The sequence below is a fragment of the Saccostrea cucullata genome, unplaced genomic scaffold, assembly GCF_032062105.1.
Source record: "Saccostrea cucullata isolate Sc308-1 unplaced genomic scaffold, CSIRO_AGI_Scuc_v1 ctg342, whole genome shotgun sequence".
Lineage (NCBI taxonomy): Eukaryota > Metazoa > Mollusca > Bivalvia > Ostreida > Ostreidae > Saccostrea > Saccostrea cuccullata.
In genome coordinates, this window is record NW_026936636.1 from 356,111 (window position 1) to 414,714 (window position 58,604).

Sequence of the window (58,604 nt, forward strand, 5' to 3'; positions counted from 1 at the left end):
AAACTTTTGTCCTCTTTGATGTGTGTGTGTGTGCTATTTCACAGACCAATATTTTTCATAAAGAATATATCAAATATTGGATAGAATACCCAAAAAAAAGTTTGGATATATATAATCGAGATTTCATTTTTCACTTCATGTTTGTCGCACTATAGGCATTTTACACGCCTAGTTCATTCATCTTCTTTAGAAAGAATCGTTAAATAAAACCTGCTTTTGCATTTATTTAAAAAAACCTCCAAAGTTATCATTTGATCGTTTTATAAAATACATTTATTGAGTTTGGGGGCAACATGCGTTTTGTCGGACCCAAGAACCAAACCACAGTTTGGTTTGAGGGTCGACAAAACAAATACTAGTGTTGCCCGAGAACACAGTCAATAAATGTTTTGTTATACCTTTGATTTATTATTATTTTTTTTTTACAAACATGTTTATGTATCTTATACTGTCTTCTATGATGTAACAGGTCTGTCACTATTGAACACTAACGAAGGCTCCGCCCATTGTTGTGACGTAAGCGGTCGAACATCTCATCGAAAAGGCTCAACATCTCACACAGCGGTCAAACATCGATTTTTTTATGCCCGCTTAGTAAAACATTAGAAATTGACTTTTTCCGTATATATTTATATAGGAACAATTTCTAAAGGTATAACAAGGGTCTTTATCACATTCGAACTACGCTTTATATATATATAGTCCTCTTAATTAAAATAAAAAAAATTATTTGAAGACGCTTATTAAATCAAGTGCCTACTGGATTCTTCAACTGAGGAATACAAGTTAATTTTCCATGATTATGGATGTTGTCCACAGCACAGGCTCATTAAACCGCCCTGTGTGTCGGATATTAATAATTCTGATACAAACTGTCGGTTTATAGTTAACAAAGGAAGAGATGCTGTGAACATTAGTCACATTCTTAATCATGAAAATGTTCACCTGTATTGCACCATATTTCAAGTTGAAGTCTACATCCTGTATCCCTACATACATTTCCAAACTGTTGCTTCCCAACTTTTCAGTGATAAAAATCCTCACAGTGCCTAAATAAAGACCATCTACAACGAAGGTCCTTTTTAGCTAGTATTCATGAGCCACAACATTTCAAAGATGGCGACAGAACTTCATTCCTGTTATGAATTCTGTCGATGATTATGATAGGTGTTGGGTCTTTATATTTCATTGTAGTATCATATGATCATAAAAATAAATAAAATGTTAAAGCTTAAAAGTCACTGTGATTTTACGCGCAAGTACCCTGTTGACAATAAAAGAATGCTGGAGTTCCTTATTGACAATATTTATGTAATGTATGAAATCTTTAGTGACCAGCTCTTCCACCAAACTGTTGGAAATCCGATGGGAACTTATTGTGCTCCATTATCAACCTGTTATAATTTTCTTCTATGAAGCAGAATTTATTCAAAGACCTACATAAAAAGAAGAAGACATATGCTGTGGTGTTCAGATACGTTAAATTAACAAACGTTATTTGTATTCATAATTTCATATGTATATCAACTCGCTCTAGATATATTCCAAAAAAATCTAAATTAAAGACACCACAAAATCTGACACATATGTTTCGTAATAATTGAAGAAATAGAAGATTAGAGCCAACTAACAACTAAATTGTAGGTCAAATCAGAAGACTTCAGGTTTTTCATCTTCGACTTTCCAAACGATTTGTCATTAAATGTATTTAATATCTAATCTATCAGTCTGTCGTATTTTGATTAAATTTGAGTACGGAAATTCCGTCTACCTAATTAATACAATGGGTCTAGGGTGGGAGGTCGTCATCTTCACAATTTTCGATAAGAATTAATAAAATAAAATTATATGAAAATATATTCTCTCTACTTATTACAAATTTACAAGAAATTTTAATAATCAGTCATTAATATTATATAAGGAATGTAATTTCTGTCTACACAATATTATCTAAACCTTAATTGAGAACATACAGGCAATTGACCGCGAGTTGTGCATGTTCACTGATAAACAAAACATGTTTCAAATGTACTTTATTCTTTTATAACACAAACAAGGCAATGACATTCATTATCACCTTATCGGGATGTTCTTGATTACATTCTGAATATTGTGTGTAGCAAAACGGGAAGATACTCAATAGTCAAAAACTCTGGAAAATGCTAAAAGTGGTAGAAAAAAGGCGTCACAGAAATAAGCGGGAAACAAGCAAATTCAAAGAATTGTGTTCCCCCACTTCCGGTTTCTTTGCAGGCGAGATGTCATTTTCATGGGATATTGTGTAAAATATGAAGATCCTTTCATATGTCAATAAGTAGATTTCACCGAAGTTTATTGAAAAAAAAAGTCAATTGTGAAGGTCAAGATGTCAGAAATCATAGCAATGTCGGAAATATCTTGTCACAGGAAATGCACAATGTCAAATATGAAAGCACTATCTCTTCTCAATCAAAAGTTAAAGCGAAAAATTAACATTATTGAAAATTAGGTCAAATTTTAAGGACAGGGTCACAAGATCGAAAATCATAGTATATTTAGAAAGGTCATGTCACAAGCAATACACAGGTTTAATATGAAAACTCTTTGTCTTCTCATTCAAAAGTCATGAGCAAGGTTTAAGTTTTGGAAAAGTAGCTCAAACTTCAAGGTCTAGAGGTAAAAAATCATAGTGTATTTGGAAAGGTCTTGTCACAGATAATGCACATATTTAAGGTTTCGTCATAGGTCAACATATCTAACAATTCATTTTTACAACAGCTTCAAAACTATGTGAGATATAGAGTTAAAACTTTTATAGTTTATAAATATATCATTGATTCACAGAAAGAAACTATCACTTGATAACAAATAAAATATTATTTGAATAAAAATCTTTTTAAAAATGCATACAATTTTTTGAAAATACACCAAATTAATCCCGTGCTTTTAGTGAAAGCCATTATTGCAGAAACAATAAATGTTTATCAATGAAGTGCAAGTTGGACTTCGATAGCCTCTTGAAAGTTGTTTACCTTGTCCAAATGTTAAGATTTGAAACTGAAAGTACATTGCATGCAAATGGCGGATTTTATAGGGATCTTGTATTTATACATGTCATGCTTTTAATAACCATTCAGGTCCAACTTGCCCTTCAATGATAAACATATAATTATATTATTCCTGCAATGATAGTTGTCATAAATTTACTTTAGATATACACATTTTTTTAATACATTTTTTCTAAGAAAATTTTTTTTTTTAAATATTTGTTTTCAAGTAATACTTTCTACCTGTTAATCAATGATTTATTTATAAAATGTTAAAGTTTTTTTTAAACTTTATATCTCGCATAGTTTTGAAGCTATTGTAAAAATAACTTTTTGGACAATATGACCTTTGTCGAAACCTTCTCATTTAAAAGTTAAGGCCAATTCTATGTAATGTTTACTTTTTTCAAAAAGTATGTCAAACTTCAAGGTCAGGGTCACAGGGTCAAAAATCATAGTATATTTGGAAAGGTCTTGACACAGGTAATATACATGTAGGATATATGTGTGACGGACGGACAGACTGACAGACGGGCATACGAATGAGATTAAATGTCCCCTCGCTTTCGCAAAAGCGGGGGACAATGAATAAGTACCATAAGATTAAGTGAATTATTGTAGTGTGATACAGAAAAGGGCTTTCCATGCAGTTTATGGTTTAAAGTCATAAAAAGAAATTTATGAAAATAGTAGAACAAGATGGTCCATTGGCCACAACGCTAACCTGAATGACTATGACCCTTCTCTCTTTTGTTCCAGTCTATTCCTAAGTAAAACTTTGTCTCTTATAGCCCTATCCTCGGGAGTCGGCATTAAAAACCACATTACCTGAATATTATTCCAAAAAGATGTCTTATCAAGGGTCTCCTGTTCTTGAGAATATTTTTTATGTAAACTTTGATTGCTCTCGGTGGCTTAACCCTATATCAGGGGGTCATGCAATTACCAAATAGAATACAAACTGATTGTGAATATTTCTGTATAAATATGATTTCGTATGCTTAATTCTTCTTCGAAAAATATTCCCAGATTTTTTTTCTGATTTCCTATGTAAAACTTTAAGTTACTCATCCTTTGTGGTTAAATCCTACCCCTTGGGGGCCATGATTTAAAATGAAAAACTTGAAATCGTACTACCTTTATAGGTGCTTCGGTATAAATCTGATTGTTAATGACTTTGATGTTCTTGAAAAAAAAGTTTTAAAGTTTTTTTTTTCATATATGTACCATGTAAAACTTTGATTTGTCTTTGTGGTCCCTCCCTTGACCATTTGTGCTTGAAAGGAAGATTTTTAATTGACCCCAGACCCTATTTAAGTCCTTCGTGCAGATGAGCAAATTCTTTATTCATCTAAGTTTACATATTGCTTGACATTGAAGGAAAGGGATTCTCATAAACTATAATAATTAAAATCAAAGAGAATGGCTTGTCTAAATCAAGAGACAGAAATGATAACCAAAGAGAATGGGTTGTGTAATCGAGATCTTGCATTTAAAATCTAGAGAACGGATAGGTATTTTCTGGGAACGGATTACGCAATTCCAGATCTCGAATTTCAAATGGAGATAACGAATTTCTAATCGGAAAAGAATTCAGTAATTCGAGATATTGAATTATAAATTGAGAAAAATTGATAGTATGTTGGAACGGATTAATTGTGTAATTCGGGATCTCAAATTATTTTTTTTTTACTTTTCAAAGAAATCGAATAGTCCTTTCATTGGATAGGTAGTCTAAACAAAGCAAATCGGTGGCCTACCATTGTTTTATACAACTCGAACCCCTCTGAAACTCATTTAAATAAGAAGTTGGAAATTAATTATTTTAAATTTATTAGATCATCATTTCCAAAATACATGTAGCTTGTTTTGTGGTATAATTGTACTGTAAGCTGTAAGCACTGCAAATTTCATTTCATGTCTCTTGTAAAGCAAAAAATATGATCAAGTTTGTGCATTGGTTTGAAATTAAATGAATCCTATCGATTTTTTTAAAAATCTCCATGTACTTATCTAATTTTTTTTAATACTTTCTAGAGAATTTTTAGAGGACTTTTTACGCCGTATTATACATTTATCGCAGAAAAAATCAAGTCTTTGAGTGTTTATATCTAACGTAGGCACACAGACTGAACTTAAAACACCTGCTCCAAGATTCAACGGAAAAGACGTGCGATTCTTCTGCTTTGGACCCAACAGACGAACCGCTATGAAGCTTGCCTTCATCCTGTGTGATTGTCGTCAACAGTAGCGTTCACCCTGAACAAATCGTATTCGATTTGGCGTGATAAGCGGCCGTAAGTTCGTTTATCAAACATATCTCACCTCCAAATGACGGGGATGAAATGCGATGACAATCACGGAGGTTTCTTATCTGATTAAAAGGGAGAAAGATAAATTTTAATTAAATACTAGCCAAAACTGTTTAGCAGATTTGTTTTAATATTTTAGAGCTAAATTGTGAGATTGTTTACTGGGTGTTGAAACCATTATTCAATAACTAACACGTATCCAGACTTAATGCTTAGACATGACAAAGAGTGTCGGATATCGCTTCAGAAATTCAATGATACAGTCTGTTCTTCAAGTACTATGATAAATTCTTTGTTTAATATTTGTCCAGCTGAGAGAGAGAGAGAGAGAGAGAGAGATATATAAAAAAACATACAATTTAATTCAAGAGAAAGAAAAAACATTGTAGGGTATATTAGCCAATTTATCGATTTTTTACATTAAAAGTTTTTTTAATGACCAAATATGCATTTTTTCTAGCCATGAAAGAGATACCAACATAACAAAATATCTCGTGTTGACAAACTGTCGGAATATATACAATATTTATACACAGATGCTTACCGTCTTACTATATTGACAGTACTTAAGCTAAGTATTTTGAAGCTTTGTAAATAATAGCACTTGACATTTTAGAAATAAATATGATGCAAGAAATGAATTATTAGAATTTTTCTACAATTAAAGTCACCCCGCACAACAGTTTTCATAGTAAAATATTACGCTGAATTCACAATATTGCATTTAAGAATTATTACATAATAACCAAATAAAATAACTTGTAAATTTCAGACACCCACACACATAATGAAATATATTGATGCAGTATTTACTCTAACTTAATTAGTAAAATTTGCAATTGACTGTGACTACAAAGTAATAAGTGATTTTTAGACTTTGAGGTTAAATACTTCGTGTTACATAGGTCTTTCCTCATTTCCTCTTTGATTTCGTGTAAACGGTGTTAACAACACATTTGGTTTTTGTTAAGTAATTCGATATGATTAGAAGCCCCTCCAGATCGGCAGTGATTAAAGATTCCGACATAGAATTTAATTTCCAGAGCTCAAATAACAATTTTCCGGATGGCGTTTCAATCATGGAATATAAACTTTACCCAATTTATTTATTCAATAACTGTTCTCAATGGATGATTTAATTTTCTGAAATTGGATCTGTGCCCCGTGCATCCAATCTGTGATATTCATTTAATATTTCCAGTATAAAAGATGAAACCTCATTTTTCTCATTACATTTAGTTGGTATCTGCGATGATCCCCCTGATAAGAGCTAAATTTCACTTTCTAATTTTGTTTGATTTAATGCAATTTTGTAATTTGATTGAAGTTTAAGGAACACTTATCTCAATTTTCGTCATTTGATGCCAGTTATTGTATTTAAGTCCGGTCTTTGATCTATTTGATAGCAGCGGATGTATATATGTAAATAATGTCTACATCGCCCAACTCTAACAGCTGCCGGGGGAACCTTAGCCGTTAATGTTGTCACTGGTCTTTTCATGAACTGTCATCTTATTTGCAATAGAAGAGATAACAATAATATGAATATTCATGACATGTAAACGATTATTATAAACATGCAAACAAGATACATTCTCATGTGAGTTAGATATGTTAAACATATTAAGGGGGTTAAAAGTTCTAGCATTTCGTATTTTTTTTACACATTAGTGGATCTTTATTGTCAAACCCTTAACTCTGATACTTATACTCTTGCTATGAACTGTATAGGAATGATTCCATTGATAAACGAGAGAAAACTTCGCATGCTTTGGAGTTGTAATCAAAACGATTGAAACAACATCGATGTCCTGTACCAAACATTTTCAGTTTGGATAGGCACTGTCAAATATAAATTCACTGAGAAGCAAAGAAAAAAGATAATTGCAAAGGGAAACAATCATAAATTATAGCTTTATTTTCTATATCTGTATCAGAAAGAATATCGCCCCTCCATCGCCATACCCCCGGTTCCTAATGACATGCACTTCCGTGAAAGAATTTCTTTTTTTTTGAGTCCCAGATGGCTATATGACTATATATTCGACATACCTTTCTTTACCAGAAGTAAACCATTTACGTGTATAGTGGTTTTATTGAGTGTAGATCTGTAGCTGGATAATCTTGGGAAAAAATCCGAAAATCTGAAGGAAAAATGGAATGGGGGAACAGTCTACAGTATTAAACAATTTAAATATATTTTATTTCGGAGAGCTACGCATAAATAAGGCGACCGACAAAGGCACACGGAAGAAACTTCTATTAAAGGGGATGGGGAGCACTATACATGCAAAAAAAATTGTTTGAATTACAGGTAAATGAATAATGTATAAGCCCTTATAAAAAACTATACAAGGAGTCGTAAACCTAATTGGATGGAACACATTATGTAACATAAAAGTATGAAATGAAAAAGAAGAAATTATAATTTCGTTTGATGAAATATAAAGAACTCATCTCCTTAGCTGGATAGAACATATTATCTGAAATGATAGAAAATACATAATTTTGCTCAAATACACTTTTTATTTATTCATTTAATATGTTTCAAAGAATTTGCATGCGATACAACATAACAAGCTTTTATTGGACATTGAATAAGATGAGTCATCTGCATCATTAAGACACTTACATGGGAGAGGCTAGCCAAAAGTGGATCCTTTAAAAGAGCAATAGAAAAGATATAATTGTATAAAGGGATAAATATTTTATTTCCTTTTTTTATATACGTAGACTGATGATAGTCAGGCATCTGTGCATTGCAAAAACGTTTTTTTCATTAGTCTATGTCAAGTGGTTTAAACATATATTGATGTACTTATTTGTATGTCTTACATTAGAAAATAAATTAATACCGGTATACATGTAGTGATACAATATAGTTTAGAAATATATGCGTCAACTTCTTGATGAAGTAGAAAAAAGCTGAATAAAAACAAACCATACATATAAAAAAAAAACAATTTACTTTTTGATTTCTCCAATAGAAAACAAGTGTTCTGGAGTGGGGGAAATAGATATCTATTCATGTAACACACCAGTTAGTGTATCTTTTCATAGACATATATTTAAAGAATCACTGTCTAGTTAGTAAAGTATGCCAGGGCATCAATGATAGTGGAAAACATGAGATAATTTGCATTACGGGCGAAGCGTTTCCCACTATTGTTGATGTCCCCGGCATACTGTAATAACTAGACAGTGATTCCTTATATTTCCATTTCATTGTGAAATAAAATTGAATATTTAGATTTTAATAAAATGTAGACTAGTAGATTTAAATTACGGGAGGGCTCCCATGCCTATTTCAATAGTCCTCGCCCATGGCACTGACGTCAAACACAACGACAGCCGCACGAGATTAACATGCATATTTGGCCTCCTTGGTGTCATATACAAAGACAGATGCGCATGAGATTTACTTAAGGAATCACTGTCTACTTAGTATATTATCCCAGGGCATCAACGATAGTGGGAAACATGGAATAATTTACATAACGGGCGAAGCTCCTGACCTATAGACCTGCCTAATTTACATTCCGGTAGAATTATCATGAAATCAACTCCGCTAACTTTCAAAGAGTTATCACAGACAAAAAATTAGAAATGGAAATATAACTCAGTGACAAGATCCAAAAACTGAATCCGAATCAAGCTTCTATATATAGATTATATTATCAATGTTCACACTTTTAAAAAGTTTTATACCTATTTTTTTCGCAGGGGTGAAAAGTTAAACACTATACTACGTGTATTTAACAACAATAATTAATCTTGTGTAATAAATGACAGATTCAAATCTAATTGACATAACAATCTTAAACTTTAACCTTTGTACTAAAATAAAGAAAATTAATAATGTGAAAACGAAACGAACAACATTATTTTAAAAGAAAATCCCCCAACTGATTATTCAATGATTATCTCAAGATGCATTGTACAGGAATTTAATACTTAAAAGAATACTAGTATCTATTCTGAAACGAAAAACTAAAACAGAAACCGACACTCGGTGTCTCAGTCCAACTTCCTTATTGCCGGGACGTGTTCTCTTCAGGGATGTATCTAGAACAGATATACATGAACAAGGAAAATCTAAGGGAAAAAATCACATTTTGTACATAATTATAAGAACAATTTTTATTATTTTTTTTTTAATAAATGGCATCCGAAAAAAAAAATCCGAACCAGAATGTTTTGACAAGCAATAAAAAAGAAAGAAACGTAAACAACAACACCTAATAAAACCTGAAATCCCCATTTCCAGTCTTTGCGACGCTCGCAAAGCGAGCTCAATAGACTAACGTGTAAGAACAGAGGGAATTCGGAATGAAATCTGTATATACGTCAGAGAAATTTTCCTGTGCAACATTCCCAGAATTTCTTCGCTACCAGGGTTCCATGCGAATTTGTTTTAAAACATACAAAAGACCACGAAAAGACCAAGAATAATTGTTCTTTACCAAGATACGTTTACTTTTCTTTATTTGCACAAAGCTTAAAAGTAACAAAAAATATTTTCATCTACTCTACGTGTTATTGCACATTGACAAGACCTGTAGTCTTGTTTAACGAGAAGCTCGGCTGTCACTGTAAATATCACTTAACTTAGTGGAACTCTTTTGCGATGGAGGGAGGAAACGTCTGTTGGATGGGGGCAAATCTGCTATTGCATAAAATGCAAGATCGGTCATTGTAGAATTCATAAGGACATATAAGTAAAAATCCTGGTGAAATAAAAAACATGAACCAGGAAAATCACTTTTTGAAAGGAGCAAATCCTAAAATGTTACATTTTAACGATAGTTTTAACTATTAAAGCAGACTCTTCTCGTTAGATTTTCATTGAAAAATTGACAAAATATTCTAAACTTTCCTTATTTGACAATCTACTATTTGAAAATCAATCCTTGGCAATATATTATACTTTCGGCACAAAATTGGTTTATTGTCACTCAGTAAAAAAATGTCATGTGGCCCAGAAATCCAGAGATTATTTTGACAAAAGAGCAAGTGAGAAAAAGTTAAAGAAACGTCACTAGGCAACAACAACACCTAATATTCCGTGTTCATGTGACGTCACTGTTTAGACTGCCTCGTGCAGTTTCACGTTTGAAGAGGCGGATCAACGATTCAACTGTAAACTGTGTATAGGACTACGTTCGCCCCAACGGTCACACCGTAAAACATATTAGCGAGCTCGTCACTGCGAGCTCTAACGACAAGGCTTGACCGAAGAGAAAATTCGGACTCATTTTATAGAATTTTTTCCCGCAGTAACTTTGAACCCACAATGCATCGCTTCGTAAAGCTACTTTCTCTTGAAAATGACAAAAAATGCAAAATACATTAGGCCTACGACCAAATTTCCATGCGAATTTGTTTTAAAACGTGTGCAGACGCAAAAGATGGCATCACGACGTCATGTGACGTCACAGTCTAGCACACCCAAATGTCATGTGCGGTTTGACAAGATAAATTTCCACCCAAAACTTACGGAATTCCATTTGCATATTTGCAGCAATTTCTTGCATTGTTGAAAAGTAACGAGAGAAATATTTGCAAGTGTGATGTCTCGTTCTGGTTGCACAGTCCGTAAGTTTAGACCTTGAAAGACTGATCACATGTAGAATACAGTTGCAGGGAATTTATTTTATGGAGTTTCAGACGAAAATAGAAGTGGATGTGACTGACTTTGAAAATTCAAGTAACGTCAGTTGCATGTGGCAATCCAGTATCGCGTGCAACAAAAATGTCGCAGCTGCTAAATCTGGCGACTGAGAGAAAAACATGACCAGAACTGACGTCGTGAGTCGTGACTGATCAGTATATATATTCTTTGAACATCCTATAACAAAATTTTCAATTATGTTATTCAACTACCAACTTCAAACCGACTATTTTCAAAGACACCTTTTTTGTAAAACAGGCTGCAGGTGCCAGATGTGCAAGAAGTTGTCAAACACAATGCCATAGCATGTAAGTGGGTTACTTTCAGTTCGTTATTTTATTTCAAGCTGAAGTTAGAAAATGAAAAGAACCGCGATCGAGTTCTCATTAATTAAAGACAAAAGAAATTGAAGCTTGTTAAGTCTAAATATATCTTAAGATTAATATTTCATAATTTATTGGCATTTCAAAGTGCTTGCATGTATGAAGGACTATCTTTATCAAGTAAAAATGTTACACTCCCACTATATATCTCATAATTACGAGGATTTTTTCTCGGTATTACGAGATAGTTATCTCATAAGCTGAGATATAGATTCTTCCCAATGTCAAGGTTTTGATGTGTTTGAAACTTCCTTATCACAGGAACAAATATCACAAAAACCTTGATATTTGTCATGGGAATGTTGTTATTTTTCAAACTGATGCTAATGGGCTTTCATATGTTTGGGATTTGTCTGACAAAAGGAATTTGTAATGATGCATTTAGCCATTTAAATTATAGATCTCTATGCATTTTCAAGACCAACTTTCTTACAAAATACAATTTTTTTTGCTATTTTGCGGTCAATACGACAATTTATGATTTAGCAACCAGAGGAGTAAATATATATCGAGTCTGAAGGGCGATTAAATGATATGATTTCTATACCATGTTTCATCTCAACCAATAACGGAGGTGGGAATTATTCAATCATGTAATATTAATAAAATTAATAAACTAATATATCATGTAAACTTTCTAAGCTGACACTTAAGGTCACCTCTTTCACCAGAATGAAATAGAAATGACCGTATCTGAAATGTGCATGTAGGTTGTCTCACTGTAAATATACACAGGAATTAACCAGAGAAAGCCAACAAAATTTGATTTAGCTATAATGAACCCGTAATTCCAAATCCAAATACATTTTCCAAACAACGCGATTCCCCCTAAAGTGTAAGGAAAATATTCAGACAGACACGGAATGAAAGTCTTGAAATTTTTTAATTGCCCGTGTATATACCACTTATGCTTGTCCTGGTCTGAGAAGGTCTAGGGAATGATAAGATCACACTTTTGTTGATAATTCCACTTAAAACTTTTTCCGCGGTATTCAATTAGTGCTCGACAAATGGAAATTTCGTCAATCTTGCATTAGGACGTCCATTTACAAATGCCAATATTTAGCAATTCGAGGCATCGGACTGGAAAGTGCCCTGAATGTACAAGTTGAAGGCTCTTCTCGCGGGGGTAATCCTGGTCTTAGTAAAATTGTATTAGATTTTGGGGGCGAGTCAATTATTTTCACAAATTAACAATCACTGGAATCTGTCCGAATAGCGTATCCCATACTTTGACATCAAAGCCCTACTAGAAGAAATCGTCAAGTAAACAAATTACATCGGACATTTGCACGACAACTGATACTTCTATTAAATCCACTGAAAAATTGTACATATTTACCAAACCGTAATTCAGGCACATTTATCCAGTTTCCGAGGCATTCACACGAAATTTCTCGTTATAGTGCACATTTCTTAAACTAATTTAGAAGTAAAATAGGACGATTGTCAGTCTCGTTCAACAAATATTTGTAGACCATTAGCTCAGGACCTTGAATACTAATTGGTTATCAAACAGCTCTCTTGTGTGATGTGCAAATAAGACAAATTGGTTGTTAAATAGTTATTAAGTTTCCAGTCTTCTTTATGTTTATCATTCCTATACCTATGATTTCAGTATTTAACAAATCGCTGCATTTCATATTGACAGCATTCCTGTTTTATCTGGACTTCTTTACCTGCGATTCACTTCCGGTTGGAACACATTTCCGGTGTTTCGGATTGCTGTTTACCCATCAAGTTAGTAAACAATTTGACATCTTTCTATCAATTAGGTATATTTGCCATCACTCCTCGCAAGAGATTGGGTATTTTAGCTATTAGCCCGCAAGATAATACAGATTGATAATTAAGTTTTTCTATCCACTATACATTTGTATTAGGAAAGGGGGTATTAGCACTGTTTTGTTTTCTTTCCATTTTGAATGGTCTGCTTGGATAGACAAATTATTTTGTACAAATTGGTCAACATTCCATCCATTATAGGGTTAATGCACCTTTGGCCCTGACAATCCCACATCATACGTATATCTCTTATGATAGTGTCTTAATTGTGAAAAACCTGTTTCAAAACTAGAAAAAGAATTTAATCCTTGTAATAAATTTTAGTATTTTAATGTTACATTTGTTAATTGTATAATTAATCTATTTCACTGATGATATTGTTACAATATCAATGTTGACTTTCACGTTTATTGATATTTACACAGCGGATTTCCTACAAATTGCCAATAAACCCCAGTGGCGATGTTTCACTCACATGCAGATATTTTTTATCTTGGTAATTTGGCAATTAGTGAGATTAGCAGATCGAAATAGGCCGAATGTCAAGTGATATAAATATTTGTCATAGCATGTCTAGCTTTAAGGTAAATAAAACGACTCTATGCACATGTAACAAAAATCGATTTGCGTAGACTTTTGGCGCAAATTCACCTTAAATAAATGACTTGAAAAAAGATGCCAGTAAGCGTTTACTATCAAGGGTCAATTTACCATGATAATGCCACTTACATCGCAGATAGAATTCCCATGTGCTCTGGAAAATAAAGAAATCTGTTTTATTTCACTTGGTAATAAAACTGTATATTAATTCGCGTCATTCCTGTAACAAGGGTGGGAAGCGGACTTCGTCATTTTCCCAAAACTGCGATAGAAGTCAAAAGATCCTGTGAAACTTCAGTAGGTTTCAAAGTGATTTTTTTCTTTCGGAAGATTGAAGTTTTGTTTAATCTCGTCAGTCTTCTAATCAAATCAACAGAATTACTTTCGCAGAAACGCATCTAATGAATTGAATTTCGTAATCTCGCCACACTTTAACCATCGACTCATCGAGGATTCACAGGCATCTCCAACTTCATTTTGTAATCATCAATTTAATATGTATAGTGCAATATATATGATTAGATTATTCCGTGCAATTTATGATTAAATATCGATTGACTTTTATAGATTTTAATATACACGTCGTTTAAAACATAACCACGTTTGGACTGAACATATCACATTAATGTATTTGATTTCTGAGGCACTGTAACAAAGAACATCGTAATCTTATAGTCGAACATTCGATCAAATATTACATGACAGCGTTGCAGGCCATTTTCTTCTTCAGCAAAACGGAAATGAATAGATAGCAGTTATAGGTTTAAATAATTAACTCGATCATTTCAGCTACCGTCTACATTGTCTGCCGTTACAAAAATCAAAGTTTGAATGCAATGCATCACAAAAAAAACTTGAGAGAAAGCGAGAAAAAGTAAATTAGAGCCTATTTTAGGAGGAAGAAACCTAGTTAATCATGGAAATAAATGTCCCACGCTTAGGATTAATATAAATTAAGCCTCGTCGATACTGCCTTTAACCTTGACCTTTAGATCATCTGTATTTTACCAGAATAGATCAATATCATAGACAATTAGTACCAATACGGAAATATAGAAAATGCGCGAATTATCCAATCCACTACATATACAGTAATGAGATATCTGCAAGTCTAATGTATTGGTGCATTGCATGCGCCAGAGAAGATGTAACAGTTTGATATTATTGTCTGTATATTGTAATTGATGTATTGTTCCCGCAAAATCGTTATCTTGTTAACCTGTCGTGCACAAAATTTAAAATTAAAAAAAAAAAATTAACAAAATTAGCTTGTTAACAGTCTTGAGCAATTTCATTTGACAGTTTTGTTTTCTAGTAAATTCAGACAAAAAAAGACATTAAACCTTAGACATGTGCACATCATAGCTATACTTACAGGTTACTTATTGGTTAACTGCAAAGGCGCTCGAACAGGATTAGTTGCCCTTGTGGGTTTGGTTTTCTGTGCTAAAGAACCCCCTTTTCCCATCTCTGTAATCTTGATAGTTCAAGGACATTTCCAAGAAACGTGAACATCTTCGTTTATCCCAGGAATCTTATTTTAGCCAATGTGTGAAACAGAAAATATAACATTAAGCCAGTGTAGTATTTCATTTAATTAAAGAAAAATCTCAGCAACAGATTTCCCCTTGAAATATTTTTTATTATGTTTCATTTCCACAAATTGAAGTGTGTAAATTGGTGTTAGTAAAAATTCTGTCATCTCTTTTCTCCGCTTCAGAGATTATTTGACATTTTAATGGAGAATCATTCTTGCATAAAGTTAATTTATTGTAATAACATTTTCAAGAGGTGTTAATTATCAATAATATTTTCATAGAAGGGTGTGCTCATTTTGGAATGATAAAAGAAAAACAATTTCATTATTTTATTTATGAAATAAACAAGACAAACGTTCACTTGAAGGCGTTACAAATATATTTATCAACAACAGATTACATTATGAAAATGTACATATTATGTAAAATATCATTATTTTCACGAACACGACACATTTGAAGCCGGTGAACGTCCATGATATAACAATTAAAGGAGAGTTGCGTGGTTTCCATTTACCACATCAGCACTGAAAAAAAACATGATTGTAGCAAAGGAACAACATAAATGAGAAATAAAAAATATGGACAAATTTAATTTTACTTTGACCCATTCTTGTCAAATTCTAAAGATTTTGTTCAGATTGGGCATTATATACGTATAATATGTTGCTTTATTACAGAAAGAATGTTATTCAAGTATGTGGAATGTTCTAATGAAAGTTACTCATATATATGTATTGTTAAAAATACTCTGTTGTAACTTAAAAGAAATCTTAATTCAAATAATTTGGTTAAAAACCAAAGTGTGTCACAGTAACCAAGGTATCTACAGAACCATAAAAATAGAAAGATGGACACTACAATGATTTAAAGACAAAATATAACACCAAAAGAAAAGAAAATTTAACAGTTTCACAAAAAACAACTGTATGGGGTGTACTTTAGGTGAATTTTAAATTAATTTTCAAAAAATGAGGAGTTCAGTGAAATAACAAAGGACAAAAATGAAGTTAATCGAAAAATCTTTTATACTGAAATGGCACAAAATTATCTCTCATCTGTCACATTCAATTTACGTTGATTGTATGATGCCGCGAAATTTGTGACTCCGCGAATTTCCATTCACTTGACCTTTCACATTAGCTTTGGAATAATCGTTTTCACATATGATATTGCCATTCACCACCCCAAATCGATCACCAGGGGCAAGAGGCATATTGCACGTGTAGCAGTTGAAACATTTGAGGTGATAAACGTTCCCTTGTGTTCTCATGACCATTTCATTGGCGGGAATACTTTGTCCACACACTGCGCATGAGCCACCGGAACAAAATAATCTGAAATATAAAAGTTTCTTATTAAAACCAATGCATCAAACGTTAAAGCTTTTTAATGTTGGTAATGGCATATAAGAGGGTGTAACAATAAACGAAAAATAATTATCCAGGAAACAAAATATGAAGGGGCATTTTTAAGTGCAATTTAACGCACTTTGCGTCTCTTAATTAGAAAATACCTCTTTGCATTATTTAGATGCAGGACAAACAACATCGATTGTTAAAACAGCTGTTTCTCCATTGTTACACATCAAATCTTTCTCCAAGTTTGCACAATACAAATGAACCATACGGTTTAACAGTAAATTAATCGCACAAGTGAAAAAGAGAAGAAATTCTCTCTCTCTCTCTCTCTCTCTCTCTCTCTCTCTCAATTCTGAATTTAATAAATGTTTTCATTCATATTTTAATGAAGTGGCATGATAGGTATTTTTACTCTATTTCTCATGACTTACAACCCTGGGATAAGGGTCTAATATTAAATTAAATTAAATATATTCAATAACTGGCATTGATTTTGAATTTAATAAATGTAATATCGAATTATTCATCAAAACTGAAGTAATTGAATATAGTATTTAAAGACCTCATATAGCATTTCGCTAGTCAATCATTTCAGATAAGAAGATACCGATTTCCACGTTGTGCAAAATTGATATTTTAATTAAAAATCCGGATGCCATATGACTCGAGAATAAAACTGTGTTGAGACGCTACATTGGAACAAAACAAAATAGATTGCCTATGTCATGTCATCGCAATATTTCGTTAATGAAGTTATTCTCTAATAAATAGCGTATTTAGCTTTGACCTTTGAACAATATCGGTGACAAATTATCAACATGATGAGGTCTATATCAAATCAATTAATCTGGATCCATTTAGAATATTCTTATCAAATATTCATCTAACATTGATAAAAGAAAATTGACATTGATCTCCCGGATAGTTATGAGTCGCATACTCGGTTCTGGACTTTGTTTCCCGACCTTGCGCTGCGTGTTCCTTTTCCGGTAACAAAATTTGACAGCAGGAACAACGTTACGTCTCATTAAAAACTTGCATCTGTTTTGTGTTTTAATTATCAGATGTTTGCTGAAATGTAAACAGCAATATTAAGATACTTTATTGTCATATTTCTGGCCTCTATTCCACATTCATCATTTTTGTGGAGAAATATTTCGAGTTCGCGTCTCGAACACTCCCTTCTAAAAAAGTTCAAAAACCAGTCAAACTCATATATTTTCAGATGCTTGCTGTAAAACTATAGAAAACTTAAAGGTCAACATTACACAGGTAAATCTTTTTTTTTTTGTCTGAATCTAGAAATCATTGCACTTATCTTTGAAAAAGTGATTGGAATTAAGTTTCATATGTACCATTGTATCGAGCTGGACTCTTAAATTATGAGCGCGGATTTTGATTTTCGTTGCAGTATAGGTAAACCTCTCAGCATCCTAAGTTTATGGGGGAAATGATTTTTTAAACGTTATTCATAAATAATTTTAGTTATAACTCCTATTTTTATTCCTGTTTATAAGGTAGCACGATCACCCTGGAGTTAAATTAATTTAAGAGTTATTTCTTGGTTTTAAAATTTATGTTATTATTTCTGGAGCCTCTAATAGTCTCCACCTTCAATCCTACTTCATTAACCCTAACCACCGGCAATTCCGAGCAGATGTGCCTCCTTAATAAGCTGATTCGGTTATCTCCCAGTCTCACTATGATTCGATATTTTATTTTCTGTTTGCCAAAATGATTAAATCTTTTCATTTCATACTCGTCCGACACTTCACGTTATCCTTAGAACATTGGTTGGTATTTACTTTAATATCAAATTAACTTCAACTCATTACCTCTCTATTTTTGAAAAACGTCTCCCAATTAAGAACCAATTAACAATACCTCGCTACAAATTGGTTGAGGTTGGGGAATACAAATTAGTCTGGATTAAAACTGTATGTCTAAACTTAATCATTTCTTAATGAAAAATACACAGAAAAAACGTACAATAAAAGGCTGGCAAATAAGCATGGCAGAGGTGAACGAAAGACTTCAATGGTGTAAAAGAGGTAACCGTTTTTATCAAATTATGCTTTAATAAACCCCAAAGTGCCTCCATTATGTCTTGAATACACAAGATTTTCAGACAAGGGGCTTGTTTCGTTTACTTTTCACAAATTTGATGCGAGATTGGTTTACCCATGTGTTTTTCATACATAGTCGGTCGTTAGAGTTTCTAATGAACGTTCAATTAGGGAGATATATGTTTTATTAACGAAAGATCCCTCGCAGCGCACCGAATTTCGGCTACAAACCAAAGTAATAGAAATATCCAATTAATTTATAATGAGAGAGAAGGAAATTGAAAAACGGGGGAGATGGCTACAGCTCATGTAGAAATAACATGAATAGCATTGCAAAAAAAAGAGTTCGATAGTTTTTAACACTCCGAATTAATTTGGGGCAGTAATGGAGTTAATTAGATAGGGATAGTGGCATGCGATGGGTAGAGAGGTGTACAACGTCTATGGTTATAACTACGCACCATTGTGAGAATTTATATCAGTCTTTTTTGGACTACAAATGCTTCTCTTTCAGCACCTCAAACCTATGCTGTATTACTATGTGAGTTTTTTGAAACTTCCTTACATCTCATATACATTTACATGATAGTCATTTTTACACAATATCATGCTTACCTCATATAGTCATTTTTACACAATATCATGCCAGCTCTCGTAAAACAGGAACCCAGCTGCTCCAAATTCGTTTGACAGCAGGAACATTTTAAACACCCTGTGTGCCAGAAACGTTCCATCGCATGAAGAAGAAAGCGGTCACTTATCCTAGATCCGCACCCCGCGCAAGCCTTGATGGGGGCACTGTATCCGTCTGTTGGGGCGTTGGAAGCTGGTCCGATTCCCTGTGACATGCCTCCTGTTCCGTTTACTAGGGTTATCGAACTGTCGTCTGTTCCTTAAAAAAATTGAAGAAATATTTTGATCAATGATTTTTACATGATACAGATGTGAATTTTTATATAACAGGCTGTAACTGACATATGAAGCGATGAACAGGAAATGGGAATCAATCGGGGATATCCCAAGCGCTGATATATCTAGCAACGGTTGAAATGATGTAAAATGAGTGGTTTCTGTTCAAACAAAGAAAAAATTGAAATGACTTGAAGTTTATCTGAAATGGTTAACCTATATTAGACATGCTGGAAGATTGTGTCTGTATCCGTTATATTGTATCTAGTCTGTTTAATCATAAGCAGCCATAAGACTAATTAGACGTTATGTGCCTGACCCGGGGTCAACTTTTGTGTGACAGTTATCATAATAAAGTGAATTGTCAGTAATCAATGATCAATCACATTGACGGAGCGAGACCTATAAAACACCGCCACCAGTCCCAAATACACAGATAGGAAAAATGGCAGGGGCGGATCTTATGGTTTTATTTGAATCCAGGTTGAATACAGACAAAATCCTTTTTCAAACAAAGTGACGAGCAGGAGAAAGCCCATGTTGACTTTGGTACACTTGGAGGATCCTCTAGTTTCTAGAGATCTAGGAATGTTCTGCACAAAGTGCACACGGAGAAGAGTTTTCGAGAGAGTACAAGAAGTATCGATATTATCTCTTTGCTCTTGATCGAGTTTCCAATGTTAATGTCAAGAAATTTGGTGTACTTACAAGGGGGGCATCTTAATCAACACAATGCGTGCGACAGTTATAGTGCATGCATTTCTTCTCGTGCATACATTTAGCATTGAGTAACTTGAAGAAGTAAGACAAAGTGGAGCAAGAGAACGAATTAAGTATTGCTAATGAACCTACACAGCCTCTGCATCACGCAATATAATCAACCACTTAAAAACATATCAAACATCAGAGACTATGACAGCTGTTCCTGATCATATAGCTGAAAGAGAAAAAAAAGTTTCAGAAGTAGCAATCAGGCTATATATTATAAGGTTGCGTCTTAATGAACAAGAAAAAGTAGATCGTCTGTAAATGATAAAAGTTATAGGTTTGACCCGCATCTCCACAAACACACGTCTATAAATTGGAGGTAATTTTCCAGTTAGTGTATTTACTATCCTACATTCCATCTCATCAAGCGTTTTCAATGTTTAGTTAAGCTTTTGATAAAGAATCGTTTTCTGTGGACTATGATTATACTGCGCTATTCATTACCACGGACAACTTGGTTAGTTAGAAGCATCTCAGTAATGAACCTGGAATAATAGACCTCAGTCAAAGTAACGTAATACCACCAAATCAGTAACAATCAGGGAAAACGGTATAAGATATAAAATTTGGAGGGAAAATGAAAAATTTACAAGCCTTCCACAGCGATACAGATTACAAGGTGTGTAATGGGTAAACACCACGAAGCGAGGTGTTCGTCTTATAAACGTGGAGCTTCAATGTTTATTCAGAATGACAGTTTATTACCGTGAATGATGTCTTTAAACATTCCAGAAAGAATACAAGATTAGCATTATAAAACATGTGTACAGATTCATTTTTGTAGTTTTACTGCTTTTTTATTTCTATTGCTCATATCTATTAAAATGATTTTGGAAAACCATAACTTCCATTATCATATTTTGCAAGTAAATCAAAACAGAGAATTGTCTTTAAACATTGTGTTTAATAATCGTTTTTATGTTATGAAAGAAATGTATACAAATGCACAGCATTCAAAATAATATGCATTCTTGGTCTGGCAGCCAAATTAAAAAAATTATAAGCAGATTCAAAAAAAGAGACAAGGATTATACATACCATTCGTCATTGTCCTACAGTTAGATTGTCACATAGAATCAAGTTTTTTTTTCTCCCAAGCAGACGATTTATACAAGGAAATTAAACACAATAAACGACAGCGTGTTTATTGATCGAACTGTGTGTTGACAACACAAGTTTTAAGCCACCACGTGGGATTAAAATAAATCACAAAAAGTTAAGTGCTCAAATTTTAATGAAAACCTGTGAAAATCACTAATGGCGAATCCAAGTTCTGGTAAGGAATTGTTAACTGACAGTCACACAATCCGAACACTATCTAAAATCATATCGGCTTTTCACGATTGTGGGGTCCGACTATTTTATAAAATATTGACTGAGAATAGACCACATCTGGAGAGCGAATGGATTATTAGTCATTAGTGTACAACCAATCAGGAGGCGCGTTACATTAAACGTTGAATGGAGCGGAAAGTAGTCCCGCCCTATGTAAACAAAGCTAATGGGAAGTTTTCGTTTAATATTGTTAAAAGCATTTATAAATCTTTAAACAGATTTTAATAGAGTTGTGTCGATCAAAAAAAGTTCTTTATTGCTCTGTGTCTTTTAATGGAGAATAACTTTAATTGGTTTGTGTACTGTGAAATTATATAACCCTTTCATCTATCTGAGAAATCAATTACCGAGAATACAAAGAATATTTTCTTAGCAAAGGAAACGTGTAATGTTAATTCACAAGTCAATATTTACATACAAACTGCAAAGTAATTAGCCTTGTCAACGAAATATTGATATTCCTAGGAATTCATTAGAGATGCCAAAAGAAAACTGAAAGATTCCTCGGGGTTTATCAGTCTCAAAGCGTCTTTTGTTCTGCGATTTTTTGGATTCGCACCTTACAATTCCGCGCCATTCTCGGGTGTCATATGAGGATTACAGAAAACTAAAATGTGCCAACAAGTTTTTATAAGTACTTAAAAGCCGATTCTAATGGACTTATACAATAGAAGAAGTCAAGTTCATTAGCTTTGGGAAATTAAATGGTGTAAACAGAGTAGATGCCGATAGCTTTAATTAATCAATGAATGCACATAGAATTTGAATCCGGGGTACGCATTCCTCTTTCACATTTCATTACGGACAATTAGCAGATGATATCATTAATCTGTTCCACAATCAACTGATAGAACGCCACTGACTCATTCGTTTTAATTAATTTTGTTTGCAGTCGGGGGAGATTAGGGGCAGCATAAAAGTACAAAACAGCAAATAATGCGAAAAATTAATTGTTAAAAATGATTCTTTTGTGCACGGCTAATTCTGTATTCTGTTAATTAGAGACTTGCCAATTGTTTTATTGACTACTGCTGCCAATTAGATTAAGAATATATTACATTTACACCAAATAGATCCATAGGATCCAAAAATCACATGGCAAACATATGGCAGGGAGGCAACCAAATACTGTTTTACTCTAAATTGTCTGTATTAAATACATTCTTAAGAGTAATTTAAAATCAGTTTGCAATTGCCTGTGAGGTCTTCATGACTAGTAAATGTCATGTATTCATTCAATAAAAATGGTAAATTAGCGAGAAAAAAATTCATATGTATATATAGGGAAAAAAATACGTGATTTTGCAAAAACATGCACCAAGAAAGACGAGGAAACGATAAATTTTAAAAAAAAAGATTCTGTCACATTGTTCAATTCAATAATTGTACACAAATGATAAATCATAACTAAATAAAAAGATTTGTTAAAATATCTAAAATCCCGGTAAAATTTTCTCACTTTTTAAGGACACGAAACATATATTTAATGTAGAACAAATGAATGGATATTTTTCCTATTTATAGCAGAGACTAGCTAACTATTTTCAGTTTTGACGTAAATTTTTTTCTTGGGAAAAAATTCTGCAAAAACATAAATGAAATCTTAGACAAGTAAGTGTAGAAACATTCACTTTTGCAGAAAATATATGAATGGGAAAAATAACAAATATTTTTTTTGCCATTTACGGGAAAAGTTTTACTCTCTGAATCAGTTGGTCACGGGACGGGGTAATCCGCCCGACCGCAAATCCCCAAATTATACCGCCACGCAAGAAAAGAAGGGGGAATCGACAAGTACATAAACCCTCAATAATTGGACGTTGTTATAATGGGGAATGACGGATTCGATGTAATTAATGTGAAACAACTCTATTGAAAAGATAATGCTCAAATTCCCCTGATGCAAGCGCCCCCACCGCTCTCTAATTGCCAATTATAAACTGTGTAGAGCGCACGGACAAGAGAAGAATTAGGCTGTATAACAAGGACCCGCCGTTAGAATTTTGGTTTGTTTATCCTCATCTGAAATTAATTGGTTCCCTACATAAATTTGGTGCTCGTTAACGAATTCCAATTTGATCTCTAGAATGATGTCTAAAAAGACGCCAATTATATCCTTAATTTAAACGCTGCATAATCAGAATTTGGGCGCAAATGAGGAGCAGTGTCTGCGGAAAAGAATACAACTACCTTGTTATCCCGACTACTGCCAGACTGCAATGGTTCCAGCAATATCCCCCTCACCGCCTAAAGACACATGTTTCTCTGCATCAGTCGGATTCTTTGTTAAAGCAAAATCAGTCTTTTTTTTTTTACATGGACACCAGTTGCTATATCTTGCAAGTCCCTTTTACGGCGAAACGTTACAAATAGTATAGCAGTGGTTGTAGAGAAAATGTAACATATATATATTGAGAAGCAATTATCACTTTTTCGAAAGGTAATTACCGGTAGTTATGATACGGAACCGATGATTGAAAATCGTGGAATACCGGAGGAAAATTAAATCAAAATTTCCTTTGTATGTCAAGACTTTTTTGCTATTTAGTGCCTTCTAAATAAACAAAAGTCTTCATCCTCGTCTCATTTCAACAACACATAATTCATTTAAGAAAAACACTTTTAATCAATAGTACTAATTTTGGAAAGGATTCTACTTGGCAAAAATTAAGACGAAGCAAAACAGATCAGTCACTTTGAAACAAGAAACTTTACTTATATTTCAGTTTTCGCACAAATATAAATTGTTGCAAGTACATGTATATTGTTAACCAGAAATATGATTTACTGCTAAATTGTTCGTCGGAATAAAATATTTTTTTGATCTGGTGATCTAAAAAAAATCTAATAATGAAAATGTGACATACAATGCAAAGTACATGTATACAATGAGAACTAAAACGTGTTCACGGTTTGTATACAGAAGGTTTCCTAGTATTCCTACTATTTGTATTATCCCTCCTATGCACAGTGATATTAACTTGTTGCGATTCCTTTAAAAGCGAACATTTAATTGGTTGCCGTGATCTTCGAGGCAATACTGTATGCAAAATCAAGAAGAGTTTCTGTCTCCGGGATATTTGTTCCTTAGTCATCTTTTTCGCTAAAGTCTTGTTCTTCAATATTCTTGATTCTCAAGAGAAATGTAAAAAATACAAATATTAAGAACCTCGATTAAGAGGAAAACTTAGAAGATTAACTTACTCTCACAAATGATTGTTTTTTATTTAGTGTCCCTTCCAGGATTTTTCACAAATTAAGACACCGCCGCTTGTCGGCAGAGTTATGCTTTAGACTTTTGTTCGACACTCAGTGCCATTGATCAGTGAAGGGTCTTTTCGTACGTACCAGTACCTACTGCGACATGGGACCTCGGTTTATACGGTCTTATCCGAAGGGTCGGTCTCCACGTCCCACATTGGGATTCAAACCCGCCATGTAACACCAATAGGTAGATAGACACACAGCAATAGTTAGGTAGACGGACAGCTAAGTACATACAACGTAGCTATAGTCAGGTAGACACACAAACAACAATAGTCAGGTAGACAGACAGCTAAGTACATACAATGTAGCTATAGTCAGGTAGACAGACAAACAACATTAATAGTCAGGTAGACAGACAGCTAAGTACATACAATGTAGCTATAGTCAGGTAGACAGACAAACAACATTAATAGTCAGACAAACAACATTAATAGTCAGGTAGACAGACAGTTAATTAAGTACATAGATATGGTCAGGTAGACACACATTCATAGTCAGATAGACAGACACACGACAATAATCAGGTAGACAGACACAATAGTCAGGAATAGTACTTAGCTGTCAGTTAGACGGACAGCTAAGTAAATAGCAATAGTCAGGCAGACAGACACACAGCAATAGTCATGTAGACGGACAGACAATCACACAGCAATGGTCATGTAGACGGACAGCTATATACATAGCTATATAGTCAGGTAGACAGATCTAGACAATGATACAGCAATAGTCAGGTAGTCGTGCATGTAAGTAAATAGCTATAGTCAGATAGACGGACAGACAGACACACAGCAGTAGTCATGTAGACGGACAGACAATCACACAACAATGGTCAGGAGACAGAGAGAAAGACACACAACTATAATTAGGAACCAGACAAAAACAGCATTAATCTTCATTTTTTAAATTCTTTAATGTCTGATACATTTTTTATAGAGTAAAGTCTGGAAAACAATTATTTTATTGGTACAAATGAATAATAATCACACACTGCTGTGTGCAAAAATGGTCAGGAATATCTTTTTTTTATTACTTAAGTAGAAAATGCCATCTTAAACGATAGCACTTTTATAATTATGATGATAATGTATATGATTGGCTAGATATATTTCATAATGTAGTGAATTAATTAAATCTTATACAAACAATATTTTATTGAACTTTTTAAAGTTAAAACAACTGAGAAAAAAACGCCTCAAAGACAATACAAAGTCATTATTAAAACTGTTCAAATATCTTTGAACTTCACTTTGAGAAATTTTATTTAAAGGGCTAATATCGGCTAAGGTTTATTCTTTGTCTTTTTGTCAATTTTGTGTAAGACAGGCACATCTCCGTTATGTGCCTAAATAATGGTTTTCGATAATGATTGAATGCTTAATCCATCAACAGTCAATATGCTCCTTGGATCAAAGGTTTCTTTGAAGAATTAATATGGATAATAATTTCCATTTTTGACAAATTTGAAAAACAGTTAGGGAACCCGTGTAGTCAATATTGAACATTAAATGTATAATCATTTGTTGTGTACAGTTAATTGTACCTATTTTTGACTAAATAAACTATACAAGACAAAAAAAAGTTTTATGATAAACTTGTATACTTCTGAAATATATATTAAGCTAGAAATCATATTTATTTGATATATTTTGAAAGTTTAGTCCCTTATTATTAATTGAACTTCATTTGAAAAATTCTTCAAGTCTTTGATTGTATAAAAATTATAACTAAATTCATTGTTCTATTATAATTTTGAGAAGCAGAAACTTGTGTACTTCTGAAATATATATTAGCTAGAAATCATATTTATTTGATATATTTTGAAAGTTTAGTCCCTTATTATTAATTGAACTTCATTTGAAAAATTCTTCAAGTCTTTGACTGTATAAAAATTATAACTAAATTCATTGTTCTATTATAATTTTGAGAAGCAGAAAAGAAGATATTTTCATACGCCACCATTCCGCCAAAAATATAGTCCCTGCTAGTTTTCAAACGCAGTTTACCATTTCTATTTAAAGTTGTACAATTATGATGAGGAAAGAAAAAATATGGTCTTTAAAATCCCTTACACCTTAATATATGACATATAAGCAAATTTACTTTGAATATTTCATCTAGTCAGAAACCAGAGATCCTACGTTAACTTAACTAGAAAGGTTTATGAAGAACTTTGGATATTTTAAACGAAATATGAAGATAACGAACAGCAATCATGCTCAAAAATCCATTAAAACAATACAAATCGGAAGCAGAGAAAAACAGGCCTTTAAATGGATCAGAGGTAGGATAAGGTGCCGTGGAGTAGAAAGCATGCCCTGCCGACCGGTCACACCCGCCGTGTGATTCTTGTCAAAAACAGAAATTCCGTGGACAGTTCAATGCGGAAACAATGGCCCAACAATTTTTATGAAAAAGTCAGTCAAAATTCGACTTTATGCTATATTTATTTGATTACAAGGTCATCATATCGATTTGAGAAATGTTGACATTAAAGGAGGTAGTTTATATCCTTGTTCTATCAACTTGTTTGTTAGTAGCCTGCCTCTTTTAAGAAATTGGGATAGATCATGTTCTTGCGCATGGAATCCACTGCGAGGAATAAACTACATATGTATACGTTAATAGTATATAGCTACTTAAGTAAGGAAAGCGGACTATGGAATTAAAAACACTTTGTTAAGTTTTAATGTAATGTCATCATTGACGTCTTCTAAGAAAATATCCAAAGAGAAACATACATGTCAAACTCTTTGGTATCTTTTATCTCAAGTTCAAAGAAATATATATCAAATAAGTAATGAATGAAAATAAGCATTTTTAAAGATAAGATGTCGATATACCTGAATGTTGATATGAAGGCCACGGCAAGAAACTTAATGGGAAATAATTGCTTCATGAGATCGATTATACATGTAATTTTCTTAAGCAAAACAGACATTTTTCATTTTCAATTCAACGAAAATCTTTGAAATTAAAAAAAAATCCTTTATGATTATTAGTGTCCTTACGCTTGAAATATACTCACCGTACTGGGGACTTTGCATTTCCATGTTAACCATACAAGAAAGAAACTTTTCTGTGCGTTATCCCTACCGTTACATGACTATGGACACTCGGCTTCCAAAGAGTCGGCAAGAAAAACAAGTAATTGCCGTCTGACAAACCAAATTATGTCTATCTGCGAGTTATTCCCATTGAATTTCTGATATGAAATGTTGTCAAACTAATTTCCCCTAACCGTCAGACCAAACGTCTGATATTTAAATTGAAAAAATTGTTACTTTCAGTAATAAATTAGATTTCGGACGATATCTTTGTTCTAATTCATGAAAGAAACGTATTGATCTCGCAAATTTGCAGTATATTTGACCATCTGTTTCATCTCATGAATCGACTTATAAATTAATTGCACCATCTACATGGCGCTCCGATCCCGAAGCGCTCTCTTTGGGTTCGATAAAAGTTCGATCTGATGAAATTCTTGCGCAAATTTAATTAGTATTGCTGTTCTATAGAGTGTGTGTGTCGTGAATTAGCTCAGCTAGAGCTTGGTCAAAGAACATTTCCGTACCAGCAATTATCAATTTTCTCAATTACGCTAACGAACGCGACACTATATTGATAGCATTAATATAATTTGTGACCCATAGCTCGTTGGACAATGATAATATTTGAGCGATTAAATTGACGGCAAAAATTTATTTAAATATCACACGCAATTATTTTATTGCCGATTTTAAGACATTCCGTAATTTTTTTTTCTCTCTCAAAAGATGCGGTCTTGTCACGTAATAACGTCTTATGACTAACATGGAGATTACATTACCATTTTGTTGGCGTCTCCAATTAAAGGATGAAGGCAAAAGGAAAAGGAAATGTTTCAGAACTTACAATTGACAAAGTCTCTGTATTTTCATGTGTTGGCCATTGATGGGATATCAAATGAACCGATATTGTTAAAAGACTTTTTAAAAAGCAAAATATCAATTCATATACCTAAAGTCTAGTAAAAATATCAAATCTGTATAATGCGAAGCAGGAAAGAAATATCACTGTTTAATATAATAAAAGAAAATTAGTCAGTAACATTTAAATACTAAGTCTTAAAGACTTTTTAAAATACTGTTAATGACGTGGAATACAACCCACCCTTTGCTTTTGATAAAATCATAAAATGTTATCCAACTACTAGTATATAACAAATATTTGTATGTTAAAGGTTATCATTCAAAAGTATCTACAATGTACTTATAATATTTCAAATTACTATTCAAATATTTCCTTATTGCTTGAGATCACTGTGTAACGCATTCTAAACTCTTCCTGCCTAATTTTTAGTTCTTAATTAGATAACAAGCATTTTTTTTTTCTGTGAAAGAGGAACTAATTATTCACAGGCTTGATTGTCTAAAGTCCCATACCTTAAAGAATCCCGTTCGTATATGAACGTTTTGCCTAGAGATATATTTTTCAGTACAAGATATCTACCAAGGTCAGGAGTTCAGAATTTCTCTTCAGTTGTGCCAGATATGTTAATTGTCAAATCAAATTGCCTATATTCTCAACATCCTTCCATTTATTCTTTTTTAAATAGACATATGAAAATGTATTGTTTTTGTTCTTGTTTATTCTTTGCTGTGGAACATGGCCATAGTTTCAATTTCCAGAACGTGGTCATTGAAGATGGAATGGAGATTTAGAGTGGCCCTTGCATGGCAAGTGATGCAGATTGACGAATGTGCAACTTCGTAATTGTATGCCAATGATGCACCAACTTTACTGGTGCAAACACCAGGAATGACGATCATGTGCAAGTGCTTCAAACCTGTTTATAACCTGTTTTAGATAGGACGCTTCGAGTTAGTCTTTAGCATTTTACTGCTTCCACACAAACTGACAAGGATAAGCAACTTAAAGCGGTTGCTTTATCAAGACCCGAGATATCGCTTCTCGGATTTTCTGTTTGGACTCTGTCCTGCTACTCCTGCAGACTGATGTAGATGAGACAGCGACGTTTGCTCATGAGCAAATGATTGAATAAAGATTAATTATAAAGCCTATATGATAAATAACATCCTTTTTTTGCAAAACTGTAAATTTTATATCTCCAAGGTCTTGTGTTCAGACCCCATGTTGGATATAAGGTTACCAAATATGTAGCCTATGGGCGCAGGAATACCGGCATCCAAACAAGATCGTTCGGGGAATATATGATAGGTTCAAACGTTCAGTCATCGAAGAAAATGGTATAACAAAATAGTTTCAGAGACCAAAGCGAAGCAAGATGTGCTATGCCTTAATTTCTGTTCTTCTTGCGATAGACTGGGTGGTACAGAAAATAACGGGGATGAAAATGAGATGCCACTTCATCACTAGCCTTGATCTTTTAAGGTTTTAAATTAAGGTGTGAGGGAAACCTCGGCCATTTTATCAGAAATAGCAAAAACTGCAAATAAATATGAAAACCTAAAATACGGATCATATCAGGAACGGAGGTCATCATGACAAAAAGAGAAAAGATATTCCAGTTGCTCTGATTGACAAAGGGTGGTGGAGACAATGATATTCTGAGCAGGGTACATCTGGGCAAGATGGAGAGTTTGGAACACATACGCAGTGGAAGGTACACAAAACTTCCATAACAACTTGATGCATATAAATGAAAAGCATAAGAAGAATGCTAAATGAAATTCATTACGAATGATAGAATAATGGAATATTTTGGGATGGGTACAATTAGCTGAAATGTATGAAGGAATAGAACTCATACTCAAGACAGAGGGTAACAACTAGTGGAGATTAGCTTTAGGATGGCAGCCAGAATTAAAAAGTTGCAGAAAAGACCAAAGACCAGTTGAAGAAGAATGATGGAACTGGAATGACAAGTGGATGATTGAACTGGAATGTTGCCAAAAGAGGCTAAAAGCAGGAAAAGGTAGGAAAATTGCGGAACAATGTGATGTACCTGTTTCTTTAGAAGTAAAAGGTTAACGAAGGATTGGCATGACCATAGTGAACAATTGCTACTCTAGTGATGAGTCTTATACTGGAAAGTGGAATAAAGTATTGAAATTACATGTCCAACTCATAGTGTTTAACGATATTCATCTCTACTTTCGGATACCATAATGAAAATGTGTATTATAGGAACCACTAATTTATTGATTTATAAGAATCTTGATTTATCAAAATGTACAAATGCATTTTGTACATCATGGTGTCTACGACTATCAAACCTGGTCAGTTTATGCATCTGGGAGACGATGTATCGAAGCTCAAAATGAAGGTTATGTTGGCTTCACTGTTGACTCTTAAGAAGATAAAATGCATGTTTTTTAAATGGGGAATTTCTAATTCCTATTTAAGAGGCTTGGTTGTCTTAAGTCCCTTACCTTAAAAAATCTCCCTCATTCATGAACATCTTGCCTACAGACAATGTATATTGTTTGCAGAACAAGATATCTAACAAAGTCAGGAGTTCAGAACATCTCTTTAGTTGTGCCAAATATGTCACATCAAAATGCCTGCATATTCTCAGTATCCTTCCAGACATTTATTCTTATGAAAATTTAATAAGTTTTTGTTAATTCTTTGCTGTGGAACATGACCAAAGTTTCAATGTCAGAAAATGGTCATTGACGATGGAACCGGAGATTGAGAGGTTTAGTTCTTGCATGGCATTGATGCAGATTAACTAAACTTTTTAAATTGTAGGCAATGATGCACCAGCATACTAATGCATCAGCAAGCACCAATAAAGATATTGCTATGCCATGATGGCCAATCATGTGCAATTGTCTCTCACCTGTTAATACCCTTGTTTAGAGGGATACTCTCAGACAGTCTCTAAAGGATTTTTTTCTGCTTCCTTCCAATCTAACATGAATTAGCAACTTGAAGTATTTGCTTTTAACAACCTGGCCGTAGGCCATCACCAGAAGGGTATGGACGCAGTGGACTCGAGAGATCGCTTTTTGTTTTTTTTTTCTCGCTTGGACTCTGTCTTGCAGTCTGATGTAGAAGATCGAGTCAGTGACGTCAGCTCAAATAAATAATAGTTATAATTTATAACTGTTATTTAAATGGTTATATATGTAAATATCATAACTTATAAAGCCTATGATATATAACAACTTTTTTGCAAAACTGTATACTGTATATCTCCAGGTTTTGTGTTCAGACACCGTGATGGGTATAAGGTTAGCAAATATGTAGTTTTGAGAATCTTTGGTTTGTACCAAACCAACCCCCACCAGATTTTGTGTGCAGAGACGCCGAGGACTATTGGTAGTGAGGGTTGGTAAATTATTAAAACTGCATATCCAGGATATGATTTGCAATGATTTTCCTGTCCCTTTTCGGTTACCATTATGAAAATGATTGTGTATTGTAGGAACCACTGATGATTTAAAAGGATCATAATTTATCAGAATGTAAAAATGCACCTTATGCATTTTGGTGCCTAGAATCATCAAACAAGATTAGTTAATGCATCCAGGAGAAGATGTATCGCAACTCAAATGAAGATAGTAACGGTTTTACTCTTGACTCCTGAATGCAACAAAATTTCAAATTGAGATCAACTTGATACTATGACTGGCTTAATAATGGTGTTGGGGTGGTGGGATGGAGTGAATTTTTTTTTATTCCTCTTTGAAAAAGTTAATAGCGTGCTTACATGATTTTAAATTGATACATTCTTTTTAGAGACGCTGAGAATGTTCAAAGGATAAGAACATATATAGCAATGATAAACGGTAGGAGCCTTATTAGACTTCCTGAGTGCCCAGAAGTTCCCGATGTATTCTTAAACTTTACCACAAATAACGTTCATGATATTTTATACATTGTCTCATGGCCGCTGACATTTGTCGTAAGGCTCTCTCACTTTGTATTTTCTGGTAACCCGCAAGACCGTCTGAATGCATTGGGGCAGACGTTTACGTTAAACATAGTTGTTTATTTTAAAAAAAAATTGCAGGACTGTGATCGGTTCAATTAATTTATACTTTTCTTGGTGTATACCGAGTAACCCTTTAATTATATATATTGACTGTTGTTCATGCTATGCAACCCAACTATAGAAACCTAAAAGAATGGAATAGTATGAGGGGATGTCTGCAGTGTGCAATATTTCTGAGGAAATTAATCAATTTCAGTAATTATTTTCAATCAACGCAATATGCATGCTGATTGATTAGTTTTCGTGACAATGCAAAGACAATTGCAAAACATCGCAAAACATTTCCATATATAAAATGAGTGGCTAAATGATCTCATGTTTAGCTGTTATTGGCGGGGTTGTCATTTGCAGAGTAAAATTGTAATTCCGCGCTCATAATTAGTTTTGATTGGATTGTATTCTAGCTGTTGTTATTGCATGGAGAATCTAGAAATGGAAAACAGAAGACGTTAAATAGAAACACTACCATCCATGACATAGCGCGTTAATGCATTCCTTTGAAAGTTGACTCTTAAGCATAATTTCATGTTCCATGGAATTGAAGTACAATCGTGTCCAAAATGTCAGCAGTGCGAATTTATCGAATGTTCACCTCTGTTGGGGACATTTTACTAATGAAATATCTAATACCATTACAGATGTTGCAAATTGATATTCCGTGTGTTGTCTTTGTGAAATCCTCATCTATTGTTTATAAAAAACATGTCTTGTTTTCCTCTTTCCAGTACAGAGTATTTTTTACCCAATAGAAATGTAAAAGACCTGTACATTTTTCAAGGTCCAATCGCAGGTCTTCCTAGTAATTGCCCTTATGGTCTTTCCACAATCACAATTTTAATGGTTTAAAGTAAAAAAAAAAACCTGCATTTATTTTCATTTAATATACCTTAAATTAAACAATTATTGCAAATGGTGTAGGTTGTCATATTTCTTTTCAAATGGGAGACAATACAAACAACATAAAAAAAATCGTACATTTTTCTGTAAATTAGTGTTATAAAAATTATGTAAAAACTGGTTCCATTGCATAATTCTGCTGCTGAAGGGTCCAAAATACTTGTTTCTTATAACATACTTTTGAATTTAAATTTCGGGAAAACTATTTCACATTAGAAGTACAATACAGAAAATACCTGAGAAGTAGTTATTGCCCTTGTCAACATTTCTGAAAAAAATAATTAATGAAATGAAGAAAAAATTCTTTTACATAACAATATTTAGCATTATACCTATTGAAAAGCATTTTTCCAAAAGGTATTGTTCTATTGGGTATGGTTTAAAATAAAAACAATTTCTGCAAAAAACCTATGACACCATAGGAGGATGGAAATACCTTTATTGCGTACCCATGCGCTTGAGCTTAAAGCCTATTTCTCTCATGTGGTATTACCAAATAGCAATTTTTATGTTATTCAAGGCGAAAAGAAATGTTTTCAATTTTTTATATGTATTCCTTGTATTAAGAGTTTTAAGGCCCTTCTTTGGATACCACCAAATTTGACCTCTTGACCTTGGAGTTTGACCTTCTTTTGCGAAAAAAAAACACATTTTAACCTTGGCCATAACGTTTGAACAGTTGGAGTTAGGGCTTTTTATCCTTCACATGTGTATTTACTGTGACTAGACCTTTCAGCTGGTATAAATATTTTTGATCTTGACCTTGAGAATGATCCACTTTTTAAAAACTTTAACCATGGCATAACTTTTAAACATTTAGAACTAAGACTTTCATATTTCACAAGCGTATTTCTTGTACTAGAACCTTCCTTTGGGCATCAACACTTTTGACCTTGACCTATGGAGTTTGACATGCATTTGAGAGAATTCAACTCTCGCCATAAGCTACGGGGTACAATGAGAACATGTGTTTCACAAAGTGTTCATGTAATTAACCATAACACAATGCTTTAAAAAAAAGTTTTCAGTATTTTCACCCTTGCTACCCTAAAGCATCTTACAAGTGTATACCACTTCAGTCTACGTCCCACTCCAGAATTGTTTTACTATCGGGGGTATAGTATTTTACAAACACGATCTTGTTTGTACCCCGGTAAATGGTTTTATTGGTTACTTTAAATGTCTCAAGAAACCAATGCAACCGCTTAAATCTTAAGAAAAAGTGTTGGCTTTTTATTTCAGTTTCCTTTTTTTCATATGATAGAGATTTGTAGAAGATCAGAAAACGTAATAAAGCAGGCATACATTCTGATTTGATTTAAACATAATCTATATGTATTTTTACATAAAAGGATTTGACAGCAGGCATAGCCTTTATGAGTCCTCTCCATAGGTACAAGGCTTATTAAAAATACATAATACTACATATAGTTACAGGTTCATATCATCAATAAGTTATAGTGAAGTATACAAGATTGATTGGAATTGAAGGGGGGAAATATTGATGATAAAATTCTAAAAAATACTGATTGTAGGAATCCGAATTCATCTTTTCAATCTCTCATTCCTACATATTTTCACTGAGTTAAACCTAACATTGCTTAAGGCATGTTATTGAAATACCTTTTCTTGCATATACCCAAATAATTTTGCCCTATTCCATTTTTTAAAAAGTAATTTCCTGGTAAATTTAATTACGTTAGACCCACGGACTATATTCAGACGATATTGGATATTTTCTATTACAAATTGACTTCATCATCCATCCGTTGTAATTGGTATCAAGTTGAAATTGATTAAGCTGTAGCATTTGGTTATCATTTATTAATTTTTTGATTCCAAACTTTATACAAGCAAGCCTTTTCAGCAACGACTGGTAACTTGATTTCGATCAAAACGTCGGTTTTATTTATTATTCTTTGTGCTATGTAATTTCACAAATTGCATAATGTGAACAGCTGCCGCAAAATTCAATTTGCCTACTAATTAAAGTTAAACTATCCTTGATTCCGATTACAAGGCAAACGCCATGAGGTACTGCTTTCTTAATACAAATATCATTTGTGACCAAAGTCTGATATCATATCTCATCGTTAATTTGAACTAGTGGCATATAGATTAAATAATTTCACACAACAGTCTATTACAGAATTATTTCATTCCTTGACCAAATACTCGTTTTTTTCAGTGGGGGTTTACATATTATGTATATTAAGGATCTGATTTCTTGTTTTAGTTGTTGTTGAATTAATGCTCTAAATGATATCTGTAAGAGCAATTACGAGTATTTGTGAAAACTTAACCATCTGGGATATACCCAGTACTCAGTATGTATCATGTCCTTAAAATTTCTGAAAATCACCCGGTAAGATAACATGCAGGGGTATGTGAATTCTGTGCCAAAACTCGCAAATTTCTTGTCAGATATCTTTTTATCCTCTTGATGTCATGAAGTATGAAATAATTATGTTAACCTGCTTTCCCAACTTACAAAATGGTAAGAATAGCAATCATGCCTTTACACCTTTTTTCACCTTGCAATGATACAAAGTATGATACGTATCTTTTTGAAAGTCCGAATGGAACTGCAAAACGGATGTCCAAGAGGAAAATCGAAAAGAGGGGTATCTTGAGATATATATAGAGAGCTCATTAATTAGAATTAAATCTTTCCTTTAACATTGTTCTTGGAATATCACGATTTTGAATTAACTCACGTTTGCCTTTATATACAATTATCTTTTTGTCCATAAAAGAGCTACACTGATGCCCAAATAAAGACATTTCTTTTTTCATAAGCTACTGATCATTTAGATTAACTTTATGTCACCATCATTGTTTACCTCTTTAAATATTTTGAGATAATAATTACAACATTTAAGCTTAAACGATACAAATTGGGAGCATAGCAAACACGGACCTATAAAACATACGAGGTGGGATTAGATGCCATGAAGGAGAGCGCATCCCCTACTAACCGGACATCCGCCGTATTCAGAGAAAAAAGTGTGTTAATAATAACCTGACAATAAGTGTGAAAAAGGTCAGTCAGCATTTCGCTTAATGATAAGTTATATTTGCTGCCATGATCATTGTATCGACTATAAAACAAAAAAGCAAAATAATGAATATAAACGATACTGCTGATTTCCTTAATTCTTCAACTTGTTTGTCAGTAGCTTGCTTCGTATTACAGTAACAATTTTATAATAAAGTTCTCTATTTGAATTTGCATTTCTTAAACATCTGAATAACTCCCCACTGAGGTGTTTGGCAAATGTCTTTAAAAAACGGCTTATATTTCAAAACATTTATAACCCAAGAAATAGTCTTCATAAACGTTCTTAATTATGGTTAAAATTCAAGAAAACTTTCTTATACTTCCTCGAAAATGGATCTTGTCTCTACAGTGAAATCATAAATACTTAGTATATGGAAGGGTGTTTAATTTTTGTTGTTTATATGTCTTCAAAGAATAATTAGGTAAAATTGTAATCATTTCTTCAATCAGGAAAATAATATAATCACCCCCAAACTGATATTTCTCTTCAAACCAAGAGAAGTTTCCCGCCACAAACATTGCTTTAGTAAGGTATTTAGTCATGAGTTCGAAAAAATACGTCTCAGGTTTTTGATGGCTGCAAAAAGTTAAAAAAAAAACAGTGCGGTAAATCTAGGTTTATATATGTTACTAAAAATTTTTTTCCTTCGAAGGATTTTAGGAGAAAGGAAAACTGGTGTAAACAACAAAAGGGTATGACAAACCCTTTTACTCCTTGTTTCCATAACTTTTAAATGTTGCGTAAATTTAAGCAAAAACGAACATGATTATCGATGACGTCACTATGCTCAAAATGAACAACATGTATTACTAATTGAAATGTCTTCTTATTTGACAAACAGAAGGCCAAATACCTTTATTCTGACAATCAGCACATACACTGCACATGTATACTTAAAAGTTATAATCTTGATCTTAAGCAAATGCTTTTAATAATATTTTGATAAAATATAAATCAAATTTAGGTTCGTAGATTATAACAATAAAAGCAATACTTTAATCAAAATCAGAAACATTTATGAAGAATCGTATACCTTGGTATTGTTTATTTATGTTCCAGGTTTTATTGATATTAAGCACCCTTTTCCAAAGTTTCAGCAACAACAATCTTTTAATACGTAGAGCCTGTAGTGCTGAACAAAATTAGCCAACTTCTCTTATTTATTGAGCAATATAATATTATCATCTGGATATAGGTCTCCCAGATGTCTCCCAGCTGATATAATGCGCAATAGAATGTTCTTTACAATTTCTATCACGAGCTAGAAAACTGACCGAGAAGTTGATGATACAAGGGTATCAATTATTTCTTTTAAAGTCAAAAGTTTTAAGCCTAACAAGAAGTACTGGTATGAAAAAGTCAGTCAACATTTGACTGAATGATAAGTTGTATTTAATGTAATGGTCATCGTATCGACCTTAAAACTTGCAAAATGGTGACTATAAACGATACTGTTGATATCCTTAATTCTTCAACTTGTTTGTCAGTAGCTCACTTCGTATTACAGTAACATTTCTTTAAAATAAAGTTTTTTGCTTGAATGTGTACAAAAGGAACAAAAACAATGTGAAAATCAAGTGAATAGTGATAAAAAAACTACACCTTTCTTAAACATCGGAGTAACTTCCCACTGAGAGCATTGTTTTCATCAAAATCGAAAACATTTATAAAGAATCGTATACCTTGGTATTGTTTATTTGTGTTCCATAAGCATCCCTTTACCAAGTTTCAGCTACAACAATCTCTGAATACGTAGACGCTGTAGTGCTGAACACAATTAGTCAACTTCTCTTATTTATTGAACAATATAATATTATCGTCTGGATATAGGTCTATTCATGTCTCTCGATTGATTTAATGCGCAATAGGATGGTCTTTACAATTTCTATCACGAGTTAGAAAACTGACAGAGAAGTTAATGATACAAGGGTATCAATTATTTCTTTTAAAGTCAACATCTCGCAAATTCTATTGTAGATACAATACAATACAATCATTTATACATGTATAACGAATTATATTATAGACGCTCTGGTGCACTAAACATTAAAATACACATAAGCATACAAAATGGAGAACAAATAACTTGAAATAAAATACATATACAAGTGCGTAAAAAATAGGATATATATAAAAGGGTGGTTAGGGCACACGGCGGATGTGACTGGTTGACAAGGAATACTTGCTCCTATTATGCACCTAATCCCACTTCTAGCGTTTTATTGAACTTTACTTTTCGATGTCTTAACATTTCATATCTAGCGAAACGTTTTTTTTATCTTCAAAACACATACTTGTATAAGCAAGAAAATAAAAAAGATCTTTATTGAAATGAGATTAAAGGAAAAAGTAGAAATGTTAAGTAATATATTATATTTGTAAGTTTTGAAGGTAAAGCCACTGAAATTCGTACTTTGTGTATCGATGACGCCACAATGCTTTTTACATGACACAACACTAATGATTAGTAATTCTAGCTCGACTAATTAGAGACCAGAAGTAAGATATTTTTGGAAGTACGCTGCTGAATGGATTTGGTCTGATTTCAATTAAACTATTTAATAAACAGACATCATTGAGATACATAATTCTGTTCTTTTAGTTTTTATTTTGAATTTTTGATGAATGTTTTGCCATGTATAATATATATACAATTTTTTGTGAAACCAAAAGGTAAATAGAAAAAAATGTTTTATAGTTTACGATAGCGATAAGGTTACAAAAATAAGAAAATTGATTGAACTCTTTAAAAATGCTACTCGTCTTTCAAATTTTGATGGAATTTCAATAAAACAAGACAAACTATAGAAATGTATCAAGATACATAATTTTAAACATCCCATATTGATTGTGATATGCTTCAATGTAATGGAAAACAGAATCCAGGTAATATCTTTCAAAATATAAGGTCTCCAACAATAAAAAGACGAAAGATATGATAAGAAAGATGTAAATAATTTTTATTTTCATCAATTTTCATTTACGTATATTGTGTTAATGGGATGGTTACTTAAATTGATTTTATTTTATTTTTCAAATGCTTCTCCTTCAAAAATTTGATCTCTGATTATGCCTTAGTCACATTTCCCGGCCGGTGGCCGTAGACCGGTGGTAATCTGTGGAAATCCGTGGTGTTAGCGATGTCCCAACATCGGTCCACATCGGCCTAGTAGGCCATAAGCATCAGTCATATTATCCAGCGATGGGGTATACGATGGGCAACCGATGCGTTTTTTGATAAAAATGGCGTGGTTTCCGGTCGGACTCACAAAGGCCCAGTGATGCATTGCTAATCATAAAACGATGTTCCAGGGTACTCGACCGATGTATATTACATCGCTCATATATTGATGAACATCGTTCGTACATCGGTCAACTATGGGCCAATGTTTGGTCGAACATCAACCGATGATCGGCCGATGTATGTTGCCCACCACTCAACTCCCCAATGACCTCAGATTCAACGGACAATTGACGATACTCGGCCATACATTGGTCAATCCTAGAAAGATGTGTTAATGATGGGTTGCCGATGAGGAGCGATGTGCGGCATCGTTGGAGACATCGCTGATTTTTAACTACGAATTATTTCCTACCGATGACCCCATCGATTCGCAAAATGGTCTTAGTCACCGTCCGATTACTAGTGGTGCCCAGCCAGCAAATACGCCATTTTCATCACAAAACGCATCGGTTTCTCATCGTATACCACATCGCTGGATAATGTGACTGATACTTTAGTAGAGATAACAAATACTAGTAATATAACACGTGATGTTTTATTTTAAGTGATTCATAGTGATCTAGTCATCTAGTATGTATTTGATTGGATTTAAGATATCCGACCCAAAATGTCTTCAGGTTCACTGCATCTAAATACCAAACAAATTTATATAGGCGTAAAACAGAAAACATTTCAAAGAAAATGGGACACAATCTTAACTTCAATTATACATCCTTATTTACACATTCATACAAACAGTACTACGTGTAAGATTTCATTATAATTATGGTGTACTTTTATTTAGACACGTATTTACGTGAGTACAACTAGGTATACAGTAAACAAAGACATATATAGAACATAAAGATGTCAGTGACACCCTATTCCATAAAACATTCAAAATGTAATCCTTTTTGCTTTCTATGGAAGAAATTCTTCAAAATCATATGCCAGTTTTAAATATTTTTAATGTTCAAAATGACTCTGAACTACCCTATATATATTGGATTCCGAAACTTCATAAAAATCCTTACAAACAAAGATACATTGTGGGTTCAAGTAAATGTTCAACCAAGCCTCTTTCGTTACTCCTCACTGTCAGAAGTAAAGGAAAATCTTCAAGAATACTGTAACAATATATTCAAAACGTGGTGTGAATAAGATATGGATACTCAAAAATTCCAAAAAACTTTTGGACAACTTGAAATCACAAGATTTTACCAAAATCAACAGCTTAAAAACTTGTATGAACAACTTCTGTTTTGTATTGTTTTATGGACTTTGATATTGAATACTGTTCGTTATCTCCATATCCTTCTTAAATGAATTTATAGAACCTTTGAGCTGATAAATGCTGCTTTACCAATACTTTGGTCCGAATTCATTATTCACAAAGTAGATCAAGATAGATAGCTTCAGATGTGAAATCAAGATTTCAAAAGGTTATCTTGATCTCAAATGTATAGCATATATTTATTATCTATATGTACAGATGAATCAATATGCGGTTTAAATATTAATAAATAGTCTATATTTAGCTATACTGGTGAAGGACCAAAAGTATAGTGTATTTGTCTTTCATCCATCTGTCTGAAAAACAATTTTAAAATACTACTCTTCCTGTGGTTTAGGTCCTTTTTGGATATAACTTAATACATACTAGTAAGTTATCTTCAGTAAGATACTATTTCTAGATATCATTTTTTTTATTTTGATGGGCGTTTTCATCCAGGTTACTAATAATAAAAAAGTCATTTTATTTCTCTTAACAGTTTTCTGATTGCAACAAAACTTCCTACACAAGTAGATTTCATTAAGATACATAAATCTGTAAATGTATTCATCATGACAATACCTTTTCATGGGCGTACATATCTTAAACCTTTTGACCATGACCTCGGAGTTTGGCCCACTTAAAAAACTCAAATATTGACCATAACTTTTAAGCAGTTGATACTAAAGATTTCAAATTCCACATGTATATTCCTTGTTACAAGACTTTCCCTTGAATACTTACAATTTTGACCTTGGAGTTCGACCTACTTTTGAAAAACTTTAAGCTGCCATGCGGGGGCATCAGTGTTTCACAAACACATCTTGTTTTTAGTTTGATTTCCTTTTTTTTGCTTTGTGAATAAAACTGTTGAAATTCTATTAAAAACTTTTAAAACGCTACTCTTTCTATACTGTTTTAAAAGACCTTTATAGCTATATTTCGAAAGATTTACCAAAATATTCAGTTGTCCATAGCAAAAAAATTACCGTTTTAAAAAAGGGTGTTTTAAAAACCTATTTTTATGCAGTTTAGTTTTTCATGTTGGTTTTACTGAAATGGCATCAAAAACTGTACAGCGGCATTTCTAGAGGGTTTTATTAACATTTCTTATTTTTGTAACCTTATCATCAACATCCGTCGAAATCAAGAACTCACCAATAATGTTATGTATCTTGATGAAATTCATCATATTACATTGAATTTGCCAAAACCTTTGATAATTAAAGCATATCGTCTCATATAGTTTCCTTTTTTGTCTTTGTGACGAATTAGAGCTTATAGCGTACGTGTCCAAGAAGTCTCGACCCCGGCCCCCCTCCCCAACTGAAAACTCATATAATCTAAAGGATTACCGCTTAATATTAAACGTATATTAAACAATTAAATCTTTTAAGGAACACAGTATCACTAACATCTATATCTTCTATGTGTAACTTGATTTACTGTAAAATCTTGTACTCACGTGAATACATGTCTAAATAAACGTGCTCCGTACAATGAAATTTTACACGTAGCAATGTTTGCATGAACTTGTTAATAAGGGTAGATACGTGTTGGTATGATTTTATTCTATTTTCTTTCAAATACGTTCTACCTCGACTAGTTAAACAAAATAACTTGCCTGCCAGTTACTTTATCTATGCCTCAAATCAACCTCAAACCTGTTAAATTGAAAATAGCCATCTTATTTGTCTGTAGTAATTATTTTGATAAAGAAACATAATTGTTTTGGATGAAACTAATTGTAATTTTCTTAAAAGCTATTGGTCATATAGACTGCGCTTGAATCTCGGAAAAAGAGCACATTAAAATACAAGAGCTATTAAGAAGTTTCGTACATGTATCAAAGTGTCTATATTGGCACGAAAATTAGTTCGTTAAACGAGGGCAGAGGAAAAGGACGTAATTAAATGTCATTACTAAAGGATGTCGTTCTAATTATCAACTTTGTTCACATCATTAAATATGTAAATTAAAAAATAATCAAACAACAAGAAAAAGAACAAAACGAACATTAATGGAAATTTTTGATTTGTTCGACGTCAAGTCGTTCTGCATTAATTTCCTATTCTTTTATATGACTTTGGAAAAAATAACTACTTCTAAATTAGACTTCAATTTAGGTTTTGATCCTGGGTAGAAGAGAGGAACTGTTTTATGAAATTACTTTAGGTTTAATAATCTTGAATGGCTAGGGGATCAATACAAATGAATTTTGATGGTAAAAGATCGGGAAAATTACCGCAGGGAGAGAAGAAATTGATGGCATTTTTTCCAATCAGGCTTCAAATCATTTTCATATCCCGTCGGATTGGTATTTATCTCGCGTTTTCTATTGAATCTGATTGAAGTAAAGAATCATTAGTGAACGAAAGAAGAACATAGCACATTATGAGAAAAGGGTAATCACTGATTATTAGTGTTGTTAAAAGAATTGAAGATCAAAATGAACGTCGGCAAAATTGTTCAAAATCTATACGGGTTAAGCCTCAATTAAGGCGCGGTTTTTTGTAGATTAGTTTTGTGTGTGCTATGAAAGATTATATGGTTTTGAGCAGATTAATAAGTTCAGGAATGCAGCAAACTATATGTCTGAGGACACAAGCCCAGAAAACAAATTTCAATTAGGAGAAAATTAGATGTTGTAAAAGTCAAACGCAATTGATAACTAAATAATAAGAAACTGCATTTCCATGGAAGCATTCCCCCAATCATGTTACTTTTAGAAAACGAATTTCAAGGATATTTTCTCCCCTTAAAGTGCATTTCTGTGCTTTTATACACGCCGTATTAAATTCATAAGTGATTCGCATCACATTCTCCTCTATATTTCTTACCAATAAAAAATAATGATGAAAATTAAAACGCATTGCGCACAGAAATAAACTTATTTACCAACCATTGAAAATCATGACATTGGAATGACTAAATAATTGAATAAAGATGTTGCATGCTTGAGAGAAATATCTTTCCTTCAATAATAGCAATATGCATTTTGTATGTACGTATTGAGAAGTTCACGCGGGGCCAAATTCGGAGAATACTAGATTGAATGATAAACAAGGGAATACACTTATGATAAATGATGATAGTTTAGTAATGGCGCTCATTTAGACATTTCTCTCAGTCTCTTTTGTGAGATTTCTGAATAATTCAGAGATAAATTGCTTGTCAAGTACATGGAGCGATTTTCCGCATTTGCAGAAGATACAAAAGACATTCAAATGCTCTGAGACAAATTCTATCGGACCATAAATTATTTAAAATCACAACGGGAAATAAACACTCGCTTTTTATTGTCAGGGATATTTGAGAACTTAAAAATCTAACTATTCTTTATATATAGTTCCTGGAAGCAGTGATGTGTTAATGGAATATGAAAAGTCTCTATTGAGCTAACACATGAAATACATCTATCATTCGTCATATTTTTGTAACAATTTTTATTTTCTATTGAACTGAAATAATATCATTGAGATAAAACTTCAATTCACTTGTTTCATTATTGGGATTTTAATAATAAATATTTACAGGTCCATTAGGGGTTTAACAGATAAAAATAGAAGCAATTTAATAATGCCAAATTGTATTTACAAATTCAAACCGTACAGAAAGAAAAGTTAATCAGTTTGCTAAAATGTCTAATATGTTATTTTTCATTTATATGAATGTCTAGCATATTAAGATATGGAACGCCATCACTGCCTTATAGCATACAACTATGCATTTATTACGTCAATTTATCATTACGTGATGTGAACATATCTTTACGTATGTCCATTTTTTATGGGATGATGAAAATATATCTTAACATCAAGTCAATGTTGCATTACATGAAGTAAATACATCTTTTCATTATGTCAGCACTTCATAACTTGAAGTAAAAAATTCATTATGTGAAGTGATAATGTGTTTACATTGTGTTAAAACTTTATTACGTGAAATGAATGTTTCTTTACATCATTTCATTTCTTTAATATGTGAGGTCAAAATTGCATTACGTCAAGTAAATTGTGTTTTATAATTAAACTTATCATCACATGAAGTCAAAAGCCCATTCCTTTTTGAGAGTGTATATTTCTATTATATCAAAGTATAATTAATATGGATTTATCTTTATTTTACGGCGAGGGCATCATGATGTGAGGTGAACACATTTTACCTTTATGTCAGTGCTTTATTACGTGGTGTAAAAAGTGTATAACATAATGTGAACATATCTTTATATTATATCAACACTTTATTACATTATGTCAAAACTCCATACCGTGATGTCACAGGCACCTGACGTTACTTATTTTTCTTTTGATTAAAAAATATACACATACCTAATAATAAACAAGGTTTATTATTAGGTATGTGTATATTTTTTAATTAAAAGAAAAATAAGTAACGTCAGGTGCCTGTGCGTGATGTGGATATATTATAACGTTATGCCAACTCTTTCTTATGTGATTTAAAAATATCTTTATATTGTGTTAACTCTTTATCATGTGGATTCCAAGTTCATTACCTGATGCAAAAATACATTTACATTATCTCAAAGCTGTATATCTAGTATATAGTAAATGTTGACGACCGTGTTTTAATGACTGGTAAGAAGGGGGGGGGGGGGTCGTGATTGATTAGGACAAATTACAGATCACATAATATCAACCCCCCTCTTTTACCAGATCGACATAACTTTACTATAGAAAATGTAATGTTCATTGAAACTGTACAGCCCCCCACCCCCACTTCTTGTTGAAATATAGTCCACCAAGGGTAATATAATATATCTGAAAAAAAATAGGATTGATTGAAGTTGGACCACTCTCCCCGAAATAGGATTTTCGGGCTTGGACATTTTTTTTCTTGGCTTGTCTAGTTTTTTCGGATAAATGATTTTTTTTACTGGCTGACCTCCTCTTTCAAAAAAATGATGCTACGTCACTGGAGTTAGTAATTTTTTTTTTAATCATTCCAGGGCCAGAATTCTATTACAAAAATCTACCAGTCGCTCATCTAAATCAATTGAATATGCCTTAGTAAGCATGCATGGGCACATATCAGTGGCAGATATGGGAATCTTGAACAAGGAAGGAGGACGGTATATGGTTGGAGACCAAGGGCGGAAAGCGGAGAAGCTCTCAGGTATGGCAAGCCCTTTTACTATTTATTCGGAAAATAAAATTTATCTTAATATTACAGAGATATCTCTCATTTTAGGAAGATATCTCTAAAAAAAAATAGAGATATCTCTCAACTCAAAGAGATATCTCTCATTTTTAAGAGATATCTCTATGAGAAAGAGATATCTCTTAAACTTAGAGAGATATCTCCTTTTATTAGAAAGATATCTCTTCCACTTGAAAAGATATCTCTTTCTCCTTTAGAGATATCTCTTTCGTGAAAACAGATATCTCCAAACGTTAAAGAGATATCTCTTTCACCTAGAGAGATATCTCTTTTACTTTTAGAGATATCTTTCCAAGTTAAAGAGATATCTCTTTAAGTAAAAGAGATATCTTTCTCAGTTTATCTTAAGATATACCTCTTATTAAAGTGAAAGAGATATCTATCAAAAGTGTCTAAAAGAGATATCTCTCAAGCAAAAAGAGATATCTCTTCGTTGCAAAGAGATATCTCTCTTCATAATTTTTTTAATTTAAAGTCCATTTCAAATGACTTCTCCCTTGTCGGAAGTAAGCTTTTTATTGACGGAAATACTCAAGTTAGTCCATTGCATTTGAGATTTCTATATATATGCTTACTTTCGTTTTCCTGAATATTAAACTTTTAGCATTTTTATCAACGAAATTACCATTATTATTTGTTGTTTCAAGTAAAGGATTTATAGCATTTTTGTCTACAGTACATGTATTATTCTGGATAATTGCTAATTGCTCAGTCTTTTTTCTTATAACATCGAAACTATTCTAGAGATTTACTTCCTGTTTCACTTTCGTTTTAAAGTGGAGAATAAATTATTCTATTTTAAGCATCACTGGAAAAGAGATATCTCTTTCATTAAAAGAGATATCCCTTAAGCTTATAAAGATATCTCTTTTTGAAAATCTACAGAGATATCTCTCTTACTAAGAAAGATATCTCTTTTAACCTTGTTAAAGAGATATCTCTCTAACTTTAAGATATCTCTCTCGCTTAAAGAGATATCTCTCTAGCTTATAAAGATATCTCTCTAAGTAAAAGAGATATCTCTCTCACAAAAAGAGATATCTCTTTTGTTTAAAGAGATATCTCTCTAAGGTATAAAAATGTCTCTTTAAGTCAAAGAGATATCTCTATAAGCTAAAGAGATATCTCTATATGCTAGAGAGATATCTCTCTTATTGAGAGAAAAAAATTATTTCAGGAATAAATAGTAAAAGGGCTTGCCATACTCAGGCTTTATAGTTTTATAGAAAAAAGTTTTCAACTTAATTCAGCGAAACTTAATGTGAAACTAATGCAATGTCCTACAAAGTTTAAGACTTTTATAAAAAAAAAAAACCCAATTCAAAATAAAAAGAAATCAATGATTGCTGCACGACTCATAATATTTGATTTATTTAATTATCAGATTAAAGTAAACACCATTGAATTTCGACGTGACTTTAATTCACAGTCGCAGTGTTAAGGCTTTGCATGTTTCAAGATTGTCAATCATTTGTCACTTAAAGTTTTCATTTAAAGATGTCATTCCGAAATCGCTGAGAATCTCTTCTACGACAGTTTTCTCTCCCGCCATTTTAGTGCTTGCGGAACGCGGAAAATACGTTATGCTCATATAAAGGCCGAGGATACCCACGTTCGCATAACGTAATAGTGAATCGACATAATGTAGGAAAGTGCGCATAGTATGGCATGAGCTTTTCACATCAGTTAATAAAAACTAAGATTGTCATGAAAAGTAAACATAACGAAATGCAAGTTGACGAAATAAAATTGTAGTATGTGTAAATGTCATAAAGAGTTGATATAATGTAAAGGAAAGTTAACACGATGCAATAGTAGTGTGGGTTAATGTCATAAAGAGTTGACATAATGTAACGGAAGGTTGGCACAGTGCAATAGTAGGGTGGGTTAATGTCATAAAGAGTTGACATAATGTAATGGAAGGTTGGCACAATGCAATAGTAGGGTGGTTTAAATGTCATAAAGAGTTGACATAATGTAATGGAAGGTTGACACAATGCAATAGTAGTGTTCTGCTATAAGGCAGTGACGGCGTTCCATATTAGAATTAATTTAAATCAATTTAGGTTAGATATTTTTAACAGAATTATATGTCTCCTCTATATCTTATACCAGTATAGGTTACTGACAAACATTGTAATACTGAAGATTGAATTAAATTCTAACCCAAGGTTCCTGACTTGTGGTCTCAATTTTTGAGAGACCCACGGACATATCCTAAACACCATTCCATGCTAAATTAATCCAATGTCTCTTCACCCTAGGGAAACATGATAAATGCATCCCCTCAAAGTTTATTAATAGGAGAACGACTCTAATGCTCACATAGAAATGAATTTTTAAGAAGCGTGTGCATTATGATTAAGCATTTTATAAATTACCATGATATTCATTGCAATTGAATAAGTGAAGACAAAGAACAGTAAAATCTACAAACTTTACAAAACTGGAAATTTCAGAGATGGGATCGGGAGCTAAGAGGAGTAACCATTCCTTGTTGAGCGGTTATACCCGCCGTGGACCCGGTCTATGTATTGACCATTCCGTGGTCAAATTAAGTATAAAAAGAAAGAATAGGTATGAAACAAGTCATCCAAAATACCCATAAATAGACTAGGTAATATATTACAAACAAAGTTACGATAACGACCATAGAACTTACGAAATGCTGACTTTAAACGAGAGAGTTGAAACACAGGAGTCTGAAGTTTTTATCGTAAAAAAAATTTAAAAAAAAAAAAAAAAAGAAAAGAAAAAAAATCCGGAAAAATTTTTTCCTACCCTTAACTAAAAAAACTAAAAACTTCAGACTCCTGTGGTTGAAATCACTGTAACATCACATTCTTTGGTCTGGTTTAAAATTTGATTCATACTCAGCTAGAGGAGGTTGAAGCACAGGCACCTGAAGTATGGATAATACCCCCCCCCTTTTTTTTATGAAAAAAAATGTAAGAGTGTATAATACCTCAAAAATATAAAATTTCCCCGTCAAACGCATCTATATGTCGTTATATGCAAGCAGATTGTACTTTTTCTCACGTTTAAAGAATGGCCTTATTCGGTATAATAAAAATACTATTTTTATTATATAATACCGAATAAGGCCATTCTTTAAACGTGAGAAAAAGTACAATCTGCTTGCATATAACGACATATAGATGTGTTTGACGGGGAAATTTTATATTTTTGAGATATTATACACTCTGTATTTTTTTTAATATTTTTTTTTTTTTTCAAGAAAAAAAAGGGGGGGGTATTATCCATACTTCAGGTGCCTGTGGTTGAAGTTGAGTTTCACATAATCTATACTATAGTATGAGACATGAACAACAAATGCAGATGAAGGATATATAAAATTTACGATGGAAAGGTTAAAGTCATCTTGTGTAGCATGCAATGATGTTAGTTGACCCTTGTCGACTTAGTGAGTAAAACATACAAATATGAAGAAGCAGGGTAGACTCTGTGGTGTCTTTTATTTTAGCTTGCGTGATAATTTGCGTACACTCTAGGCAATCGTGCTACAATCTCCGCTTCTGTCTCTATTTGTCCCGCCCTGTACGTGATTTTTTAAACCGCACCTATCGATTAACTAGTAGATTTATGTAGAAAAAAGTATTTTTACTATTTGTAACTTTATCTCGGACAAAGACAATGGAAATGTAAATATTTCTTATTCATTGGGATGTATCGAGTCGACATATGAATGGAAAAAAATATTGCTATTTGATTAAACGTCGTCAACATATGATTGTCGAATTGAAGGCTACGGCTACTGTTTTCTTAAATTTTCATGCTGTATTTTTTTTTAATGAATTCTGCTTCTTAGGTTCAAAGAAATATCAAACAGATCGGCTAGTAAAGGGACACAATTAGTGCCCATTGAAAATCTAATAATTTATTTTATCCAACTCGCTGATTGCTTTTATCCCTCGGGGATATAAAACACGCCACTCGTTGGATAAAAATCATATCCAACAACAAATCATGTGAGATCCTATATAAATCTGATCTGAGAGAACTAAGATTTATCAAAGTCTAGTGATAAACTTTTAACAGTATGATACAGCGATTTTCATAATCACCTCTCAGACGCGATAATATGAAAACAATTGCTCGCTTGTGTGTCTGTGGGTGGGTAGGGGTACGGGGGAGGAGTATTTGTCATTTTTCAACCGAAATGACGTAATTTGCTTCAATATTTATGTCGAAAACTGCCTTGACTTTTGCGAGGAGTTGCTCCGCTCTTTTAAAAGTACAATTTGAAATTAATTTAAAACGTTACTTTATAAAGATTGGTCGATTTTTTAAAAAAAACATATATATGTGGTTATTCATTGAAGTGTTCCAGCAAATCTTGACGTGATTATTTTTTTCCGTCAAATAAGTTCAAGGACTTTCTTATTATTTGCTTATTTTAGGGGAATATCTTTTAGAGAAAAGTATTATATTTCATTTTAATTAACGTGCTTGAAATAAGAATACAAACAATTAAAATATTTTTTTATTGGAAAAAGTTAATTATTCATTTTCAAAACTGTTGTAGCCATGACCTCGCTCAAATTTGCCTTGCTACTGGGTGAAGACGCACACCTTTTTAACCTTTATATTTATTGAATCGTGTGTGCTTTTTCAAGACATTTGTAATCTATATGGCCTTTTGACATTGACTTACTCAAAAAACTTTACCCTTTGACATAACTTTTGAACAATTATTATTTGGGCCGTCATATGCCACAGGTTTATTCCATGTGACATTGCCTTCCTTTGGTTACTAACAATTTAATCTTGACCTTGGAGTAATTGAGTTTGACCTACTTTTGAAAAATGTTAACATTGTGGCAATAACGTTTGAGTAGTTGATGCCGGGACTTTAATATTTCACAAATGCATTTCGTATGACAATGCCTTTCCCTGGGTACCTTTAATTTGACCCTTTGACCTTGGAGTTTGACCCAAATTAAAAAGAACTTTAACATTGGCCATATTTTTTAACAGTTAGTGTTTGGGTTTTCATATTTCACAAGTATATTCACTGAGAACAAGACGCATTCTTCTACCCCCATCTTCGCTAGTTTAGGGTTTCCGATCCGAAAATCTACTTTACATCCAATTCCGATTCGGAAATCCTTGGCTAGCGAAGATGTTCTACCCCGGGTATCCTCTTTACCTTATGATCGCGTATATCATCATTAACTGTCTTCTTACTTTCCTGTGGTTTTTTTACGTTTCGCCCTCAGAAGTTGGAAGAGACTTGAACATCATGGAGCTTTTAAACTTTTTTTTAATTTTAAAATGAAATAAATTCTTTTATTGATATTTTGCACTTCTTTGGCACCTGCCAAAAATCTCTGATGAGACTATAGCTCTACTGGTTTGTAAGTATAACAAAAGAAAGAAGCATTTGGATTTGAAACTTTGCAACAGGAAGCGATAAATAGAATTATGTATCTTAATGTAGTCTTTAATGTAGTGTAGTTGTGTACCAAAGTATATTGAAATCAAATCAAAACTGAAGGAGGTGTTTTTAAAGTATTTCTAAGAAATTCTATTTTAGTAACCATAGCAATAACAGTCACCGAAAACAAAAACCCATCAGTATATACACTACAGTGCATCGTAGCATAGTTTAATTGTGTGCCAAATTAAATTGAAATCAAACCAAATCTGAAGTAGGAATAAGATCCGAAAAACGTTTATAAGAATTTTACCAAAAAAATCTATTTTTAGCATCCATGGCAAAACCATTCATCAAAAATAACTACGAGTACCTTACTGAAGTCTCCTTGTGAGCCAAGTTACATGTATATCCAAATTAGACTAAATGCTTTTTCAAAGATTTCACAGAAACTCCTATTTTTATAATCATGACAACACCTGAAATCATACCCAAACTGTAAATAAAGTAGCGTTTTAATGGAATTTTACAGAAATTTTTATTTTTTGAAACCATGGCATTATCGTTCATTAAAAACAAAAACCAATGCACTAAATTATGTATCTAAGTGTAGTCTATTTATATGCCATATGTTATCAAAATCAGACCAAAACTGCAGGAGGAGTAACGTTTTAAAGGAATTTCATAGAAATTTCTATGTTAAAAAACCATGAAACACCGTTCATCGAAATTAAAAACCGATGCACTAAACTATGTATCTTAACGTAGTCTACCTGTGTGTCAAGTTATATCAAAATCAGATCAAAACTGTAGGAGGAGTAGCGTTTTAAACGAATTTCACAGATTTTTTTCAGTAACCATGGCATCATCGTTAATCGAAAACAAAAACCGATGAATTAGATTTAGGAGGTGTAGCATTTTGAAAAATTGTGTACAGACCAACGGACAGACAGACGGACGGATGACGGACACATTGCTATCGCATAAGCTCTTTTGGTCTTGACCAGTAGAGCTAAGAACGTGGAACGATTTTTACCCACACACTCTCACGGAAGTCTTCCCAGTGAGTCAGTGCTGGTCATCACAGACCCATTATTAAGTGTGGTTATATAGAATTTCTCAGCTAAATGAAGCCCACGTTCTGTTCAAAAATGTAATAAATAATACGACACAATCAAGGCGCAAATTACTTTAAATGAATGTGAAAAATGATCTTGTCATAAAAACCACAGAATTGGATGGAAATAATTCAGCCTTAATTTCATTTTGCTAGAAACGAAGTCCATTTTCATTTATTAAGACCAAAAATAAGCCATTTTCCTCCAAAAAATGAGGAAAATTATTTCCTTTAGGCAAAACTTGGTCTAATTGGCATTGTTTTCACTCTCATCAAAGATTTTGTTCTTTTATTAAAACATCAAAAATTTGTTCTTATTCTCCCGTCATTGTGTTAATCAAATCGTCGCAAATTAGCAGTCATATGCCGATGATCAAGTTAAGAGAGCAAATCAAATTAAACATTCCTAATGACAATTCTATCTCAAATAATCTAGTTACATTCTTCTGTTAATGGATTGCTTTGAAAATACAATTCCTGGGATGTTTTTGAAAGAAAAGCGCATCGTATCATATTCAATGGTTTCTTCTTTAAATTTACAAAATATGATACAGTTTCTGTATTTTCCAGGTTTTTTTTTAATAAACCACATTACTTATTTTTCTTTTAATAAAAAAATATATTCCCTACTTAGTAATACACGTGTATTATTTGGTAGGGGGTATTTTTTTATACTAAAAGAAAAATAAGTAACGTCAGATGCCTGTGATAAAACCGATATGGGTTATCCATGGATAACCGCATTGCATATTGTGTGACCTATCAAATACAGGGTATATATGTATTGCTTTGTGTCCGCATTTGGTTGTCTTCACGTTAGGGTAGCATGTATCTAAAATAAGTATGAACTTTGATTTATATTTGGACATAAAAGTTCTAGTGAAACTGCTTTCAGAACGTTGAACATAATTATTCTAATTGCAAACCAATATATAATGCATTGTAAATGGAACAAGCAAATTCAAGGAATTTTGGTGGGATGTCATTTTTATGACATATTGTGTGTAATATGAACACCCTATCATACGTCATTTATTTAGAAATCATCACTCAACTCCAAGGTCAAGGTCAAAGGGTTAAAGTTCTTGGTATCCAATGAAAAGTCTTTTCACAAGGATTACATATGTGAAGTATGAAAACCCTAGCCCTTACCATTAAAAAGTTATGGTAAAGGTTAAAGTTTTTTCATAAGTACAAAAAATCTCCAAGGTCATGGTCAAAAGGTCAAAGTTGTTGGTATCAAATAAAAAATCTTGTCACAAAAAATATATACATGTATGTGAAATATGAAAGTCCTAGTATCAATCATTGAAAAGTTATGGCCAAAGTAAAAGTTTAAAATTTATGTGTAAAAGTGGGTCAAACTCCAAGGTCAAAAGGTCAAATTTGGTGGTAATTTCGGTGAAAGGTCTTATCACAAGGAATGCACAAGGAATGCACATATGAAATATGAAAGTCATACCTCCACTAAATCAAAAGTTATGGGCAAGGTTAAAGTTTTTGTGACGGACAGACTGACAGACGGACAGACGAATGTGATTTAATGTCCCTTCGCTTTCGCGAAAGCGGGGGACAAAAATATAACGTCCTTTCTTTTCTTGCTTTTTTGGAAGTACTTAAACATTATAAAACTATAGAACTCTTTTCCTCCTTCTTTTCTCTCCCTTTTATTATGGAGAGGCGGCACCCCCTCCCCCCTTTCCGCTTTTTTCCACACATAACTTTTTTGTCCCCCGCTTTCGCGAAAGCGAGGGAACATTAAATCTCATTCGTCTGTCCGTCTGTCCGTCCGTCACAAAAACTTTAACCTTGTCCATATCTTTTGATTCAGTGGAGCTATGACAAGTTTATTCCTTGTGACAAGACCTTTCTTTGGGTACCACCACAGTTTGACCATTAATTGGAGTTTGGCCCACTTTTAAACAAAAATTTTAAACTTTTACTTTGGCCATAACTTTTGAATGGTAGATGCTAGGACTTTTATATTTCACATATGTATTCTTTGTGATGAGACCTTTTATTGGATACCAACAACTTTGACCTTTTGATTTTAACCTTGGAGATTTCCATACTTAGGAAAAAACTTTTTCCTTGACCATAAATTTTGAACGGTAAGGGCTAGGGCTTTCATACCTCCCATATTTAATCCATGTGACAAGACCTTTTATTTGATACCAAGAACTTTGACCTTGACCTTGGAGTTAGACCTACTTTAAAAAAGCAAACCTTGACCATAACCTACTTTCACATAAAAGACAAACCTTTTATTGGATATGAACTTTGTCCCCATAACTTTTTAAAAGAAATAACATTGGGCTAACTAGGGCTTTCTTACTTTACAATGCTAGTATGTAATTCTTGTGACAAGACCTTTCTTAAGAAACCAACAACTTAGACCCTTTGACCTTGGAGTTTGACCTATCTTTCATAAACTTATCCTTGGTCATAACTTTTGAACATGTGGTGTTAGGGCTTTCATATTTCACAATCGTATTCCTTGTGGGAATACCCTACTTTGGGTACCAACATATTTAATTTGAATTTAAAACTTTAATCTTCGCTATGTTGCCATACGGGGGCATCAGTGTTTCACAAACACATCTTGTTCCTTATAACTTTTGACTGAGAAAAGATAAGACTTTCCTATTTTTTGACATATGCATTACATGTGACAATATATTTCAGAGCATGCTTTGACTTCTGACCCCTTGACCTTCACGATTGACCTTATTTAAAAAAAATTAACATCGTGATGATTTCTAAATGACATATGATAGGGCGTTCATATTTGACACAATATGTCATAAAAAATTACATCTCACCCACAAAGATACCGAAAGCGGGGACCACAATTCTTTGAATTTGCTTGTCTCTTGTTCCTTTTTTCTTTAAATCAGGGTAAAGTGTGAATATATAATCCAAACAAAATGATTTTTTTCTTCAAGATTTTCGAGTTTTGATAACTTTTTTATTTGTTAAAGTTTTCACAGGCAAGTTGTCAACCCCCACCTTTCAGCATCAAGTGATCTCACGCCGATACAAGTTGCGAAAACAACACACCCTTTGCCTTAAATATGATTCCAAAAACATCTTAAATTTGTTTTGATGAATGTTATAAATATTGGTCAATTATAAATTCTATATTAAAGATACAAGTCCGATGTGGGTGTATATACTGATACAGGTATTTACTTATATTCACACTTAATCATTAATTGCCATATATTTTTAATCAAATGATTATTACCAGGGGATAATGTTATATATACCCCACGACCCCACAGTAACCAGTAGATGGATTCCCGTGAAGAAAAAAAAATCAATGAAAAGACTTGAAATTAAAAAAAAATTGAATTAAAATTCCGTATAAACAATTCTATATCATTAATTCATACATATACAATTAAAACACAATATTATCATGATTATAACAACATTAACAGGTAATTGTTGCATCAGGTGCAAAATTGGCTTGATCCTCACTTGCAAAAGTTCTCAGATTTGAAATACTGGTATATAACTCACAATGGAATATAAGCATCACATATAAAATAATAATAATACAATTTAAAGAAAAAAAACCAAGCTGCTTTACACTTCAGTGACCAGACGGATATTAGCAAACAAGTACATTAATCATAAATTTACTCCTGTTGTTACAAAAAGTATATATTTTGCTGGCCAGGCAGCATATGGCACTAAGGGCCGATACCTATTGAGCAGTCTGGAACAATGGAACTCTGAAAAAACCAGCTTGCTCGGTGTTGTACCCTTAGCAGTCAATACAGTTTACAGGAGGAAAACTTGATTTGTTGGCCTGACTGCTTGGGGCACCAAGGGACAGTGCCTATTGAACAGTCTGACACTACAGACTGTCAGTCTTGTACCCCAAGTAGCCAAGACAGCTTGAGAGTATAAAAGATCCTAGTATATATAACTTGAAATGTAATGCATAAAGATGCAATTCTTCAGAAATCAGATTCCATTGTTCTGAATCATTTGCAGATTTGAGTAAGAATTTCAACATTTTCATTGGTCATTAACCATATGAGTTTTTGGTCATTGTCCATCTTTTAAAATCTATTTTATATCTAAAGCGTCTGTGACTATTCTTCAAAAGTTTATTGTGGTAGACAAAAGAATATTTTGACATATCTTAGACTGTAAAATTTGTAATAAATCAGATATTAATGGATACCATTTCTTTTTTGACTCACTCATAGTCAACAAAACCTTTCCCCAGAAAATCAACTAATCTTTAATTTCAATAATATAAAAGCTTTGTTTAAAAGACAAGCCAGCGAATAAATGTATAATATACAAGTCCCTGATGATATGACTATATGAGATATTAGGACTTATAATAATATTGGTGTAACATGCCAAAAAAAAAAAAAATTAAAAATGACGACGTTGTACTGTATACAGGAACAGACAACATATCATCTCTGATGATAAACAACAGTCAAAAAACAATTCCAAACAAAAAAAAACAATAAATAAATGAATAAGTAAAATAATAAAACAAAGCAAAAAACAAAACAACAACAAACAATCATGAGAGATAACACTTTTTTTCTAAGAAAATTTTTTTTTTTTACACGTATCACATGTCAAGAAATAAACAAAAGCCATTTTCTGTATATATCATTAAAATGTACCTCTGACCTGAATATATTAATGATCTAACACTTTGCTTCATGTAAAATTATTTCAAATGGTTTTGAGAGAATAAATGAAATTTTGAATTTAGTAAAATTATTATGTGTATGCAAAATTTACAACATGATAAGTCGGAAACCCACAGAAGCGAGACCGACCGCGGGTTTCCAACGATGTTGGACAGATAAACAATAGAAAACGAAGGTAATGCCCTCTCTAGGAAAAAAAAAAGAACTTTTGATGGCGGGGGAGGGGGGGGGGGCTTTGTCAGGAATTTCAAATTTGTAAGCTATGTAATGTTCCGACCACTCTCCAAATAAAAATTGCCTCCTCTCCTATATATTATATGGGCTTGGGTGATATTTTTTTATATATATCTTACTATTTTAATTTGTGTCCAAAATATCAATTTAGATTTAATAAATCATTTCTGGTGCGGCTGTAGGCCCCCTACCCCGATCCCTAACTGGTCCCCTTTTTTCAAGATTCCTGGATCCACCACTGGTACTATGTCAGTACTAATTTTAACTGATGAACATGGGAGCTTAAAAATTTTTAAATGATATCATAAACTTAATTGAGGCGACAAAAAAAGGCAAACACAATATATGAATGCATTGTAGAAAACTAAAACAGAATTACAGTGTAGAAAACTAAAACATTGACTCGACAATATATTAAATTATTAGTTTTGTAGAAAGATGGCATGAATGTTGTAGCCATTAAGCTTAACAATTTAATTATAACTAGGAGTCTATATTAACAGATTAAGGATGGTCTCAATAATTAATAAATTATCAATAATAA

At 32.8% G+C, this 58,604-nt stretch overlaps 1 protein-coding gene across 3 annotated transcripts; it reads right to left on the minus strand.

Annotated features, from left to right (window-relative positions):
• Positions 1-15,629: 15,629 nt before the first annotated feature.
• Positions 15,630-28,086, minus strand: LOC134246005 (LIM domain transcription factor LMO4.1-like). 3 transcript variants are annotated; one of them, XM_062728253.1, is made up of 3 exons: positions 28,047-28,086; positions 19,358-19,634; positions 15,630-16,652 (listed from the first exon to the last, which is right to left on the minus strand). In XM_062728253.1, the coding sequence occupies exons 1-3, from the start codon at positions 28,078-28,080 to the stop codon at positions 16,388-16,390; spliced, it is 576 nt and encodes a 191-aa protein (XP_062584237.1). In that variant the 5' UTR covers positions 28,081-28,086; the 3' UTR covers positions 15,630-16,387. The 3 variants fall into 3 exon arrangements, with proteins under 3 accessions (XP_062584237.1, XP_062584238.1, XP_062584239.1); XM_062728254.1 differs by lacking the exon at positions 28,047-28,086 and adding an exon at positions 21,458-21,818; XM_062728255.1 differs by lacking the exon at positions 28,047-28,086 and adding an exon at positions 20,504-20,630.
• Positions 28,087-58,604: the final 30,518 nt, after the last annotated feature.

What these genes read in the sequence shown, in the direction of transcription:
- LOC134246005 (XM_062728253.1), bottom strand. Translation starts at nt 28,080, where the DNA reads ATGGTTAACATGGAAATGCAAAGTCCCCAGTACG. An exon ending in AATGCAAAGTCCCCAGTACG is followed by an intron (nt 19,635 to 28,046) that starts GTGAGTATATTT and finishes AATTTTTTTAAG; the next exon opens with GAACAGACGACAGTTCGATA. An exon ending in TGTAAAAATGACTATATGAG is followed by an intron (nt 16,653 to 19,357) that starts GTAAGCATGATA and finishes TTTATATTTCAG; the next exon opens with ATTATTTTGTTCCGGTGGCT.